Source organism: Triturus cristatus, chromosome 3_1 (genome assembly GCF_964204655.1).
Source record: "Triturus cristatus chromosome 3_1, aTriCri1.1, whole genome shotgun sequence".
NCBI classification, from domain to species: domain Eukaryota; kingdom Metazoa; phylum Chordata; class Amphibia; order Caudata; family Salamandridae; genus Triturus; species Triturus cristatus.
The window spans coordinates 43,651,044-43,723,132 of NC_140583.1; the positions used below are offsets into that span (position 1 = coordinate 43,651,044).

The 72,089-nt window shown below is 44.1% G+C and overlaps 1 protein-coding gene across 1 annotated transcript; it reads left to right on the forward strand.

Moving 5' to 3' along the window:
- Positions 1-19,299: 19,299 nt before the first annotated feature.
- On the forward strand, positions 19,300-56,550 carry LOC146859660 (embryonic protein UVS.2-like). The gene is made up of 13 exons (XM_085646723.1): positions 19,300-19,417; positions 26,301-26,331; positions 26,429-26,494; positions 30,896-31,033; positions 31,141-31,258; positions 33,957-34,132; positions 41,207-41,288; positions 43,879-44,006; positions 46,251-46,366; positions 46,522-46,747; positions 47,561-47,679; positions 47,813-48,038; positions 55,741-56,550. The coding sequence occupies exons 1-13, from the start codon at positions 19,349-19,351 to the stop codon at positions 55,743-55,745; spliced, it is 1,500 nt and encodes a 499-aa protein (XP_085502849.1). The 5' UTR covers positions 19,300-19,348; the 3' UTR covers positions 55,746-56,550.
- The last annotated feature ends 15,539 nt before the right edge of the window (positions 56,551-72,089 follow it).

A 72,089-nucleotide genomic window follows, 5' to 3' on the forward strand; every position in this document is an offset into this window, starting at 1 on the left:
CACATCCGGCGGTGGATGTGTGTTTTATTAACCGTGAGGGGGGTTTCTTGCATAGTTTGGTCGAATTTTTGTTGAATCCCCTTTGAATGGCTTGGTGTGCATGTATATGAAATGTGCCCGTCAATAGCTACCCATGTTTGTATAAATAAACGACAAGGGTGTCTACTTGGAGAGTACCCACCGGCGGGGGCGCCGGGATTAGGCACGGTAGGGCGTCAGACACGTCAGAGCTTCACTAGCGGTGTAAATACATTCAATGTGTATTCATTCTATGCATAGTTGCCTTTTAATGATTATCACGCAAATCGTCATGGTGATAGGTACATACGGTTTGTCCAGCATGTCCTAAGTGTTTCTATAAATATATATTTTTTTAAAATATTATAAAACAAAGGCCGGCCCCGGGGGATGGGGTCCCAGGGGCCATAAGTGGCCTGAGGAGGGGGGCAACGCAGCCCCCACCTAAAGAATTTAAAAAAAACAAAAGGCCATGACCCGGGGGTTCGGGTCCACGGGGCCGATTAAGGCCCTGGGGGGGCCAATTTTTTTTTTTTAAACAAAAAAATTAGGGTGCAGGCCCTGTGGGATGGGGTCCCCAGGGCCAGTAAATTAGAAAAAGAAGGGGGGTCACACAGCCCTCCTTCTTAAAAAAATAAAATAAATAAAAGACCGGCATCGCGCCGGAGGCCACGCCCCCTCCTAGCAGCACTCTGCAAACGCACCCCCTGGCCAGTTGTAAGTTGGGGAATTAATTCCCCTTCAATACTGAGGGTCCCTGAGGGCCAACTAGCCCAACAGGTATCTCCAGTATGCGCCAGGGAGCTGCGTTGCAGACAGGTGTTCTGAGGCCACGCCCCTTTTTACACCTCTATGCAACGCAGCTCTGTGGCGCTTACTGGAGGTAACTAGTGGTCTAGTTTGACCCTAGGGACCCTTAGGATTCAAGGGGACTTAATCTCTCAACTTAGAACGGCCACAGGGCGCGTTTACACAGTGGTGAAGGGAGGGGACGGGGCCTGAGGTGACATGTGCAAACACGCCCTGTGGCACGTTTTAAGTTGGGGAAATAATTCCCTTTCAATCCTGAGGGACCCTGGGGGCCAACTAGCCCACCAGGGGCTTCCAGTAAGTGCCACTGCTCTGCGTTGCAGAGAGATGGTGCAGGCCGTTTCCCTTTTTACACCTCTCTGCAATGGCGCTTACTGGACGTACCTAGTGGGCTATTTTGCCCATAGGGATCCTCAGGATTCAAGGGGACTTAATCTCCCAACTTAAAAAACGGCCACAGGGCGTGTTTACACAGTGGGGAAGGGAGGGGACGGGGCCTGAGGTGACGTGTGCAAACACGCCCTATGGCACGTTTTAAGTTGGGGAAATATTTCCCCTTCAATCCTGAGGGCCCCTGGGGGCTAACTAGCCCACCAGGTGCTTCCAGTAAGCACCACTGAGCTGCGTTGCAGAGAGGTGGTCCAGGCCGTGCCTCTTTTTACACCTCTCTGCAATGCAGCTCTGTGGCGCTTACTGGAGGTACCTAGTGGGCTAGTTGGACCCTAGGGACACTCAGGATTCAAATGAACTTAATCTCCCAACTAAAAACGGCCACAGGGCGTGTTTACACAGTGGTGAAGGGAGGGAACAGGGCCTGAGTTAACGTGTGCAAACAAGCCCTGTGGCACGTTTTAAGTTGGGGAAATAATTCCCCTTCAATCCTGAGGGACCCTAGGGGCCAACTAGCCCACCAGGTGCTTCCAGTAAGCACCACTGCGCTGCTGTCAGAACCCCAAAACTAGTAACTGTTTAACTGCACAGGAGCAGAAGGCGATAGGTCCCAATGCCCTTCTCAGAACACCACCTGTTTGGTTCTTAGGTCCGTCACAGGTAAGTTCCAAGGGGGGAAAGGGGAAGGGACAGAGAAGAAACTGCTCCAAGATCTTCCTGTTAGCTTCGTTAACTTCTCCTTCTTTTTCTTCTTACAGGTCTGTCAATTAGTTATATCATAGTTAGAACTTACTTTAAACTTGTCTACAGTTCTTTTCTTCTTTTATTTACATAAATTCCTTATCTTACCAGAATGCCTTGGGAGCTCGCTACTCTTCTTACTTCTCTAATTCCATCAAGCAAGAATGAGAAGTCTTCACTCTACGCTCTTCCTTTCGTTTTCTGGGTTGTACTGTTCTGGACCATTCTTAACCCCTTACATGAGAAAGAGAATACAGTAAGCATTTTACATGTCCAAAGTTATTCTGTGTGTGTGTGTGTCTTTCCTTAATCCCTGTTACGTACTGGGTTGAGTCGTGAGTGAGGAATTAAACTGGGGTTCTGGTTGTGCCTTATTAAGGCTTGAAATCCTTCTCCTAGTAAATATTGAGGAGACTGTGATTTTCGTTGGTTCAGCTGAAAGATGCTGCTGGACTTCTCCAGTTTGCTTCTATGTTTTATCTGGAACCATTTATCTGTAATTTAGGTGTTTGATAGATTTTATTGAGTCTTTCTTTTTATCTTAGCTTCAATGGGTTCCTATGTGCCCTTTTACTTGAGGAGAAAATGGATTAACTCTTTTGCGCGCTGCCCTTTGTAAACTGTCAAGAGGAATGCTCTTTTCCTGACGAGACACGAAGGAACTTCCAGCGCTCTAAGATGAGCCAAAGTGTAGTTCCTGAGTAAACTCTGACTGACCTTTTTGCAACACACGGGCAGAGTTGAAGAGTTATCTTCTGTTCTCTTCAATCCTTGCCTCGGAAGGAAATGTTTTAGCCTCTGAAGGAAGACGCGGCGCTTGAGCGAACGCGCCCGCGTCTGCCAATACTCCGGAGTTGACGAGGCTCGAGGGAATGCCTTGCATAATTATTTTAACAACGCAGCGCTTGAAATGACGCGCCTGCGTTGACTGTCATTTCGGAATTTATTTTAACTTGGGGAAATGTTCCGCTCGTATTTTACTGACGCGTAGCGCTTGAATGAATGCGCCCGCGTCAGAAACTCAGCTAAAATACTTTTTCTGTCACGGGTTATTTCTAACAGTTCTAATTTTTTGGAGAGGTAGGACAAAACATTGAAACCCTGACTGACTTTTAAACACTCTATGAATCTATATACTTGAATGTCATAAATTTCACCAACCTGAATCTGAAGAGGAACTTTTAGAGTACCGGCGAAACTAACCCCGCAATTTCCGCAAGCTACCCTAACTGACTAACTCGACGCAGGGAATTCAGATGCTCTTCTCTCAGCTCCATCGGTGAAGTGCGCAGTAGAATGTTGGTGCACACTTCAACAGGTGTCAGAAGCCTAAAAGACTTGACTGCTGACAGCCGAGTGCTGTGACAGCATGTGCATGTTGGCAGCCATCTTGGAGTTCCATCGATACCAACAAGCACCCCAGCTTAATGGATTAGATGACTTTTGATAATCTTGTGAAGGGGAGATAGTAGCCAGAAAAGCGTTACAGGGAGGAAACCTCTTGTGGGTCCTGACAGCTGCGTTACAGAGAGGTGGTCTAGGCCGTGCCCCTTTTTACATCTCTCTGCAACGCAGCACTGTGGCGCTTACTGGAGGTACCGAGTGGTCTAGTTGGACCCTAGGGACCCTCAGGATTCAAGGGGACTTAATCTCCCAACTTAAAACGGCCACAGGGCGTGTTTACACAGTGGGGAAGAGAGGGGACGGGGCCTGAGGTGACGTGTGCAAACACGCCCTGTGGCGCATTTTAAGAGGTAGTTTTAATCACCTGCCCTATTATATACTAGGGGCTTACAGAGGAGGTCATGCTGATCACAGGGGGACCCCAACGCATAGTGTTCCCTAGTGTATGTAGGTGTTTTCACTGTATTCTGAGTGTCTTTTAACATAGCACTGGCTCTAGGACTGGTTAGTCAGACTCAGTTAACACCAGTATCCGTCTGAAAAAGTTGAGGGTACAGGATGATTTTGCAACAAGGCTTCTTTCTGTTCTTCTGTTTGTTCTTTCTGCATGTTATCCTTCTTCCTGCACTTTTCTTCGTCTTTGAGGCCTTCTGTTGCTTCTTTCTGCATTTCTTTTTTTTCTTTCTGTGCGTTTTTTCTTCTTTCTTCACATGTCCTATCTCTGTAGCCATAGTTAGAAATTAGCATTTAAAAAACCTTTGAAATTCACTGAAAAAATCATAGGTTTCAGGCACGTTATAGTTAGGAATTAGCATTTAAAAAACCTTAGAAATTCACTTAAAAAACCATAGGTTTCAGGGGCGTTATAGTAGGCTGTACCTTCGACTAAAGGTCCTATGGGAAAATGCATGGGGAAAACGCGTTTTGGGACCCCCCTTTTTTCTCAGCCCCCGCTTGACGAATCACCCCGAGACTTTCAGGGTAGGAGCTGAGCGGAGCGCCCCATTAGTTTTGAAAATTTCGCGAGGATTCGTCAACCGGCGCCAAAGTTATTCAAAATAGAATTTTCATATTTCCTATGAAAACTCAGTCCTAACTATAACTATCTACTGGCGACCGCCAGTAGATAATATATATATATATATATATATATATATATATATATATTCACTGAAAAAAACATAGGTTTCAGGCACATTATAGTTAGGAATTAGCATTTAAAAAACCTTAGAAATTCACTGAAAAAACCATTGGTTTCAGGGGCGTTATAGTTAGCTGGACTTTTCACTCGTACAAAACCATTGAAATTCCCCTGTTATAGTTAGTTCAGCTAAACTCGCGCGCCCGCAATGCACTGCTGATGACATCACATATTACATCACTCATGACATGGTCAGTGACATCACTCATGACATCACTGATGACATCTCAAATGACATCACTGATGACATCATCTCTGTGATAGAGTGGCAGACCTCCTCTCCCCCAATATAACCTTTGATACACACATTCAAAAATAGAAACTAACATTTTCAAAACAATGCACATACCAATATCAGTTACACCAACCTATTCAATAATTCTAAGATCCACATACACATCCACTCATTCACCAACAGTCCTATACAGTCACTCATACATGTACTCACTCATCATATGTACTCATACACCTATACATCCTGTTACACAACGCCACTCATCCATAGAGTTACTCACACACATAGTCACTCATGCGAATAAAGAATCTGTCTGCTATCAATAGATTGGTCCCAGCTAAAGCTGCAGGCCCAGATGGCCTACCTGGAGACTTGTTCCGCTCCGACCCCAAATCTTGGGCTGTCTATTTTACCATCCTACTTAATGCCCTTCTTAAGGGACTACCTATCCCCGAGTCTTGGAGGGGGGCGGAGGTCATACCCATATTTAAGAAGGGCTCCAGGGAGGACCCTGCTAACTACCGGCCAATAAGCCTTATTGACGTTAGTCAGAAGGTGGTTGGCAGGGTCCTGCTGGAGCGAATTCTATTATGGGTCACTGACAATGACATCTTATCACACTACCAGGCTGGGTTCAGGCCATTCACGGGCACGATTGACCAGGTCTTTAGGCTCCTATTGTTATATTGGAAAACTGTTCAGATTGGTAAGGGCAATCTCCACCTAGCCTTTATCGATCTGAAGTCGGCCTTCGACCTGGTCCCCCGTGACCGTCTATGGTCTGTCCTTTATGATTTGGGTCTTCCGCCTTATATCCTCGACCTCCTGGTACGCCTTCATGAGGGGAATTTTGCCAGGGTGAGATGGGGTAGTCAAGCACAGCGTACTGATAAGATCCCAGTCAGCAAAGGAGTCCGCCATGGCTGTGTACTAGCGCCCACTCTTTTTTCCCTTTTTGTGAACGGAGTGGTGAAATTTTTGCTAGAAGTCCCGGCGGACGCACCTGTTTTGGCGGGGGAAAAAGTCCCCACTCTTTTATTTGCCGACGATACCCTGCTATTGTCTATATCGAAGGTACAGCCCGAACGGCTGAACAGAATTACTTGAAATTTGGCAAAGAGGTAGTCCTCAGGTCAGGCATGTGCCTTTTGCATATATGGTGTCAATCTGTTCAGTAGTTCCTGAGAGAATTGCAGTTAAAAGTACATAAATATCTATAAGCGCGCACCGTGCACGCACGGTGCCGTGCGCGAGCGTAATTCTGATTGGTGGTTAGATGTCAGTCAACATTCGAATCGGTCGAAATCAGGAAGTGTCGAATGCCATTTTGTGTGTCGCACTGAAAAAGAAAGGTGGAAAACGTGAAAAGGGGGCACGGTAGAGAGTTCCTGACCCCCTAGCCTTTGTCAGAGGGTCCCTGAAGGACCCCGAAGGGTGAAAAAAACATTTTATTGTTTTCAAAAAATCGCGGGGCGCGTGCACCTTGCGCGCACAGTGCGCACACGCCATTTTGTGTGTGGCAGTGAAAAAGAAAGGTGGAGAACGTGAAAAGGGGGCAGGGTAGAGAGTTCCTGACCCCCTAGCCTTTGTCAGGGGGTGCCCGAAGGACCCCGAATGGTGAAAAAATCATTATTTTTTTTTCAAAAAATCGGGAGGTGCGCGCACGGTGAAAAACCCTTAAAAAAAAATCATTTTAAACTGTTTATAAGTTTATAGAAGATATTACCTATGCTGTTCAACTTTATCCAAATTAAAAAAAAAAAGCTGAGCCATTCCATATTACAGGATACAGTCAATCTATAACTATATATATAGGTAGTTTATTGTAAAATAAATATATAAAAAATATAATAATACATACATAAATAAGCATTTAAAAAACCTTACCATTTCACTAAAAAAAACATAGGTTTCACACACGTTATAGTTAGGAATTAGCATTTAAAAAACCTTGCAAATTCACTTAAAAAAACCATAGGTTTCACACACGTTATAGTTAGGAATTATCATTTAAAAAACCTTGCAAATTCACTGAAAAAACCATAGGTTTCACACATGTTATAGTTAGCTGGACATTTCACTCGTAAAAAACCATTGAAATTCCACCGTTATCGTTAGTTCAGGTAACTATGACTCACGCGACCGCAATCCACTGCTCATGGAATGTCAATGTCAATGGTTTTTTACGAGTGAAATGTCCAACTAACTATAACATGTATGAAACCTATGGTTTTTTCAGTGAATTTTATATATATATATATATATATATATATATATATATATATATATATATATATATATATATATATATATATATATATATATATATAGTTAGTTATAGTTATAGTTAGCTGGACATTTCACTCGGAAAAAAACATTGACATTCCATGAGCAGTGGATTGCGGTCCCGTGAGTTATAGTTACCTGAACTAACTATATATATATATATCAGTAGGTAGTTGAACCGAGCCACAAGAAAAAACTATAAAAAAAAGAAAAGAGGGCAGGGTAGAAACACACTGACCCCTAGGCCGCTTTGGGGTATCCCACAGGGACCCCACAGGGCCCAAAAAGCATTTTTTTTTTTAATATTTCAGTGGAAGTCGCGCTGGATCCTAGACTCCCACTAAAAATGTTTTGAAAAATGAAGCACCGGCTCCCGCGCTTCGATAAATATATGCCTCTGAGTGGTTCAAGTTTTTATAGTAATGTGGGGGGTGCCCATGCAGCATCCCCATAACCCAGGAACCGCCACCTCCCCGGGGCAAAGATGTGAAAAGTGGTGGGGGGGCCCCGGCTGCCCCGGGCGCTAACAGCTTTGCGGGGCTATTGAATTAAATGAATGCGGGGGTGGTCCTTATGGCCTCCCTGCAGCCCCAAGGACTGCCACCTCCCCAGGGCTAAATTAGATGAATACAGGGAGCCACGTGGTCCTCTGCAGCCCCTGGGACCTCCACCTCACTGGGGCAAGTCTTTTAAATTAAATACAGCGGTTGCACGGTCCCCGCAACCCTGGCGACCACCACCTCCTGGGGCTTAATTAACAAAGGAGGGGGGTCGCATTGCCCCCGTTCATAGAGCTCTAAATGGCCCTGGGGATAGCAAGCAATGTCCACGGATTCCCACTGCTGGGACATTACAGTTTGCAGCTTGGTACATCCATAACAAACCTGCTCCATTTTCAGCAAGCAAGAGCAGAAAATACTCACGCTTGCTGAAAGCGGAGCATGTCTGTTTCCCTTATTGCTTGACAAATTACCTCCTGTTATCTCCAATAAGTCCCACACAGTGGGATTGCTAAGAGGTCTTCGGGGGCCACCCCACCTTTCTCCACCACTCTGAAAATGTGGCTCGTGGTGCGCCACTGATTGGCGACGAAGTCCACTTTACTACTAAGGGACCTTGGGGGCCAAGAAGCCCTCCCGGTACATCCTGTAAGTCCTACACAGTGGGATTCCTGAGATCTGGTTGGAGGTCCAGCCCCCTTTCTCTACCACTCTGCAAATGTCACGTGACTACTAGTTAAAAAACCATAGAAATTCACTGAAACATCCAAAGGTTACAGGGAAGTTATAGTTAGGAATTAGCATTTTAAAAAACCTTAGAAATAATTGGGTTCAGGCTAACTACAAAGCCCAGCATGCATTGAAAGAACAGCACACCGGCAGTTGCCCACTGAAGGGTAATTATTTAAATTAATTAGCATGCAGCTTTAAATTGCCTGAACAGTCCTGCATATTACAGCCACGCCTTTGAGAAAGGAGCAGGGGGCTCCGCAGCCGGTCAGGTGACATTGTTTCAGGACTGCAATATCGGCTCCCCTCACAAATAAAAGTTCGGATGAACATCTGCTGCTGAGTGCGTCCTCGTGCCTTTGGACAACTTCTTGGAAATAAAATACACGGCAGTCCAAGCCGTGGAGGATTGCACCGCCATCACGGTTCACATGGTTTGAATTATGCAAACCTGCTTTGTGGAGTAGCAGAACATTAAATCAGAACCGTATTTTTGCCGTCCTGAGGCCCACCAGAGGGCAGAAAATATGGATAAAATTACTGTTTTTCGCGCAGAACCCACCAAAGGGTAATAATTGGGTTCAGGCTAACTACAAAGCCCAGCATGCATTGAAAGAACAGCACACCGGCAGCGACCCACTGAAGGGTAATTATTTAAATTAATTAGCATGCAGCTTTAAATTGCCTGAACAGTCCTGCAGATTACAGCCACGCCTTTGAGAAAGGAGCAGGGGGCTCCGCAGCCGGTCAGGCGACATTGTTTCAGGACTTCAATATCGGCTCCCCTCACAAATAAAAGTTCGGATGAACATCTGCTGCTGAGTGCATCCCCGTGCCTTTGGACAACTTCTTGGAAATATATATATATATCAGTAGGTAGTTGAACCGAGCCACAAGAAAAAACTTAGAAAAAAGAGGGCAGGGTAGAATCACACTGACCCCTAGGCCGCTTTGGGGTATCCCACAGGGACCCCACAGGGCCCAAAAAGCATTTTTTAAAAATATTTCAGTGGAAGTCGCGCTGGATCCTAGACTCCCACTAAAAATGTTTTGAAAAATTAAGCACCGGCTCCCGCGCTTCGATAAATATATGCCTCTGAGTGGTTCAGTTCACTGCGGCACGTTTTTATAGTAATGTGGGGGGTACCCATGCAGCACCCTCATAACCCAGGAACCGCCACCTCCCCAGGGCGAAGACGTGAAAAGTGGTGGGGGGGCCCCGGCTGCCCCGGGGGCTGACAGCTTTGTGAGGCTCTTGAATTAAATGAATGCAGGGGTGATCCTAATGGCCTCCCTGCAGCCCCAAGGACTGCCACCTCCACAGGGCTAAATTAGACAAATACAGGGAGCCACGTCGTCCTCTGCAGCCCCTGGGACCGCCACCTCACTGGGGCAAGTCTTTTAAATTAAATACAGCGGTTGCACGGTCCCCGCAACCCTGGCTACCACCACCTCCTGGGGCTTAATTAACAAAGGAGGGGGGTCGCATTGCCCCCGTTCATAGAGCTCTAAATGGCCCTGGGGATAGCAAGCAATGTCCACGGAATCCCACTGCTGGGACATTACAGTTTGCAGCTTGGTACATCCATAACAAACCTGCTCCATTTTCAGCAAGCAAGAGCAGAAAAAACTCACGCTTGCTGAAAGCGGAGCATGTCTGTTTCCCTTATTGCTTGACAAATTGCCTCCTGTTATCTCCAATAAGTCCCACACAGTCGGATTGCTAAGAGGTCTTCGGGGGCCACCCCACCTTTCTCCACCACTCTGAAAATGTGGCTCGTGGTGCGCCACTGATTGGCGACAAAGTCCACTTTACTACTAAGGGACCTTGGGGCCAAGAAGCCCTCCCGGTACATCCTGTAAGTCCTACACAGTGGGATTCCTGAGATCTGGTCGGAGGTCCAGCCCCCTTTCTCTACCAATCTGCAAATGTCACGTGACTACTAGTTAAAAAACCATAGAAATTCACTGAAACATCCAAAGGTTACAGGGAAATTATAGTTAGGAATTAGCATTTTTAAAAACCTTAGAAATTCAGGTAAAAAAACAAAGGTTACTGGGACGTTTCACAAAGCTTACCTTGCCACTTTCATTGTTCTCATCTTGCCTAGGCTACAGCAACAGGCTGCACATGGTTCTGCCTAGGTAGATACGTAACACACTGCAACCCATTCCAAAACTATCATGCTCAGTGTACATTTATTCTAAGACAATTGGGTCTTCTAATATTCACGTTTAGGATGCTCTATTGACATCAGATCAGGAAGAGGAAACAATTCAAATTCGTTTGCAAGATAGAGCTGAGGCTACCTTGCTAAAGTTATTCACAACTATTGGCGTTCCTGTAGACCAGTCTCTCTGAATATAATGGACCATTCCCACCAAATCTGGTGAAAAATCAATCTGTGTACATGATCATCCTTCTAGACATTTCCGATGACTGAGGAAAGCTTGAAACGTATCTCTTCAGCTTGGCCTACAGTCCGCTTGTACTGAACTTGAAGGCATGCCAAGCACTGCCTTATGTGCACTTGCCCCTCAGCTGGTCAGAGCCTTAAAATTGGTTATGGTCATACCATATGGTCTACCATATCTCATCACTGATTTTGCTCATGTGGCCCCTTGCACCTACATGGGATCAAGGGGATTTCAGCAGCTATGATCTACAGAGCACATAACTCACATATACTATACACTGACTATACAGCAGAATAGTCTTGTGAGTTGAATGCTTACCATGATATATGTGGAAATCTGTAGGTAAAGAGTTTTAACCCTTTCAAGAGCACCTCAGCCTCCCATCCTTACAAGAGCAATAAAGTTAGTGCCATTAAACTGGCTAATATAAATAAGGACAGGGTAACCCGATGGGTGAAAAGTACCTGGTTATACAATCGATAAAGCAAAAAGTGCTCCTCTCAATGAATTCTCTATAAAATATTTTTAGAGTCCTACAGTGCAATAACTGTCATAACATAACTCCATATGTGACATGCCAAATCTGGCATTACAATGTATTTTATAATGTGAGAAAATATGTTTTTCCAAAACCCAAATACCCAAATAAAGTACATAGATGGTGCATTGGGTTAGGGTCAAAAAGTCTCCATCTTACAAGTGGAGCCAACAATAATTTAGACTTTATTTTCATGTGCAGATCAAATCCCTGCCTTGAATTTTTATTTGCCACTTAATCATGTCATTCTATATGGTCAAAATGTGTGGGATAAGTGACTGATGTTTTAGGTCAAAGCCTACGCGACACCACACTCTATGATACTCCACTGAATGGCATTCTACTCCATTAAACTTTAATGGCCCATCCTGGGCAGAATCGGCCACAGAGACCCCATCCTGAGGGAGACAGGGCTCTACTGTGAGTGCTCTGACCCCACCCAGGGCACCCACTCTCACCTGTTGTGGATTGCAAGGGGGGTCCACAAGGCATTGCTTTTGGACAGAGGGGAACTGCTAAATATGCATGTCATGAGTGATGTCACTGACTATGTCATGAGTGATGTAATATGTGACGTCATCAGCAGTGCATTGCGGGCGCGCAAGTTATAGTTAGCTGAACTAACTATAACAGGGGAATTTCTATGGTTTTGTACGAGTGAAAAGTCCAGCTAACTATAACGCCCCTGAAACCTATGGTTTTTTCAGTGAATTTCTAAGGTTTTTTAAATGCTAATTCCTAGCTATAACATGCCTGAAACCTATGGTTTTTTCAGTGAATTTCAAAGGTTTTTTAAATGCTAATTTCTAGCTATGCCTACAGAGATAGGACATGTGAAGAAAGAAGGAAAAACGCACAGAAAGAAAAAAAAGAAATGCAGAAAGAAGCAACAGAAGTCCTCAAAGACGAAGAAAAGTGCAGGAAGAAGTATAACGTGCAGAAAGAGCAAACAGAAGAGCAGAAACAAGCCTTGTTGCAAAATCATCCTGTACCCTCAACTTTTTCACACGGATACTGGTGGTAACTGAGTCTGACTAACCAGTCCTAGAGCCAGTGCTATGTTAAAAGACACTCAGAATACAGTGAAAACACCTACATACACTAGGGCACACTATGCGTTGGGGTCCCCCTGTGATTAACATGACCTCCTCTGTAAGCCCCTAGTATATAATAGGGCAGGGGATTAAAACTACCTCTTAAAACGCACCACAGGGCGTGTTTGAACACGTCACCTCATGCCCCGTCCCCTCCCTTCCCCACTGTGTAAACATGCTCTCTAGCTGTTTTAAGTTTGGAGATTAAGTCCCCTTGAATCCTGAGGTTCCCTAGGGTCCAACTAGACCACTAGGTACCTCCAGTAAGCGCCAGAGAGCTGCGTTGCAGAGAGGTGTAAAAAGTGGCACGGCCTACACCACCTATCTGCAACGCAGAGCAGTGGTGCTTACTGGAAGCACCTGGTGGGCTAGTTGGACCCCAGGGTCCCTCAGGATTGAAAGGGAATTATTTCCCCAACTTAAAAACGCGCCACAGGGCGTGTTTGCACACGTCACCTCAGGCCCCGTCCCCTCCCTTTACCACTGTGTAAACGCACCCTGTGGCCGTTCTGAGTTGAGAGATTAAGTCCCCTTGAATCCTAAGGGTCCCTAGGGTCAAACTAGCCCACTAGGTACCTCCAGTAAGCGCCACAGAGCTGCGCTGCATGGAGGTGTAAAAAGGGGCGTGGCCTCAGAACACTTGTCTGCAACGCAGCTCCCTGGCGCATACTGGAGATACCTGTTGGGCTAGTTGGCCCTCAGGGACCCTCAGTATTGAAGGGGAATTAATTCCTCAACTTACAACTGGCCAGGGGGCGCGTTTGCAGAGTGCTGCAAGGAGGGGGCGTGGCCTCTGGCGCGATGCCGGTCTTTTATTTTTATGTTTTTTATAAGGAGGGCTGTGTGGCCCCCTTTCTTTTTCTAATTTATTAGCCCTGGGGAACCCATCCCCCAGGGCCTGCACCCTATTTTTTTTTGTTGAAAAATTAATTTGGCCCTCCCAAGGCCTTAATCGGCCCCGGGGACCCCAACCCCCGGGTCATGGCCTATTTTTTTTTTTATTCTTTAGGAGGGGAGCTGTGTTGCCCCCCTCCTCAGGCCAATTATGGCCCCGGGGACCCCATCCCCCGGGGCCGGCCTTTGATTTTTATTATTTAAAAAATATATATATTTATAGAAACACCTAGGACATGCTGGACATACCGTATGTACCTATCACCATGACGATTTGCGTGATATTCATTAAAAGGCAACTATGCATACAATGAATCCACGTAGAATGTATTCACACCGCTAGTGAAGCTCTGACATGTCTGACACCCTACTGTGCCTAATCCCGGCACCCCGCTGGTGGGTACTCTCCAAGTAGACACCCTTGTCGTTTATTTATACAAACATGGGTAGCTATTGACGGGCACATTTAATACACATGCACACCAAGCCATTCAAAGGGGATTCGACAAAAATTCGACAAAACTATGCAAGAAACCCCCTCACGGTTAATAAAACACACATCCACCGCCGGATGTGTAATACTTTTTATTTTACTCTCTGGAAAGGAGACAAACCTCACTTGAGAGTCACAGCGTGCTCCTGGCTGAGCCCAATGCTGTGTTACACCCACCAGTGCCCGCCGAGTGCCACACACCTCTGTGTTGTATTCCACCAGCTAGTGCGTATGCTATGACACTCTCTAGCCCATGTGCACTGTAACACCACCCCGTGAATATGTCATGCCACACTTGCCTTCGCATGGGTTATATTGCCCCATCTAACGTGCCTTCCTCGATGCCTATGTTAAAAGCACAGCGCTATGCCATACATATTATAATCTGGGATCCATATCTTTGTCACAGTGCATATGCAATGTTACACTACCCAGCACATTTTTTATATTACAACTTTAGAGACTACTTAGGTTATACAACACTGCCCTGTGCATATTACACTCCAAGGCGCATATCACATAGCAAGCGCTAGTGCCTGTGCTATCTCGCGCTCTCCAATGAATCTGTCATTGCGCACAATGTATTGCATATTATATTTCAAGGCCCGGTTCATCTTATATCACACTTTTTGGTGCATAGTTTATACCATATACTATATCTAGTTTTCATTTTCAATCGTGCTCTCAGGACTATGTTCTATATAACACTGCGTCCACCTACCCTTTTCACGGGCATTACATTTTGCGATTGGGGGTGGAGGGTCAGGGGATGTTTCTGCCAAGTGAGCCCGGAGTCACAGTCTCAAACATCCTCTTCTTCCTGAATAAAAGTGAGATTATGCTGCATACTTGTTCATATTTAAGTGGTTCGCACAGACACACATTTTAAAAACAATAAAGTTCCTAATAGCCACCTTCTATGAACAGTTAGCTTGCTGCCCCATCCACCTCCTCCCTATCCTCTGTTGTCTGAATCCATGGACTAGCCTCCTCCCTCCTGCCATGCATGGTCTGATGTGCTGCCACTGCCCTCCATTTAGCATGATGTATCAGTCCACTCCTCCTGCCCTCCATTGCCCAATTCTATGGCCCATCATTGACCTCCTGCTTAGCCTCTGTGCTTAGCTTGCTGCCCCTATTCTCCTTCCCCCTGCCCTCCGATGTCTTTGTGCATGCCCCTGCTCCATCCTTTTTGACCACCATGTTCCATGGACCTGCCACTCCTATCTACTCTGAGTGTTCTGTTGAGCTCCCCTCCCACCTGCCTAGCATTGTCAGATGACTGTAACCTGTCCCTGCCACCTCCACCCTGCCTGTCCACATGCCATGCCCCTATCCCCTTCCTCCTGTCCTCCATTGTCAATTTTACTGCCACACCCTTCTGCCCTCCCTGGTCTGTTGTGCTGCAACTGCTTCTCCTGCCTGCCCCGCGCGGTCTGTTGTGAGGCCCCTTCCCCTGAACTCTCTTGTCTGTGCCCAGGTCCTGACCCTCCTTTCTATCCTCCATGGTCCTTTGTGCATGCCCCTGCACCCTCCTTCTTGCCCATCATAGCCATTGTGCTGCCACTTACCCTCCCGCTTGCCATGCATGGTCTTCTGTGCTGCCATGGCCCCTCCCACCTTCCCTGTGTGGTCAGCTAGCTGCTCCTGACCCCCTCCCACCTTCCCTCCATGGTCTGTGTGTATGCCATCATAGTCTCACTGTTGCTCTCCATGGTGTGTCTTGTTTCTAGTGCCCATCCTGCCTGACCTCCATGGTCATCTTGCTGCTCCTGCCCTGCCCCCTTGCCCCCAGCCCTCTGTTTCCATGTGCAGACCCCTATTCCCTCCCTCCTGGCTTGCCGGTTCCATTGTAATGCCCCTGATCCGTCCCTCCTGCCCTTTATGGTCTGTTATGCTGCAGCTTTCTCTCCTGTCTGTCCATTATGGTCAGCTAGCTACCATTGCCTCTTTCCCCTCTGTTGTCTGTTGTCCATGTGCATGGTCCTGTCCCCTCCTTATTGCTTTCTATGGATTGTTGTGCTGAACTCCCGTCCCGCATGCCCTGTGTGGTGTATTGTGCTGCTGCAAACCCTGATGCCTGCCCTGTAGGGTCAGTTTGGTGCACCTCTCAATGTCCCTCCTGTCCTCTGTTATCCCTACCCCAATTCCTCCTGCCTACCATGATCCAATGTACCATACTTGCGAACATTTTGAACTTGGTAAGAGGGAGATTTTGAAATAAAACTGGGGTATTGATTTTCCCCTTTGAATTACATTGAAAAAGAGGAGATGGTAGACAGGAAACAGATCAAGTAAAGCCCATTTGAGCTTAAAAACATTGGACGTTTCCTGGCTGAAACGGGTCTGTTAGCATGTATGGTTGTATGACCGCTGCCTCTTCCTTCTGCCCACAATGGTCTATTATATTGCCACAGCCTCTCTTGCCAGTCCTGTATTGTTGGTTTGTTGCCCCTGTTCCCCTTTCCACTGCCCTCCATAGTCTGTTGTGCTACCACTGCCCTTCCTGCCTGCCTAGTGTGGTCAAATTGTTGCCTCTGCACTCTCCTACCTGCCTTCAATTTTCAGAGTCCGTGCCCCTGACCTCTGCCTCTCAACAGTATCCCAATGAACAACTAGATTGCTAACATTCTATATTTATTACAAAAGTGTGGAATGCCTGAAGTCATCTTGATGTAATCAAAACTGTAATACCTAGAGCATTTCCTTTAGAAATTACATATATGAGAGAGTCTTATTTTCATCAAAATTATGGTTAGTGCTCTAAAAAACTAAAATGAGGACATATTTCAAATAGCGACAAAGAACTTTTAAATTATTTGTAATCTTAGTTTTTTTATCCAGTTGACCACTTGCATCCAAGGGGAGAGGGTGTGGTGTTACTTCCAGAGCTGCAGACTTTGCAACTGGGGAACCAGGTTGGAGTTTCTGCTTCAGCTCAACATTCTGTGATTCTGGTCAAATCACTTAATCTCCCCATGTCTACAACCAAAATGAATTTGATCTTGTGTGATGTAACCGATGCTCATGTAAAGCACTCCAATACCTGACAAGTCTGCACTATATAAAACTGCAAATACACAAAAAATAAGTGTTTTGCACACTTCTGTCATTGGGCTACATTTGGCATACATCTGAGTGATATTTGGGCTACATTTGGGCTACATTTGGGGTCTTTTGACTCTGGTGGCCATTTTAGGAGATTTATTTGTCATGAAGTTTCCTAATTTCCTCATTTACTGCAGTCTCCTCAGTAGGAAATGCTTTCAGTTTTTTACTTTGATTCCATCAAGAAGGTATTCAGAAATGTCACACATTTGCCATAAATTCTGAATGTTAGCACTCTAGTTGCTTATTAGATCACTGTAGTAAAGCTACTGCTCACCATGGAAGTCTGCTCCTGGTATTAAAAGTGCATGTTTCAGTCTGCATATCAGAATTTTTTTAATGAAATAGAAGAGGATTTGAGAAGTCACTCAAAATGTGCCCTAATTTTTCTTTCTTCAGCACTAATCATAATTTCTATGGCAAAATGAACCCCCTCATTGTGTTCCTTTTTAAATTAAATGTTTTAAGTGTTACCAGTTTATTCCAATCAAGATGGCTTCAGGTGTGCCATACTTTTGTCATAAGTAAGACAGTTAGGGCTCTAGTTGTTCTTTAGAGCACTCTGGGAAGCTGCAGTAGAACACAAAGGAATCAACTGACAGTCTCTGCCCTTGTTGGATGTACATGTTTTACTGAGAATGTCAGACTTCATTCTTACATGACTGAGAAAGATAATGTGAATTTACAGAAAATATGCTCTCAGTTTAGCTTATAGATCACCTTCCAAACCTCTGTGGGAAAAGCATGAGAAAATAGTTTTCTCTCAAACATGGTTCATGATATCACAGCAGAAGGCTTTTTCACATGGTAAAATCACCTTAGAACACACCACAATTCCTAAAATGAGTATGGTACCATCAACAAATGATTTATAATGTAACTAAAGTCTTAAAACCTTCTATTAACTGCAATGCTTTTTAATGAGGTGCTATCATGTATATTGGTCCCAAGATGGCTGCCAACACTTCTTGGATGAAGTACTGACAGCCAATCAGATCTCACAATGAGATGTGTCGCTAGGCTCCGCCCAGATATGTATGTGATTTTACTTTTGATTTTCTCAGGAACTACTGAACAGATTGACACCATATATGCAAAAGGCACATCCCTGAGCTGAGAACTACCTCTCTGCCAAATTTCAAGTAATTCTGTTCAGCCGTTCGGGCTGTACCTCGGACTAAAGGTCCCTATGCAAAATTGCATGGGAAAAACGCCTTTTGGGACCCCCTTTTTTCTCAGCCCCCGCTTGACGAATCCCCCCGAGACTTTCAGGGTAGGAGCGGGGCGGAGCGCCCCACCTATTTTGAAAATTTCGCGAGGATTCGTCAACCGGCGCCAAAGTTATTCCAAATAGAATGTTGCGGATTTCCTATGGAAACACGGTCCTAACTATAACTATCTACTGGCGACCGCCAGTAGATAATATATACATATATATTACTTGTACTCCTCTGGAAGCCACATGGGTACAATAATGAGCAGACAGGTGGACAGAGAGAAGCACTGCAAGACAGACAGACATGGGCAGAAAGAGAAGTAGACTGATGGGGAGCCGAAGGCAGGGACTAGTTCAGCAGATAAAGCGAACCCCCTCTTTGTTCATTCTTCTTCCTGCTTGGATGCCCGTATGTGTTTGTCTCTCTAATCTCTCACTCAGTCTGTCTGCTTGTCTATCGATCCATTCATCCATCCACACACCCTTTTCATACACCCTTCCAACTCCATGTGCCCGTCCTTCAGTCCATCCATCCATACACCCTGTTCATCTACTCAATCACCTACCCACCCACTCATTCAACTTTATTTGTCCGTTCTTTCTTCCATCCATCTGTCTATCTAGTCATCCACCCACACACCCTATTAATCCAGCCACACAAACTCAGGCATCCATCTGTTCGTTCATCCATTCATTCATCAAGTCGCCCGTCTCGCTCTGTTTGTTTAAGCCATGTCTATCTGCAGAAATTGGAAAGTTAAATTACATTTTGTTTAAAAAATACAATATCCTCCTCAGATGCAGGACCTGTCAATCAGCTGCACTTGTTGCTTCACGGGTGATTTTCTCCACTCCTCGTCGTTTGATGTCTCGAGGACTTTGGGTGGTGTCTGAGGAGCCAAACCCTGGGATGGGCGTCTGTGTCCAATCACAGACTCGCCCTCTTTACTGAAGGAATAAACAGTGTGTGTGTTTTTAATCAAAGCTGTTTTTACGGGGCAGGGTCTGTAAAATCCAACATTTTCCGCACTAAAAAGCTGTTTATTATTTTCTTGGCTTTCACTACCTCCGAGGAGGTCCCTGGGCATCTCTTCCAGCACAGACACACCTTGTGATCTGCGCCGAAGCTCTGTCATCCTTATTCCTGACACCTGATTGGAGGATGCTCATCCGCTTCAGGGTATATAATGGTTCGGTCTGAGGTCAAAACAACATCGACCTGAAGGAAGAAACATTGTCTGCTGGTGTCCTGAGCACTGCTGCAGAACCGAGGATGGACGGAAGAGCATGGGCCCTGGTCGCAGTGTGTTTGCTGAGCACCTGCTGGAGCTCACCTGTACAGGTGCGACCCTTTCAGTAGTGTTGTGTGCATGTTCAGGCGGAAATCGAATCAACAGTGTCATATTGTGTGCAGACTCTTGGGTGTGTTTTACTGTGAATGCATCTGGACAGGTGAGAAGGGATTCACCCACGTGCAGGTGCAGGCTTCCAGGTGTGTATCTCTGTGAGTGCACGTATACAGGTGTGAAGGGAAGTGCTATATTCACCTGTGTTTATGCACAGACTCTCATATGTCTTTTTTTTGGGAATGCATCTGCACAGGTGAGAAGGGAAGTAATGATGTTATATTGACCTGCGTGTACGTGCAGGCTCCCAGGTGTGTATCTCTGTGAGGGCACCTGTACAGGTGAGAAGGATAGTGATAGTATTAGGTTCACCTCTGTGTAAGTGCAGGCTCCCACGTGTGTATCTCTGTGAGTGTACCTGAGAAGGGAAGTAACAGTGTTATATTCACCTGTGCTTATGCACAGACTCTCATGTGTCTATTTTTTGGGAATGCACCTGTACAGGTGAGAAAGGAAGTAACAGTGTTATATTAATCTGTGTGTACGAGCAGGCTTCCAGGTGTGCATCTCTGTGAGTGTACCTGAGAAGGGAAGTAACAGTGTTATATTCACCTGTGCTTATGCACAGACTCATGTGTCTATTTTTTGGGGATGCACCTGGACAGGTGAGAAGGGAAGTAACAGTGTTATATTGACCTGTGTGTATGTGTAGACTTCCAGGTGTGTATCTCTGTGAGTGCACCTGTACAGGTGAGATGGTAAGGAACAGTTCTATATTCACCTGTATTCAAATGCAGACTCTCGGGTGTCTATTACAGTGAATGCACCTGGATGGGTGAGAGGTGAACTATCAGTGTTATATTGACCTGTGAACAGGCACAGGTGAGAGGTGCAGTGATGCTTTTATTTGGAACTCTGTTCATCCAAATAGGTGAAACCACATTAAACAGAGTTATGCAGACCTGTGTGATGTTAAGGAACCCACGGTGTGTATTACTACGTGTGCACCTATAGAGGTGACCACTGTAGTACAGTGTGTTATAGACCTGGGCACAGTCACTGTGAGTGTACCAATACAGGTGAGATAAGGGACTCATTAAAGGAGTTAGACCTGGGTGTAGGGAAAGAATCACAGCTGTGTCTCATTGTGGGTGCACTTGTAGAAGCGAGCACTCCAATAAGAGGGATTTATAGATGTGCAGAGGTAAAGCCTCTCGTGCCTCACTCTGAGTTCACCTGCACAGGTGAGAGACTCATTAATATTTTACATAGGTTTGTGTGCAGGTAAAGCCTTTCAGCATAGCTGCACTGTGAGTGCGCCTGTGCCGGTGAGGGGCAGTAACTGTTGATGGAGACCTGCAACATATCAATACTCTCATGTGTGTTTAACTATATGTACAGGTGAGAGGTGCAACAACTGTATTGTATAGACCTGCAATATATCTTGTTTGCAGAGGGTGGCAATGATGGAGTTTTGGGCAGGAGGGCATCACACTTATGTTCACCTGGTGTGCCATGGAATGGTCAAAATGACTGAAACTATACTGGGTTAAAATGATCTCCTCTACACCTGTCCTTGTAGCTTCTATGTAGCATAAGTGCAGTTACATCTTCTGCACAGTGTGTATAAAGGTCAACACCTTTCTCTTAGGGTGCAGATGGGGCTGGTGCATTTACTATCTGTGTATAATCTGGAGATAGTTCTGGTGCATTTACACCTTGCATGACCTGTGTAAACCTTGCATAAGTAAATACATTATCTGTATAGTCTGTAGATAAAAAAGGTGCATTAACGTTTTATGTTTTGTTGGACCAGGCATCCTTGGCGTGGTTTCCCCCCCTAACATTTTTGGTGAACGCCCTAAATATCGATTCAGAAATATCGACTGCCCAGAATATCGAATTTAAAATATAGAGTGGACAGAATATCGAATTATCAAAATATAGATAGGTCAGAATATCGAAATTGGGACATGAAATATCGATTTCCATAATATAGAATTTAAAAATATAGAATTCCATAATTTCGAATTTTAAAATATAGATATCTATAATATAAATTTTTTTTTAGTGTTATGTATGGTAGTATATGTGTTAAAATGATGTATTATTTTTGTAATGTATGTTTAATTTTTTTAAACTAATGAATGTTATGTAATTTAATTTTTGCGTAATTTAATTCCGAAGCGGGTTGTGGGTTTATAGGGGAATAGGATGGGAAGTAATTTAATTGTGGTCAATTAAATAATATTTATATTTATATGTTTTGATTGATTGATAATTCATTATTAATTGGTAATTAATTTTTATTCATTAGTAATTAATTTATATTAATTGATAATTATGTTAATTGTATTTTCTATTATTAGGAGCGGGTTGTGGGTTTGTAGGGGAATTGGGTGGGAAGTAATTTAATTGTAATAAAGTAAATATATTTTTTTTATTTAGGTATATTGATAATTAATTGATAATTAATTATTAATTGGTAATTAATTTGTATTAATGGGTAAATCATTTGTATGAATTGCTAATTAATTTTTATTAATTGCAAAATATTTTTTATTAATTGATTAATTGATAATAATGTTAATTGTATTTTTTATTATTGGGAGTGGGTTGTGGGTTTATAGGGGAATTGGGTGGGAAGTAAATTAATTGTAATAAAGTAAATATTTTTATTTATTTATGTGTATTGATAATTGATAATTAATTATTATTGGTAATTAATTTGTATTCATTGGTAAATAATTTGTATGAATTGCTAATTAATTTTGATTAATAGCTAAATAATTTTTATTAATTGATTAATTGATAATAATGTTAATTGTATTTTTTATTAGTGGGAGTGGGTTGTGGGTTTATAGGGGAATTGGGTGAGAAGTAAATTAATTGTAATAAAGTAAATATTAATTTGTATTTATATGTATTGATAATTAATTGATAATTCATTATTAATTGGTAATTAAATTTTATTAATTGGTAATTAATTATTTTCAATGGTAATTAATTGTTATTAATTGGTGATTATTTTTAATTAACATTTTATTGGTATTGATAATTAATGTAATCTTATTTTAAAAATAAAATTAAATCATTACTTTCCCTACTTATGCACTCTCAGGAGTGGGAATAATATTTTTTACCGTCCCGCTATCCAACTCTTTCCCTACTGTTGCACTCACTGGAGTGGGAATAGTAATTTTTACCCTCCTGCTATCCAACGATTTCCCTACTGTTACACTCTTTGGAGTGGGAATAGTAATTTTTACCCCTACACTATCCAGCGTTTTCCCTACTGTTGCATTCACTGGAGTGGGAATAGTAATTTTTACCCCTACACTATCCAACGCTTTCCCTACTGTTGCACTCACTGGAGGGGGAATAGTAATTTTTCCCTTCCCGCTATCCAACGCTTTCCCTACTGTTGCACTCTCTGGAGTGGGAATAGTAAATTTTATCCTCCCGCTATCCAACGCTTCCCCTACTGTTGCACTCTTTGGAGTGGGAATAGTAATTTTTACCCCTACGCTACCCAACGTTTTCCCTACTGTAGCACTCACTGGAGTGGGAATAGTAATTTTGACCCCTACGCTATCCAACGCTTTCCCTACTGTTGCACTCATTGGAGTGGGAATAGTAATTTTTCTCTTCCTGCTATGCAATGCTTTCTGTACTGTTGCACTCTCTGGAGTGGGAATAGTAATTTTTACCCCTACGCTATCCAATGCTTTCCCTACTGTTGGAGTCACTGGAGTGGGAATAGTAATTTTTCCCTTCCCGCTATCCAACGATTTCCCTACTGTTGCACTCTCTGGAGTGGGAATAGTAATTTTAACTCTCCCGCTATCCAATGCTTTCCCTACTGTTGCACTCTTTGGAGTGGGAATAGCAATTTTTACCCCTACGCTATCCAACGTTTTCCCTACTGTTGCAATCACTGGAGTGGGAATAGTAATTTTTACCCCTATGCTATCCAACGCTTTCCCTACTGTTGCACTCACTGGAGTGGGAATAGTAATCTTTCCATTCCCGCTATCCAACGCTTTCCCTACTGTTGCACTCTCTGGAGTGGGAATAGTAATTTTTACCCTCCCGCTATCCAACGCTTTCCCTACTGTTGCACTCTCTGGAGTGGGAATAGTCATTTTTACCCCTACGCTATCCAACGCTTTCCCTACTGTTGCACTCACTGGAGTGGGAATAGTAATTTTTACCCCTACGCTATCCAACGTTTTCCCTACTGTTGCACTCACTGGAGTGGGAATAGTAATTTTTACGCTCTCACTATCCAACAAAATCTCTACTTTTTTTACATTACTTTTATTATGTTTACATTTTATGCTTTTTATATTATATTATGTATGTTTTATTTAATTGTTTTTAATCTTTAATTACTTTTATATTATTGTTAATACATTTAAAAAATTCGATATTTTCGCTAACTATATTTTAACATTCTATATTTTAGAATCGATATTTTAGTACTTACCTGTTTGTCGATAGGGAGTTGATATTCTGTCCTTCTATATTTTGGCATCGATATTTTGGGCATTCTATATTATGTCCCTCGATATTTAGTCACTGAACCAAGATTTTTGCCTTCAGACCTCCTGTTTTTGATGACTTCGTTTTTACTGGCCTTAGGACTCTGCATACCTTACTACTGCAAACCAACGCTAAAACTTGTGTGCTCTTTTCCTAAAACATGGTAACATCGGCTTATAACCAATTAGCATATTTAATTTACTTGTAAACCAATAATAATGTGGCCCTACATGTGCCCAGTGCATGTAAATTAAATACTAATAGTGGCCTGCAGCACTTTTGATGCCACCCACTTAAGTAGCACTTTAACCCCTTCTGTGCCCATGATGAGCTGGACTCGTCATGGGCCGCGGTTGCGCTGTGCCCATGACGAGTCCAGCTCGTCATGAACCCCGCCCGCTAATACAACGCCCGGCACAGGGCGGGGAAAGGGCATGGCACACAAGGGGTTAACCATGTTTTAGGCCAGGCCCAAACCTTCATTTCTAGGGTAGGCCCTGCATAGCCCAGAGGGCAGGGTGCAATGTATTTAAAAAGTAGGACATGTATTTTTCACCTATGCAAGGCCTATCTCTCCCATTGCATAACATTGGATTTTCCTTTTTACATTTTATTAGGGTAATTTCCAAATGGGAAGAGATAACCAGTTCATGTTTGGTGTCTCTGAAATCTCAATTGAAAATCCTAACTTATGGTGAAGTCTAATTTTAAATTACATTTCTGAAAATGCTACCTGTTGTAATTTTCCTGCCTTAGCCATTTGCTGCCTGCAGCCTGCCTCTGGGTCACATGACTGGGTGGGGATGACAGTCGGGCTTTGTGTATTCCTCCTAAATAGCCACCCACAATGGGATCTTAGGTGTGACTGAATGGGCCATGGCTGGCAGAGTGGAAGGGAGGAGCTCGGCACAGCCCCACTTACACCGGTGTAGGCTGTGTCTTGCATCCATACAAATGGCTGGATACCCCCTGTAGTTAGTCTGGAGTCAGGGCAAGGAAGACAGGGAATCTGTGCACTTCAAAAGCATGCCTCTAGAAGCTTCTCCTCACCTCAAAGGCACAACTGTGTTTAAAAGAAGAAACCCAGACACCAACTCTTCTGTACACTTCTGGACCTGTAGATACTCTGACAGTAAGGACTTATTTTCTGCTACAAGGACTCCACTGAGCTAGAGTGCTGCTCTAAAGCAACTGTTGCCCTGCTGTGCTGACCCACTGCCTGCTGTCCTCTTGAATGGGGAAGAAGAACTGGACCTGCAACTTCATCTTGAACCCAGGAACCCGGAATGGCTCAAAGGGCTAGTCTGTGACCTCCTGATCTGAGCCTCAGAAACATAAAAGGCTCCTGAACCAGCTCCTGGATGCAGCTACAGTTAGTTTGTGGCCCTTAAGTGGTGCTCCTCCATTTCTGGACCCTTGCTGTTGCTCAGCAGGCTTTTACTTCAAGCAGTTAGAGTCTTAGTAACTGCAAATGGGCCCATTCACACCCAGACCACTACACCCACACTGAAATTCAGTGCAAGCCACCACCAGCCCGTCTCTCCACACAGCTACATTAACAGCCCACGGAGGATATTCATGGTGAAGCTCTAGCCCGCTCATGTACGACACCCGGCCTGCTCTTAGCACCACACAGACTATAGCCCGCAATGCTCCTTGTGACCCTCTCCAACACAAACAGGACTCTTTGAACAAACTTGAGAAGGTAAAACTTCAGTGGGACTGATCTGGGTCTGAATCCAACCGGCATTCCTTCACGGTTAGCCTGAACTTTTGACTTTGACCTGGTCTCGCATGACCATTTAGTCACGGTTGGCGCTTTGCGCCTTAGATGCTTTTTTGCAATTTATTCTTTGAAAAAAAAATTACTCTGACTCTACTAATTGGATTTTTGCCGTTTTGATCTTGTTTTATTTAATAAATTAAGTTATATTTTTTAAACCTGGTCTGGTATCTTTTTGAGTGGTGTTTTCACTATTTTACAGTTTGAAGTGTGGCAAAAATACTTTACACATTGCCCCTAAGTTAAGCCTGACTGGTTAAGCCTGACTGCTCTGTGTCAAGCTACCAGGAGGATAAGCACAGATTAATTTGGGGGTTTGCTTGTGCCTTACCTTGACTAGGACTGCTGTTGCTGCTTGACTAGGGCTCACTCCCCAGTCAATCTGTAACCCAATTTCTAACATGCCTTGTAAACTTTGCTGACAGACCTAAGGCTGACATCTGATCATTAATGTAAGTTATTTTATGAATGCAAGATTTATTTCTAATACATCAAAGACATTTTTGGAACATATCCTAATAATTAAACACTTTAAACCTTTCGTTCTGCAGGTATTCTTTGAAAAGCCAGAGTCACATCATGGTAACTAACATTATATTACTCATTACTGCGTATGAAAAGTTTGCGTGACCAACAGGTTCAGTACTGATGGGGGATGGAAATGTGCCTTTCCTTCCAGATGCAGAACAACCACCTGCAGCTAAGAGCTTGGATATCTTTGAGATCATCAGCAAAGAGAATGAGGGTAAGATAAAAACAGGGCATTCTGGGAGCCAGGGTAGGAGGTACATGCACATGGTGCCAGCTCCAAATCAGCCTTAGGACACTCACATTTACTGTAGCTCGCCACACAAATACACACAAATGTACAGTGTTGCACACACACTCAGCCATGGGACAGCAGAATAGTAGCGAAGCATCTGAATTTGAAAGCCATGTATCTCAAAATGTCCTCAAATCTCTACTGCTGAGTAAGATCATGTGCTTTGTACAGGTATCATCTTTCTCCTGATGCTCTTCCTAGCCCCCTCATGAGGTCTGCAGCCTCCCCAGTCCAAACCCTTTTAACCTCCTCAGAGCCATTGTTACCTCTTGGAGCTCACACCACAATGGCTGCCTCCCTGAGGGTCACAATGTCCTTTTCTAAGTGTCCTGCATGTTTATCTGTGTCTGTGCCTCTATACCTAAGTGACACAACCACACCTTCATGCTCATATCAATGACACTTCACACTCTCTCCTCCCACAAGTGCTGTTGTAACTTCCTTCTTTGATTCCTCTCACTTCTGGATCCCCACATTTGGAAGACTCTCCAACTTTAAATCAGCAGGACCTCTATTCAAACGCTTTGCAGAAGGCATTGAAGCTTGAAGCGTACCATCCTATTGCTGTCTTCCTTTGAAATCTATCGACTACCCTTGTTACTCAGTGGTATCCTGGTCAGGAAGACAACTTGCTGATGCCTCCTACTGACCCAGCCAAAGAGTCTACATATCTTGCATAGTGACATAGCACAAAATGATGGGCCCCCCTGCAGAACGTGATTAGGGGCCGCTGAATCTTCAGTATCTCAAAGAGTTTCATATGCTTTGGGGTGAATAGTGGCTTCCTGAAAGTTTGGGGGCCCCATGAAGAGTTGTGGGCCACTCTGCACTGCAGGGGCTGCAGTTGCATGCGTTCAGCCCCAGATCCTGCAACTGATGCTCAAACAGGACTCTTTGTTGTCTTCTGCAGGCACTGGCACTACTGGGAATGGTTGATCTTCTCAACATCGGCCAGTCTCTGTGCACCTATGGATAGGTTTTTGATTCAAAACGCTTTATGAAACAAATGATTGTGAACAGAACCAGGCAATACGATCATAGCAGGAAAAAAACAAATATCAAGTGGGACATCGAGTGGTGGCTGGAAGAAGTGTAGGCAGAATAGTAGTGGGTTTCATTGAGCATAGAATTAGCTCAATAAAGGTGAGTTTTTACTTCTGTGGTAAAGGAGGTGAAGTCTTAGGCCACGAGAGAGACACAGGAAGCGGTGGCTGAGCTTTTCAAGGACCTACACTGGTTGCCAATCACGAGCAGGGTGGATTTTAAAGCACTCTGTATGGTGCACAAAGCCCTGCATGGAATGGGCCCTACCTATCTGAGGGGAAAAATGTCATGGCACTGCCCCAGAAGAAACCTGTGTTCTATCTACTCTAAAACCATGGCGGTTCCTAAGATCCGTAGAGCCTCCTGGGAAGGCGGACATTTTGGTTGCGCTACTTCCATTCTTTGGAACCCAATACCTCTTTATTTAAGATTACATGCAAATCTGATGATCTTCAGAAAGCAATTAAAAACTTGTCTTTTTCCGTCACTGGATTAAACAAACCCTGTACTGCTATTGTGGTCTTTTCCAATTTGTAAGAAGTGCAGACACAGCGCCAAGACACCTAAGGATATACACAATGCTTTACCAATATAAATCAAATCAAAATCAAATTAGGACACAGGTGCTACATTCTCATGTTTATTCAAAAGAGTGACTGACATATAGTGTCTACATTACTTTAAACTGTGACGTCTTCAGGGGTAGGCGGTTTATGCTAAAGCATGATCGGCTGTTACTGCTGACCATCAGTTTTTTGGCGAACTGGTAAACTACTGTTTATGCAAGAATAACAACTATTAAAAATTACCTTGATCCAAATGTCACTTTACTGTGTTGGAAGGGTTCTTCCATGAACTGTACTCCACACGAGTGAAGCTTCTCCTTTTTCAAATTGATATTTGAACATAGTAATGTCAATAACATTTGCTTAGAGGGGTTCAAGTAATACATAACATCAGAAAAACATTGCGTCCCGGCAGCAGTCACCTCTGATCTTGAGCCTGTGTTACATATAGGGCACACTGTCCTTGTCTGCACCACGGTGCACCTTTAAGCAGGCATGCCAGATGCAAACAGGGACACTTTGTCCTATGACAATGAATGTGCTGCCCCCAGGTCGACCACAAACCTGTGCTGCACTGAGGGCAGCATATTCAGTATCAAACAGGCCAGCTGTTTCGAAACTGCTCTGTGTTTCTCTGTGCAGACACAACCACCTGCAATTTGAAGAGGGGTTAGAGATACCTCTGCAGGTGGGTGTAGTGAGTCACCCTCCTGCAGAAGGGGTGTTGGGGTATGTGGGGCCTGCTTTTTCCCTCTCCCATAGGGCTGCCCACAGGGGTCACACTGACAGTGTGCCACCTTTTTGGTGAGCATTGTTAGTGTGCCTCTTAAGGGAATGTTGCCTCTGGGCCCGCATCCATACTACGTCACGGGAACAGAGGTAAATTGATTCCCTCAATGCCTCCATGCAAATGAGTGAGCATCCTCTGAAGATAGCACTTTAGCAAGTGAACCAGTGGTTTCAGTACTGCAGATGTCTGCGACCCCTTCTGTATTCCCATAGTTCCACAGACGTGCAAAAAGTGGGTGCACATTCCGTTGCATCCCAGGGTCACTATGGGTAATGCAGCCCCAGGTCTCCCAAGAGGAAGAGAAAAAAAAGGCTACCAAACAGAAATATCAGACCAGTCATCATTTAGCATAACATCTCATGAATAGCCTAAGCCTATTATAACCCTCCTATACTTTCTTTGGGCCTGATAGTGTATATTCTGCTGGAGGAGTAGCTCTGACTTTCAGCCGGGTCCTTTCTACCCTCCATTATTAGGGCCTGTGGTATGGGGCAGGTGCTTGCGTGAGTATATATATGTCTGGTGGGTTGGATTTTTATTTATGTTTCAGGGATACCACCTGTCTCTGTTTGACTCTCCTCCCTGAATGGGCAGAGTCTCTGTCTCATCCTTCACTAGTTGTGCCCTGAGTGTGCCACCTACATCTCTGGGTGTAGAGGAAGAGGGTACAGTGAAGCATATGTTTCCATTTCTCTACTGCCCGTGGCTACGTCTTTCATCCAATTGTTTACTTTGAGAATTGTGCCCCATAGTAATTCGCTACAATTCTGAATTCAGCCAGTGATGGGGCAATCACGGTAAACAATTTAACCCAGCGTGAAATACGTTTAACATGGGCTAATAAAGCAGTTAATGGCTACATTTCATGTAAAATGGTTAACATAATCCTAGACCATTATACTAAGATATGGGTATAGGACCTGGCCATGTGAATAAACCCTGCATGAACTGCCTGGAACCACAGGCAGGTATGGGGCCCTGCTGCAAATAGGAAGCAGTTCATATCTATTATTCTGGGAGACCTTCTTGGTTTGCATCCAACAATATTTCCATTTTGCATTAGTCAACACCATTCAGATGTCTGCTTCCCAGGCCTGTTTGATGTGAGTTGAGGCATATTTTCTAGCTGCTGTGGAAATTATGTAGAAGTCAGAAACTCATGTTGTGGAATCTGGGGATCTGAATACCGAGGTGAATGGTCTGAATTGCAGTGGTTCCTCAAAGAACCCTGGAATAATTTCCCAGATAGTGTATTAGTCTAATGTGAAAAATGTTGAGCTCAAAATCCAAGCAGCTCAGAGTTCTCAGTCGAGCCCTGTAAAAAGCCTGCACCACCATGTGTTCTTTGATGAATTAGAGGAAGGGGTTTGAGCCAAGGGTATTGTGATTAATAAGTACCTGGGTCCAAAGATTTGCTCAGAAGCCGACCACTTGCCCTTCCTAGAGTAGTCTTGATTCTACCTCATACCTTACTCCACCCCGAAATGTTCTCTACCTCTTAACCTCCCTCTTGCAGTGGCAAACCTCACTGCATTCTTCTTCTCACAGTTTATTCTGTCTTTCTCTTTGTGCTTCTTTCCCCTTTTTGTGTTTTTTCCTCTCTTATTCTGGATCAAAGTCTGTTGAGGTACCGGCCCATACAAAGGCAATAGTGATATAGCAAGTGAAAGATAGAAGTAATTACAGCATAGCGGGCCCTTCTGGCCCCGGGCTCCAATGAGATTGTTCCTGCTGCACTAATGCTTGTTACACTCCTGGGTGGTAGTGTGTGTTGTTTCATTATTGATTTGTTGATGGACTGATGACTTGATCTCCAGAAGGCTGCAACTTCCTTCCCCCACTTGCCCTGTACCTATTTCCTTCTGCTAGATGTATCTACAGGAGCTTTAATTCCATCACTCAGTGAATCTGCTCTCATTCCAGAAAGCAAACAGCTCCTTCATGCCGGAGACATCGCTGTGAAACCTGGCCGCAGTGCCATGATATGTAAGGACAACAGCTGCTTTTGGCCCAAATCCAGCGATGGGACGGTTAAAGTGCCCTACACTCTCAGCGGTTACAGTGAGTGTCTGATGCGGTGGTGGAGGTTGTATCTTGGAAAAGTAGTTACACTGCTTGGTCTATCTGCCCTCTTTCTCCCTTCTTACAAACTCTCCATTCTTCTACAGGTGATAGCGGAGCTGCTAGCATCACTGATGCTATCTCAGAATTTACAGCATTGACCTGCATCCGCTTTGTGGACCGCACCACGGAAACCGACTACCTCAACATTGCACCTGGAGATGGGTAAAGACAGGCCCTGCTTCTGGGTCACCCCCATGAATACATCATCAGTTTGTAGCCACTGCCTCTCCTTGGGGATCCAGCTCTCTCAGTCCTGTAATCTATCATGGTTGCCATATGTTCGTTAAAATGAAAGTTCAATATTCGAGTATCATCAATGGTGGTGGGTCCTTGGTCCGGCAGGTATCAGTGTGGGATTCTGGACCTAAACAATCAACACTGTTCCCAACAAACCCTTGTTATAGCACAGTCTTTTTTCGGGAAACATCGTTTACAACGCGGGGATTACATCGCGATGCCATTACATCGCGGTTTTTACAACGCAAGTGGTTACGACGACTTGCGCTAGATGGCGCTCTAGGAGAAGTAATAGTATAATCTACTATCCAACACCTTCCCTACTGTACAAAGACAGGAGTTGGAATAGTAAATTATACTACTCCTAAGTCCAGCGCCCTCCAACCCAAGTCGTTGTAACGACTTGCGTTGTCAAAACCGCGATATAATGTAACGCGATGTAAATGTATGCGTTGTAAAGTCATACATCCTCTTTTTTCACATGCCACAAGTCCCAAGTCGCTGCCGTTCCACTATAACATGGATGACCTATGTCTGCATCCAATCACTGACCATGGAAGAATTGATATACTGAATTTTCATAGATATGGATATGGAAAGCAGTGCAGATAGAAACAAGCCTGGTACATACGATAGATTTGCAGCGTCTGCCTGTCCATAACTAGGTTGGTGAGCTGTTTAGGAGTGATAGGTAAGGTGATAGATATTGACCCCACAGATTATCATATAGACACAGGGTTTGTCATCATTCTTCTGCTTGCTTTGGTGGAGCCATAACTACCTTAGATTGATGCTTATTAGTATACATATCAAAGAGAATAGGTAGTCACCATTAATTATGAAAAGAGAAAGGCACAGACTGCGCAATCGTGCCTGTATTTTTTAAACAAGAATCAGGGGCATATTTATGGGCCCCTTTGCGTCGCTCTTGGATCACGCAGAGTTGTGCAGGAGTGACGCAATATAAAAATGAGATTATTGATACTACACAAGGCTACCTTGCATGGACTTGAGTGGCTTCATAATCTTCAGTAATGCAACACAGAACAAATTGCTGCTCTGCTTTACTGTTTCCAGGGAGGCGTTCCCATGGGCATTGCATGGGTGTATCCACACAACGTCAATGTATTTTTAAGCATTCGCAGATTTACCCGAAGTTGTAAACCTGGGAATGCACCAAAAACCTACGCCTCCCCAGATTAGGTGTAACAGGGAGAAATATGTTTATATGCATTCTGCAGCACACATAGAAAGAGTAAAAAGACTAAGGGAATTGTTTATGTGCAAAAAGATGCTCCTTTTTTCCAAAAACAATCCTCTTTACAATGCTGGCACCATTGCACCGTGGTGCAAGGGAGCTTGCACTGGCGCTAGGCAGCCAAAAGGGCACCAGTGCCAGGGAAAAGGTGGGACAGTATTGTATTAACTTAAATACTGTGCCTTCCTGCCCTTTCCCTGTCACTCAGTGTAGCACAGCAAGGTGACTTGCTTGACTAAATTGTGTGTTTTGGCCATAAATACAGCCCTACATCCATAGCTTTACATGCAGAGGAAAGCAGTGTTGTTTTTCTATATGTAGCATTCCATAAGTACAAGGTCAGCAGCAGCATGGCAGGTACAGGCTTTAACAGGGCCTTTAGACTTGTTTACATCCAAGAGGAAGTTGGATGCACTCAGCTTCACCCACATCGGCATGGACCACACAGGTCCACTGGGTTCCATGTCCACAAAGTGTCCACAGGGCTGCACGACAGCTGCAGCTTCTATTCACAAAGCCAGGCAGGGGGCAGGCTGTCCACTGACAGTCTTTGTCAGTACGAAAACCAGCATCTCACACTGCTCACTATTAGGGCGCAGATGTGTGGGGGGCTGCTAGACTTTCCATGTGGCTGCTCTAGTGAGAAACTTTGCGATTTCCCTTCATTATCTGAAACAAAGAGCAGCAGAGGAAGAAGAAGTGGTAGTTGGGGTGGAGTCCTCTGTCTAAGAATGTCAGGTTCAATCTTAAAACTGACATTCTTAAAGAATAAATATTTGCGGTCAGCTATGGGTCACCCTTCCTTTACGTGCCCAAGTAGTTTGGGCTGTAGGTGCCCAAGTAGTTTTCGTAAAGCATTTACTGGGGTCACACATTCCAATGATCAGTAATCATTATAACAAATTATGTTCATAATGTTCACAAACTTTTTAAAAAGTCTCATGCCTCAGCCCCTTAACTTACTTTACACATTAAGACCAGTAGATTGCTACTCTGGGAAGAACTGGGTACCCACACAAGCCAGAACATGCACAGAGATGGCAAATATACAGGATGCTGAGACTAATGGGGAGGTTTTCTCCTCTTTTAAGAGCGTGCCAAATGGTGACCCTAGGGAATATGGAGAAGGTACCCCAAAACGGCCAAATAAACAAAAAGGCAGGGGATCTTTTTGAACAAAAGAAAAAAGTGTCAGGAATTACACAGCTGTTGTGGTGGGTCTGACTTTTTTTAATCCTTCTTCTGATACTGTTGTCTCAGGGATATCTAGTTCTCTGTGTTGCTGAGGCTGCTCTCAATGAGGTATTGTTCTCAGGTTTAAGGAGTTCTCAGAACTGTCTCTCTTTTACTCCATGTCTGTCCCAGCTGCTGGTCTTTCATGGGAAGGACCCGCGGACCCCAGTCTGTATCACTGGGAGGTGGGTGCCTATCGAGAGGAAGCATCCAGCATGAGCTCAACCATGCCTTGGGCTTTCACCATGAGCAGAGCCGCAGTGACCGCGATGACTACGTGAGGATCATGACAGAGTTTATCTCAGATGGTAAAGTAACCCTCCACTCTGACCAGAGAGAACTGTTTTCTGTTGTTAGTTGAATCATGTTAATAACAATAAGTTTCAGTTAGAGAGTGATGCAAGGATCACAAACAGTCAACAAAGTGAAAGGGGAGGGTAAGGCTGAGGTATTTGCTTTTATCCGGAGCCTACATGCTCTAGCTGTCTTCCAACCACATAGCACAATTCTCAGGCTTTAAGTAATTATGACATTATTCGCCTAACTCGGGTAAACTTCAATGACTGTAACCAAGACTGCTTAGTGCATGGCATAGCAGAGTGGTGAGGTACAGGCTGTACTCTATTATCTAAGAACCCACCCAAGAATCAGTGTCCTTTGCACCCGGTGTGAGTCGTGTCCATTTACTGAGCTCTGAAAACATGTCCACTCCTGTGTATCTGTACGAACAGAAAGGCATAAGAGGCAAGTGTGTGAAGTCTCTGCATCTGTAATGTTTGAATACAACATCAGGCACCAACCTGACCACTGTGTATTTAGACTTGCTGGCAGAGAACAGGGAGACAGAAGTACATCTATATATGCTAATGAGCAGAATTTGAATCCTATGTGATTGTCGCCCAATGCTATGAATTGGTCTCCCACAAACCAGAGAGATCTCTAAGCATTTCTGCTTACTGCATGCTGTGTCAGGTGCTAGTGTGACTTCTGTACATCTCTGTTTGGTGAATGCCATGTTCGGAGCCAGTGTGACAAATGCAGCAGCAAATACCACTTTTTCAGTGAAAAAAAAGAAAAGCCACATCAACAACACAAAAAGACGTGAAAGACACCAGCTATCCCATACTGCTCTGTTCCCAAGGGCACAGTTTTCAATCTCTTCTTGATCGTCAGTCTAAGTGACATCCTCAGCGCACTTAAGGCTGCTTTTTTGAAGACATCATCCCTTCAGGGAGATGTCCTCATATCTCTTATCAACACAGTCAATGCCTCCCTCAGCTAATAAATATTTCCGGACAACCTCAGATTAGGACACATCCTCTCACTGCTAAGCAAACCCGCCCTAGGCCCACACAACCTTGCCAACTACTACCCCATGACTCACTTCACCTTTTTTTGGAAAGACTATCCAAAAAGATGTTGTCCTACAACTTCAAGAGCAGATCACCAATAGCAGCCTCTTACAGTGTTTCTAATCCGGATTCAGATCTCGTTTCAGCACAGAAACAGCTACTATACAAAGTTAAAACCAATATTCGCACCTCTCAAGACACATATGGTCTTTGCTGATACACTCCTGCAATGGTTCATCTCCCACCTCACCAACCTCATGGAACCATCTGAATGACACAACCTCTGCTTCATAATCTCATCAGAGGATGACATTCAAAGACTCAGATCTTGATTCAAGCTCATTCAGAAATGGATGTTCATCACCTACCCAGAAGGCACCTCACCTATGACAGCAACCAAAGGCTGAAGCCTCGCTCAATCCTGGCTAACAGAGATGAAACTTGACAGCTCCTCCCCAGCTGACAGCTAATGTGGAAACTCTAGAACTCATCCTTGACAGTGACCTCTCTTTTAATGAATGCATTGCCAAGAAAACCAAGAAAGTGTGGGTTTAGCATTCACTCCAACTCTACTTACCCTTAATGAATATCAAGTCAACACTATAAGTACTACTTGTATCCCACTTTGATGGAGGCAAAGCCCTACTCAGAGGTTACTCCAACTCCACACTGGCTCACCTGAAAGGCATCCCACATGCTGCAGCTCACCTGAGGAAATTTGACCACATCACCCATCAGTAAGAAACTTTGCTCTCTCTTCCTACAGGCCTTCATTATGTTTAAAACCAAGAAATGCTAACATGTGTTTCACAGCTATCATGGATTGCATCATGACATGTGCAGGGCTTTAATTTCAGTCCCTATTCAATATCGATTTATAGTTTCCTTAAATTAATCTTGATAAAAAATGAAAAAGGCATTTGCATAGTGTGCAAATATTCCAAGGAGTGTCTCAGCACAGGCAGTGAAAAGAAAACCCGACATATGCGAAAAAAGTGATTGTATTATTCATTTTTTTGAAACAGCCACATTTTTTATGTTTTCCTAAAAACAGGGAGCTCTTAAATGGAGCGGAGTTCTTTGGGGAGTTTATTCCAGATCTTTGGGCCAAGGAAAAAAAATAATCTTCCGCCTGTTCTTGCCCGGAATCCTGGCTAAAAGCTGTGTGAGGAACGCAGTTCTCTGGTGGGGCATCAATTTCTGTCCCTATTCATTAGCGATTTATAGTTCCTTAATTTAATCTTGATAAAAAATGAAATTGAAAAATGATAAAGGCATTTGTATAGTGTGCAAATACTCCGAGAAGTGTCTCGGCGCAGGCAGTGTAAAGAAAACCCGACATATGCGAAAAAAGTGATCGTATTATTCATTTTGTTGAAACAGCCACGTTTTAAATCTTTTCCTAAAAACCGGGAGCACTTAAATGGACCGGAGTTCTTTGGGGAGTTTATTCGAGATCTTTGGGCCAAGGAAGGAAAATAATCTTTCGACAGTTCTTGCCCAGAAAATTGTAGGAATCCTGGCTAAAGCTGTGTGAAGAACGCAGTTCTCTGAGGCGGGCATACATACATATCCTCCTCCTCAGATAAACCTCCCCTTTCCCATAGAAATCTTTATGTGCCAGGACAAGAGTATTGAAAGAAATCCTCTTTTTGACAGGCAAACAGTGTAGTGCCTTCAACTGCGGAGTCATGCGTGTTTTTGGAGCCAAATTAAGAATTAATCTAGCTGCCACATTTTGTACCACTTGTAAACGTATGAGCAACTAGTCCAGAAGGCCCAAGTAACAAGCATTTCCATGATCAAGCCTCAAGGTTATCAGAGCTTGAGTCTCTGTCTTCCTAGTCTCTAATGACAGAAAAGGGAAGATTTGTTTTAGGGAGCATAAGATCAAAAAACAGGAGCCCACCAATGACTAGATGTGTGGTTGGAAAGAAAGGGCATCATGCATTTTGATTTCCACATTTTTGACTACCTTTTGTTGTGCGCCCGAGGGAGGAGTCTCATGTGGCCACCTCACTCTCCTTATTTCGGGGGAGATGTCCCAAAAGAACAGGATCTTAGTTTTATCAGGGTTACATTTAAGTTGGTGAACTGATAACCAGATGAACACATTGGAAAAATTGTATTTAATTGCCTTTCAATCAAATTTCTTTCCCTTATCACACGTTGCTGAGGGTCGTCTGCATATGATATTCCTTTCACCCCTAGAGGTTTTGCTAGACCAGCATATTTAGATATGCGTTAAATAATGTGGGACTCAGTGCCGATCACTGAGGCACTCCTACAGATAGTTCTTGAATAGGGGCAGCATATGGAGGGATCCATACTTCTTTCCTGTTGTTCGGGGATGAGATAAGCCACTTCAAGCCTAGAACATCAATTCCTATATCCCGAAGGCGGGCCAGTAGTCTTCCATGTGGCACGGAATTGAAGGTTACTGAAAAATCCAGCTGTATCCGGGCGGCCTTGCCCCCCTTGTCAAGCTTGTCTTTAATGTGTTCAGTTGTTTCTAGCAGAGCTGTTTCTGGGCTACAGTTAGCTCTAAAAGTTGACTGACTTGGGTGGAGGAAATTATAATTCTCCAGGTAACTCGAAATTTCGAGTTAACATGCTTCTCTAAGATTTTAGAGATTGCTGGAAGAAGTGAGATCTGCCTTTAATTGGCATGAACTTTATGGCCAGCCGTGGGCTTTTTCAGTAGGGGAAGAATTGTTACATGTTTCCATCTTGCTGACATTGTGCCGATCACTACTGATTTGTTTAAAACTTTGTAATTACCGGGTTAAGGGTCATAGCTACTTCGGCCAGAAGGCTGTGAGGGCATGGATCCACAGGAGACCCTGACTTGAGTTGCTTAGTGGCTCTCAACGATTCTTCCATCAAAATGGGAGGGGAGTGACTAGCATGGGAATCATCTGAGTTTTGCTGATTCTGTGTGAATCTGCCAGTACGATGCAGTGACTATCTGCTTGCTGATTCATGTTTAGCAAATCAGCTTGGATAATAGTTATTTTCTAGTGGAAATACTCTGCCAGCTGGTTACACCATTCACCTGAATAATGTAGATGATAGGTTATCACCTATGGATTGAGAAATGATTATACGATTTTGAAAATTTCTTTGGATTTATATCCTGATAGTACAATTTTCCTTTCAAAGAAAATATTTTCTCTATTTATACCTGGAGATAATATTCCTTTAATCATTGTCTAAAGGTGTCCTTATCTGACACCTTATAATTTTTTCTCCACTTTCTTTCGATGCATTTACAATGTTTTGTGCAAGACCTCAGGTTCTCATTGAACCAGGGGGCCATTGTTGGTCTTGAGAGGATTGTGTGGTGATGAATGGTGCTAAGTCACTAATATTGTTGTGAATCCAGTCCTTTGTGTGCTCTGCATCTGATTCAGGATCTCCAGACAAAGCAGGGGGGCTTGCTTCCAGAGCACTGCGTCAATCTACCAGTGAAATCTTGTGAAAGGTTCTAGTTGTACGTTTTGTTGCTATCGAGCAAGGCTGGTTATTCCCCGTTTCTGCCAACTGAACTTGCTCAAGTAGTGATCCGTCCAGGCCATTGAAAGCGGGTCCGTTGTTACAGGTATCATATTAGAAACATTTGATCTAGCGTATGGCCAGGCAGATGTGTGGGTTCAAACCCTTATTGCATACACCCAATGAGGACATCGTATCCATAATGGAAGATGCCTCAGATTCTGCCGGTTTATCCATGTGAATATTAAACTCTACTAATGCTATGAAGTGAGAATATTGTAGGTGTCGCAAGGCTAATGCCTTATTCAAGCATCCCAGAAATTGTCTGGTTTGTCCTGTGGGCCTCTATCTAGGCCTCTGCTACCGATCCCTGTGGAGATACCAAACAGCAGAAGCCTAGACTTTCCGCACCTTCAACATGATCTATTGGCACAATCATGTTTACCCTTATATATAATGGCTACCCCTCCCTCTCTCCCCTTGTCACATTCTTTCCTGAGAATGTTATAGCCCCTAGGGATGGTATTAGGTATTGTTGGGTTCGAGAACTCATTTCTTTTTATCCTCAAGTAACTCAGCAACATACAATTCATGTTTGTTTATGTCCCAAAAGAGAAAAAATGGCTGCTACCAACCAAAAGATTGCCCAGAGTTTTTAGCTGCTCCCACCTTCCTGGAACCCTTCAAATTCAATTCAAGACCGTTCGATATGCAAATGATTAGCAGAATTGCCCAGTGTACTGTTTTTTCACAATCTTAAAACAAGGTAAAACACAATGTGGAAATGAATAATAGAAGTTCCCAGCGTTCTATTTATTTCCAGTTTTTAAAAACAGGTTACACAAGCATGACACGAACAAAGATTTTAGCAGAGACAAGGCAGGAAGAGCCTACTGCATCCGCGCAACGCCTCTCCTTCAGTATCAGAGTCGATGGACTAGAGCGAGCACCACTAAAATGGCGGCTCTTGATGTTCTGAAAAAGAAAAAATGGCTGCTACCAAACGAAAGATTCCCCCATTCTATATGCAAATGATTAGCAGAATTGTCCATCGGTCTAGTTTTTCACAATTTTAAAACAAGTTAAAACACTATGTACATATAAATCATAGAAGTGCCATGATATGGGTGCAATGGCTATGATAATTGTGAGATAAGAGTTTTCTGAAATGTATATATCCACGATGATAAATCAATTAGAGGATGCCGGAGCTCCTAACAGAATCTTTCTGTATTCAGCGCTTTAAAGGAGTCTCCCAAGTAATCTCTCATGATTCTCCAGCCTACCTGTAACCAGTACATTGACCTGTGTCTAAGAGGCTGGAAAGGAAGGTGGTGGTGGATTTTTATAATATTGAGGGGCTGAACCCAGCACAATGTGGCGTTAAAGGTGGTGAGATGCTCCAGTGACGCAGTGGGGACGTGAGAAGGTGTAAAGGTGTCTGGAGACAAGATAGACAGGGGAGGAGAGTGTCAGGGGAGCTGATACCCCAGGAATTGACCTTTAGAGAGTAGAGACCATCCAGGGTCTCACAGTTCTGCTACAGTTTGTGGAGAAACTCTTGACATTAACAACTGGTTCTAAAGATGTGTACATCAACAGCTTATCAGTGGTACGAGAAGCCAAATGAGAGGATGACGTCAAATGGAGGGAATAAGACGTCCCAAGAATGAACCTTTGGGTATGCAGATAGACTCACTTATCAGGGTGGTGATGCGAACTACGCCAGGAGACTAAGAACAATAAGAGATAGGAAGATCACATTTCAGTGTATTTACCCATGGTGCCTAGATGGGATAGGACACAAGCAAGATGGCTGGCCATCATGTAAAACAGTGCAGAGAAGACTAAGAGAAGAAGGATGGAGGAAAAGTGTTTATGATGGTGAGAAGTAAGGAAGTAAGAGACAAATGTAAGGAATGCTTCCTTGGAGCAAAGGTGAGGAAAACAGAGGGCAACTTATTTCTTAATGTTAGAAACAAGAGTTAATGGCTGAGACAAGGCAGTCTCTCAGGTTATATAGAACAAAAGGGGATGCTGTTGGGATCAAGTGTTGGCGATTTGAGAGGAGATAGGACAACCACGTATTTAAATTATTCTGCATAGGGCCCATACAGGAGGGGATGGCTAAAGAGTATGGAAAGACCGGTTAAAACACTACAGGCCTTGATGCTGTTTTTGTTTGGGTTAGAAATAGAACAAGTCAACCATAACATCCATTGGGTTTGCCAACTGGAGTTTGCAGATTGGTTCTGTTGTAGATGTTGGGGTAAAAGAGTCAGGTTAGAGAACATGAGTGGTGAGGAGTGCTGTATGGGCAGAGTGCGGAAGTGATAAGGAACCCGTCTGGTTCTCATAGTAGAATTTGTGCAGGAAACTTAGGGTTCTGTTTCCCTAGCAGTGAGACTGAACTGATGTGTATTACTCAATGAGGAGAGATGATTGTTGGCCCTCTTGAAATGTGATACAGTGGTCTTGCAAGCAGGAGTACTGTGTTTGTCAGCCCTGTATCTTTTTATCTCTTTCTCATTGCAGGAAATCTGGCCAACTTTAACAAAGAGAACACCAACAACCTGGGCCTGGAATATGACTTCTCCTCTATCATGCACTATGGAAGGTGAGCCTGAGATACCACTACTGATAGCCACAAGGGTGTCTGAGATGTTGTATCCAGCAGTTGAAGGGTCTGCTGGCTGCTTCCTCCTGACAAATTTAGTGCATGTTCTCTGTCTCACAATTTGGACTGCCAGATAGTGGCTCGAGACACAGTGTGAGCTGTACCAAAGACCCCTACATGCTCACTTACAAAATACAATTGCACATTGAAAAACAGAGCGATCTGATTGGTTAAAAAACCTTTTTTTCGTGTTGCTCTTTTCGGTCACTCAGGACCACAGTGCCACAGAACTGAGCAATCTGACAGAAAGGGAAGATGAAGAAGAACTTTGCAGCCACCATTACAGGATACGAGGACTCAGTGCCCGTGTCCAGAACTGTGTAAAAGAAAAAGGGGGGCATCGAAGAGGGATGGGGGCAGGGTAGGGATACTCCCACCCCCTGCTCTTCTAAGGGAACTCAGAGAGAACTCCCCCCCCAGGTGCCATTTTGTTGTTGTGCCGAGAGTCCCCTGGTACTCTCGTGTGACTTATGCACAGCCCAGTGAAGTAGTCCATGATGTAGTTTGAGATGTCATCAGTTATGTCATCAATTATTTCAATTAACATGTCATGATTGATGTAATATATGAGGTCATAAGCAGTGTGTGGGGGTGCAAGTTATAGTTGGCTCAGTAAACTATAACTGGTAAATTTCAGTGATTTTTGTTTTTTTAAACGTTAGGGTTTATATAACAACACCTAGTTATATTGCCACTTTAACCGATTGGTTTTTTTTCATTGAATTTCATAGGGTTTTTAAATGTTAGATAAAATCCTATTACCTTCCATAACTATAACTTTTGTTATAAGTGAATATAGAAACATACAAATATATATGGGAAATGTATGTATGGGATATAGGGCTATATTAAATTGTTCTCGTACCATTTTCAAACCACAAGACCGTAGGTGACATTACCACCATTGAGTGGTAATGTCAAATGAACCTTGAATTTGAGTATTGCACTCAATAAATGCAAACATGGCATTTATTTGCACAGTTTCCTTAAATAACTTGTGTTATTGGGCAGATTTATTTTCACTGACAATATATATATATATATATATATATATATATATATATATATATGTTTCTCCAAACGTTCTCCCGTCAAAGACACAAAAACGTGGCGCACACTCTCGACAATCTTGCACATTTCTTTTTATTCCGCTCCAAGGGCAGAAAAAAAAAAAATATATATATATATATATATATATATATATATATATATATATATATATATATACCTTGCAACAGCGGTAATATTTAACACAATATAGTGATAGTGTAATGTTACACTCCATTTCTTTTTGCATATTGCATTGCTGTTTTTCGTTAGCAAAATCACCCTTTCCATGACACATGGTGTTAAATAACACTGTTGTTCCAATTGCCCTCACCAGGGCTGCACTCCTGAATTAAAAGGTTAAATCTACGGAGAGACAATGCAGAGTTTGTACCACTTTAAGTGGGCACTAATGTGTCCTCAGAGAATGGGAATCAAGCAGGGGAGGGAAGTTAGAGATGGGTTCTTGAGCAGGACACACAAGGATTTGTGCCAAGGAAGAAACAGGCATAGCAGGGAAAAGCTGTTTGCAGAATTGTGTGATAGATTGGCACTGCTGGAGTTATGAGATAAAAGTGCTTCTATTCCCAGAACATTATAATCCAACACATTTTGCAGCTAACTGTAAAACTGGCTCCACTTGCAATGCCAGGCAGAAATAGCTTCATAATCTGATATCTATACATCAATTTTGGATACTGAACTACGTAAAAATGTAATAAGGACTTTTCTGTGAGTCACATTCAAATAGTTGTAGAAGACATATTTAGTCTATGGAGCATCTTACTGACATTAAAGCGATCCCAGGTTTGTGAACTCAACTTTCTATGAGGCCAGATGCCTGAGTGATATCCAAAAATATCAAAAATCGATGTCTTTATGAAAAAGCCAATGTTCAGGTAAAAAACACCCCACCAGTCAAGTTGTCGAAACATGGGCTAAATATAAATGTTATGTATTTTACAAAGGCTCAAAATATACGGTGGTATAACCGCCTTTGAAAACATGGGATATTTGGAGCCAAAGATTCTGCAGCAATTTTTGAAATGTAGAAAGTCCAGATCTGTTTTTCTTTGAACCAAGATTTTTTGAAGATTGATCTAGTAAGGCATATTAGGTCCAGACTCCAGGGCTGGACAGGAAGAGGACAACAAGTCTGCTTGGTGTAGTAAGATTACATTTATATTTTAGTTAGATTTTTGTTGTGCTGTTTGAAACTCAAGTTTCAAAGTATCTGGAGTACATCTAACTACCACACTTTTCAAACAAAATGGTTTAACACAAGAGGGGGGATGGTAACAGTTGACGAATGTGAGGTTGGATGTGTTCAAGTCAGTAAAGAACAGAAGATTGCAAAAAGCTTGATTTTTCTAAATAAACCACAATAAACCAAATTCAAGCCTTAAAAATAGTACCAGAAAGCATACTGAATCCAAGAAATGTGATGCTGAGGGTATAATGTATGTGCCTTTATTCCCTCCAGGTTTGCATTCACTAAGACTAGTGGACAGGCAACAATCGTCCCCATAAAAAATACGAATGCAGACATTGGGCAAACAGTTGGTCTCAGCAACTTGGATCTTGCTAAGATCAACCGGCTGTATAACTGTGGTAAGTAGCAGTTTTCTGTGATTAATTTGGATATTTGTGATTTGCTCAATGTTCTTCTTCAGCTATGGCATCCCAGGGTCATTACTTCTGCTCAGTAGTGGTATCCACCAATACTGGAGATTAAATAAATACCAGCATTCTCATTTACTATGCATCACTCCCATCATAGATCAGAATCATTACGTTTATGTGATTTCTGTATCCTCTCATCTTTGTGATCACACGTTACCCTAAAATTCTCTATGTCTTCTCATCTGATCTAAACATCTTCCCCTGCATGTGATCTAATATCACTTCCTTTCATGTGATTGCAGAATATTCCTTTATGTGATCCCAACTTCCTCTATTTCATGTGATCCCAATATCGTCTTCCCCCGTATGTCCAATTTATTCTCTCCAAGGTGAACCCAGTATCACAATCTCCACTTTATATCAGACTTTTTGCCTTGCATCCATTCCTTCACAAGATCCCAGCATCGACTCGTTTCTGTGAACATAGCATCCTCTCCCTTCATGTGATCCCTGCATTCTCTCATTCATGTGGTCATAGCATACTCTCCCTTCATGTGATCCCAGCATTCTCTCATGCATGTGATCACAGCATCCTGAACCTTCATATGAGCTCATATTCTCTCGTTTATGTGATCATAGCATCCTGCCCCTTCATGTGACCCCAGCCTCTTATCATTCATGTGATCATAGCATCCTGCCCCTTCATGTGACCCCAGCCTTTTATCATTTATGTGATCATAGCATCCTGTCCCTTCATGTGATCCCAGCATTTTCTCATTCATGTGATCATGGAATCCTCTCCCGTCATGGGATCCCAGCATTCTCTCATTCATGTGATCCCACATTCTCTCACTCGTGATCAGAGAATACTCTCCCTTCATGTGATTCTGTATTCTCTCATTCATGTGAGGTCATTATCCTCTTCTATCATGGATCCTCTCATCTGATCTCATCATCTGCTCCTCCAGTCGATCTAGTATCCCTTCCTTTCATGTGATCGCAGAATCCACCTGTATACGACCCCCCCTACCTCTGTGAAATACCTTTATTTTCTCTCCTCTGTGCAATCCCAGCATTCCATTGTTGAAGTGATGCCAACACATTCTACTCGATGTGCTGTGTGTGATCCCAGCATCCAGTCCTCGCAACTAGGGCCAGTATCTTCCCCATGTGATCTTGTTATCCCCATCTCACTTATGGTCCCAGCAACCTCTACTTCTTGTGATCTTTCTGTATCATAGAATTCTCTTTGCCCATCCTCTCTTTTGAGGGATCACATCATGCTGTTCTCCATGTGTTCCATGTGAGCATCCTTTACTCTATGTGAGCCCATGATCTCATTTCAGTGTCCTGCACTCCACTTGACCCTAACATTCTCTCATCCTCATGAACTAGGCTTCCTCTCTTCTTGTTTCATCCTTGCAGTCTCTCTTCAAGCAGTGCCAGTAACCTGTCTTCTAGTGATCCATGCACCTTCTCCTCACTCTTTTCCATGTTACTGCACCATCCTTTTCCCCATGTGATTCCAGTTCCCTCTTCTACTTGTGCACCATGTTAGATGTGCATCATCTACTCCCTGTGATTGCACCATCCTGTTCTCCAAGTGATCCCTAACATCCTCTCCTCCATTTGATACTAGCTTCCTGGTCTTCATGTGATCTTAACATCCTCTTTGACGTGTGATCTAAGCATACTGTTCATTATGTCTCTTCACTGTCTTATCCCAGAATCATCTCCTGCATGTGATCACATGATCCTTCCCACCAAGTGATCCCAAAATCCCCCACATTACCCCAGCATGCAAGCCTCAGAGTGTTTCCAAGAATTTTCTCTGCTCATGTGATCGGAACGTTTTTTCCTTCCATTTTATCGCAGTATTCTCTTTTAGCATAAGATTTGATTGCTTCGCCCTTCTAGTGATCTCAGCATTCTCTTCTACTACTTGATCGCAGCACTGTCCACTCTGTGAGAGGTCACCCCTCTCTCCTGTAACTACTGCCAATGCTGGGTCACTCAACTTAGGACTTTTGCCAGAGTTTTCTCTGTGTTGCTACAGAGTGAAGGTGCTGCTGCTGCTTTGTTATTGATGATAGTGTTGTCATGGTCTCTATCTGAAATATCGGGAAAATGTAAATGTTCATTGTCCAATGTGTTCTACTGCTTCTTCCAGTAGTTATGAGGCCTGAACAGACCTGCTCTTTAAAGGTCTCTTTTCTTCATTCGCCCTTTCAGATATGTGCAGCACTATCTCCAGGGTGGGCGTTGGATTTCTGAATTCTACCAATTACCCTTCACAGTACCCAAGCAATACAGACTGTTCCTATTTGATTCGAGCCAATGCCGCAAAGGTAAGTCTTCAGAAAGTTCTTTGTTCGTTAAGAGTGTTCACCCATTAAGTTATCAGACAGTGGAGGTTGCACCTTTGATATGAAAGCCTCCCTTGATATGGAAGACTCAAGGACAGTGCCCTGGTGTCAAGACACTTCTCTCCCTTCTCTTCCAGATTTTGCTCACATTTAACGCCTTTGATATTGAATCCTCTCCCGACTGTGAGTCTGATTATGTCATGGTTTATGATGGGATGACCAAAGACTCCCCTATCTTACTGAATAGAGCCTGTGGGAGAGGAAGTGTGCCCCCAGTGGTGTCTTCGAGAAATATCATGCTGCTGCGGTTTGTTACCAATGGAGCCATCTCTGCCAGCGGGTTTAACGCCTACTACCAGAACGGTAGGAGACTTTTTTTTATCTCTTAGTCACTAGGGGATTGGCTGCTTGAATGGAACACTAGCTTATGCCACCTTCATAGAATAATATTTGAATCACTTTAAAACACATTGTGATAGCATGGGCCTTATCTATAGCTCCATAAAAAATTTTAATTGGATGAACGGATAATCTAAAACTAGCACCTAAATCTACTCAAAATGGGCCTCTGGGTCCTAAAAGCTGTTGTGAAACTAGTGTCAGTAAGGACAGAGGTCAAAAGCACTGAGGGTGAGAAGTGAAACGATCACCTAGGCAAAATGCCCATCCAGAAATAAGGTATCAATATGAGACATGTATGGAATTTATATGTGTATGCTACTGATCATAGGCTTGATACCAGAATACATCTTGCAGAATATCGTCTGACATAAATACTGTGTCTTAAAGGAGTTACAAAAATATTGCCACATTGGAGTTCATAATACAAAAGCTGCACTCAATTGGATTAAATGTTTGTAAGCAATATTCAAGACACAATACAAATGTCAGACAGTAGTTTTGTCAATAATATTCTGACATGCTGCCCTTCTTTTGAATAGCCAATGCCTGCCACTGCTGCCACTTAACAACACTGTGTAACCTGGAGTGCTGTTCAAATATAGGTTTGGAGGGAATTAATGGATGACTTCTTAATTTCACTTCTTACAAGCACTAGTGAATCATTGCTGCATGTTGCTAGAGTGTTTGGAACAAACCGGTGCTCCTGGAACAAAGCTGGTGATTGCACGTAGAGGTGTCAGGATGTTTGACGGTGTTTCTCTCTTTGCTTTCTAGTTGTTTGTGCCCACGCATACAGCACTTCACCAGGGACTGTCACATCAGAAAACTATCCTCAGAACTACCCAGCCAGTTTGGACTGTGGGTACTACATCTCGGCCCCATCAGGGAACAAGGTCAGTAGTACAACCTACTCTTTACTATTGCACTGGAAGAGCCTTTGATACCACGTCAAGTGGTAGAAGATTGTGAGGACACAACATTACTCCTGCATAAGACCCCTCTTTTCTTCTGTGTCTCATTGTGTAGATTTCATTGACATTCACTGACTTTGACTTGGAGCCCAGCATGCCCACCTGCCGCGCAGACTACCTCGTCATCTTCAATGGCCCCACAAACAAGGACCCACTGATTGGCCGATATTGTGGATCCGGTCCAGTCCCATCAGTGGTGTCCAGTGGGAACTCATTGCTGCTCCAGTTCCGCAGTGACAGTTCAGAGCAGAAGAAAGGCTTCCAGGCTACATACACCTTTGGTAAGTGGAGGCGCGCTAAATGCTTTGGTGGGCTAAGTTGTGTTCAGTTCTGGTATGCTGTATTGTATTGTGTGGTACTGTGTTATATGTTTCATATAAAAATGTTTTGTGGAAGATTTAGAACTGCAACAAAAACAGGCCAAGCTAATCACAAATTACCACAGAAGCTACTCAGGTACGAGCTATGAATTCGATTTACTAGTTGGGTGACTCTACCGTACATTTTCATACATTAGTATTCCACAAAATAAAGGACCACATGATTGTTGTTTGAAGAAAAATGAGACAAGAATCACTGGAGCAAAATCCCACAGCTAAACTTGTCTTTACAATATATGGTATGAACAATGGAAAATCACCTTAAAGTCACTTTATCATGTTCCAGTGAGAGCTCCACATCTCACACAAAACATGTTGTCACAAAGGCCAATGATACTTGCAAATGATGGACAAAAACTGGTCCTCCTTTTAGTCATCACACAAAAATTCCTCTGAGCTACAGTTCTGATGACAAAAGCACAGGCCAGGGTCTTCAAGGAGCATGGCTCAAGGCAATGGGACTTGTTTAATTATCCATGAAAACCATGATCTAGGATCCATCATATCCTTCCTGGCCTCTATTACACATCTCAGTCTACTGTCCGTTACTTCTCCATGAAGGCTTGAAGCACCAGGATGTGATTGTGCAACAGTGTCAGAGCCTTGCATAACCCCAGGAGGAAATGAATGTGGCACTTGTTTGCATTCCTTTCCTCACTGTACTCAAGTCATCCTCACTGTCATGTTCCAATCCATCCATTGTTGTGATCTTTATCACGTCTCCGCTGCAAGTTAAATGCCACATTATAGTCACAAAGATAGCCATCTTGCAGATAGAATGATTACCTACAACTGAGATGCTCTTATCTGAACTTGGCCACAGATACTTGGGGCTACAAATCCCTTTGAAGACTCTGGAAGGGTTTGAGTATAGTGAGGCGAGAAAAAAGGAAACAACCGTCCCACTTGGGAATGTTGTCTAGACACAACACTGTAGAAACTAAATATTTATTCCCAAACCAATAAAATGAAATATCAACATATCAACATCAATGTCACTATTTTGATGCACAACAAATATTAAGGCACTATGACACAATATTTCAGTTGCATTTCTAGCAATGGCTGGTTCTTCGGACACACACTACTCCTATTCCAAACCACTCTGGCTTGCACTTAGTTTCAGGAGCGCTCACACTGCCCTAACATATCTCATCAGGTCCCAAGAGAACCTCATTGGATGTTTGTCAAAAAATAGCTACCTGGATGCAAGCACACTCTTTAAAGCTTAATACAGAAAAAACTGAGATCTTATTCTTTGGTAGGGCTCTTAGTATACGGGACAATTCGTAGTGGCCAACGCCCCCAGGCACTGTACCAGAACCAAGGAGAGTGGCAAAGGCTCTGTGATTCTTTTTAAAAAAAAATTTTTAATAACTCTTTTATTGATGTAGGCATGGCAAGTATAGCATACAAAATCAAATCGTATATTGGTGCATTTGAGGTAGCAAGACAATTATGACACAGGATTATTAACTTTGGTCTCATACCACATAGATCCTTTCTCATCACATTGAACATTTTACAAGAGATTGTTACAGTATGACATGATCTCCTTCCTCTATACTGGGTGCCTTGGCCTCTACCGGTGGACAAAGAGACCCTTGCGCCACATTCCACTTTTCCCATATCCTAGTCCATTTATGTGGGCATCCTCTACTCTCATAAATCACCCTCTCGGCCTGCATGCACCAGTCCATATCAAGTTCCCAGTCTCTCAAGGTTGGTGCTACATCTGCTTTCCAATGCCCCGCAATATTGCGCTTAGCCACTATAAAGCCCAGTGTTGCCCAAATTTGTTCTCCCGCTGTAAGGTCTGTTTTTTCCCAAACATTTAATAAACACCGTAGGACTGTCCTCTCCATCCGTTTCCTTCACACCGTGAGCAGATATGTGGTGACCTTGCCCCAATATTCCTGTGTCTTCAGGCAGTCCCACCATAAATGGAGGAACGTGCCTGTTTCCCACATTGTCTTGGACTCTGCATGGAGGTGGTTTTACCAATTTTGATCAATGTGAGGGGTGCGTAATATGTTCTGTGGAGAATCTTTCGCTGAACCAACCTAAATCAGGAGTGTATGGCCACCTCTCGCGGTTATGTGAGAGCCTCCATCCACTCTTCATCAGTAAAAGTTCCCACATCTCCCTCCCATTTTGTCTTCACTGTCTGTAGGGTGTCGGGCAAATTATTGAGCAATTTCTGGTGTGTCAATGAGATCGCCTCATCATTAAGGTAGTTGTCTAGGAGCCGATCCTCCAGTGGGAAGGATTCTGGGAGAGTCGTCCCAAGCGGAATTGCTCTTAATAGGGCATGCCTTATCTGAAGGTATCGATAGGACTCAGTCTGGGACATCTCATTTTACCTCTGGAGGTCTGCAAATGGCTTGGTTTTTCCTCCCTTCTAAAGGTCACCCACCCTTGAAAGACAGATGTAGTCCCACTTATCAAAACCTGTCTGGTGCCCCAGTAATCCCAGTCTCTGTGAGTCCATAAAGGGGTAGCAAGAGTAACTTCATATTTACAGCCCAGTTCCACTCGTGCCCTCGGCCGAAACTTGATCGTAGTCAATTTCGGGGTGTACAGCGGTTTGTTTTTTTCCCCCATAAAGGGCTCTAAGGAAACCTTCCGGCATCATATTACACCTATCTAGCACGTACGCAAGCTCATTGTGCTCCACATGGGCCCATCTATTGACCACTATTAACTGAGATGCCCAGTAATAATTTTGGAGCGCCGGGAGGGCAATTCTGCCATCGTACCAACCTTTAACCAGCTTATTTTTCTCTATTCAGGGTACTCCTCCATCCCAGAGGAGCATCTGTACCACCGGCTCGACAGCATAGAAGTACTTCAAGAGTACTAGATAGGGTGTATTTTGCAAAATCTAAACAAAGTGGGGGAGTGCCATCATTTTATACAGGGAAGCTCTGCCTAGGAGCGACAAAGGCAGGGATCTCCAATGTTTAACATCTTCTTGTAGTCGTCGTAAAGGCGCGTCCAAATTACGGACAGAAAAGACCGCTGAATCCATGGTGACAAAGATCCCTAAATAGCAAAATCCCTCCGTGGTGATCTGTACCACACAGGATCTGGGGAGCAGAGGGGGGAGCCCCACTGATGACATTTATGACCGATTTGTCCCAGTTTATTGTATAACAGGAGTATTTTTGGAATAAAGTGAAGATATGTGCAGAGACGAATAGGGGCTTGCCAGGTAGAGAAGGATATCATCAGCGTAAAGGGAAATACGGTCTTCCTAATCCTCCATCCATTTTAAACCCCTTGTAAGCGGCTTTCCTCTTATGCAAATCGCTAATGGCTCTAAGACCAAGGCGAAAATCAACGGTGAGAGGGGACAACCCTGCCTCGTCCCCCTGCGCAAGCTGAAAGGCTTTGATCCACCCCTATTAACTAAGACCTGAGCTAGGGGCTCCAAATATAAAAGTTTAACCCACGCTAAAAACTTGTCTCTGAAGCCAAACTTCTCTAAGGCAGAGAAGAGGAAGGACCATTCTATCATATCAAATGCCGGTTTAGCGTCTAAAGATATAACGATTGCATCTTTCCTAACAGTATTAGCACTCCCCAGTACTCCATAGAGGCGACAAAGGTTTAGTGAGGTGTTTCTGCTCGGTATGAATCCTGACTGGTCAGGATGAATCAGTCTATGAAGCCAGCCGCATCACCAGGATTTTAGCTAGTATCTTGACCTCCGCATTTAATAGCGATATTGGTCTATCCGACGCGCAGTCACCCAGCGGCTTCCCAGTCTTGTGAATGACAACTACATTTGCTAATCGTTGGTCATCAGGCAGTTTTCCATTTTTAACACTTTCCTGATACATACTCAATAAGTGTGGAGATAGTGTTAACGCATTTACTTTATTGAGTTTGATTGGGAGGCCCTTGGGGCCCATCGCTTTGCCGGAATACAACGCTCCTATTGCCCGCACTATTTCACTCTCTAAATCTAAATTGACTCAGTCCTCCATTCCAAGGGCTGGGAGACTCACAGTGGCTAGGAACCCCTGCGCATCCAGTTGAGTTGAAGTATATAGACGCTTATAATACACTCCAAAGGGGCTTGCTATTTCCTGCCTACCCATTAACGGTGCACCAGTCTCGCGGCTGAGCTCAACCACCCATCTAGAGGCCAATTCTCTTTTATCCAACCAGGCGAGCAATTTGCCCTCTTTATCCCCAACCTCATAAACACGATGTTGGGACGCCCTATTCTGCGCTTTTGCTGCCTCCTCAACAATGTCTTGGTATGTTCTCTGCTTAATTTTTAGCCTTGGAGTATATCTGGGGACACTGACGTTTGTAATTCTGTTTCTAATTTCCGGATTTTTGCTTCTATTTCTATCAATTGTTTCTGCCTTTCCTTCTTGTGGCCAGCTGTTAATGAGACTCCCTGGCCCCTAATAACTGCCTTGTAAGCCTCCCATAATATTTGAGCTGAGTCAGCTGACTCCTTATTTTCTATAAAATAGTTTTTCGTTGCTGTTATTAAGCCTGTTTTGACAGATGGCACCTCTGGTACCAGGGGTTGATTGCCATGCGACTACTCCTATGTCCTGTATCTCGCCCTTAGGTCACACTCGTCGAGAATGATCTGAGATACCCCTAGGGAGGTGGCACAAATCGCCAAACATCTGGAGCTGCACCCCCACCCCAAAATTATAGTCTATACGGGATAAACTGCCATCGGCCCCTGAATGAAAGGTGTATTGACAGGTTTGAGGATTAGGCGCCCGTCATACGTCGACGAGACCCATGGCCGTTAGGAACTCGGCCAAGGCCTTTCCAGTGGCATCCTGTTGTCTGGCTGGCCAGTGGTCTATTTACCCATTGATGGCAGCATTACAATCTCCTCCAATTAATGATTCCCCTTGTGGCAGGTTAATAATATGTAACCCTAGCCCGGCAAAAGTGGATGTGTGTAATCTGGGGGGAATATAGAGGGATGTGAAATGCAAGAGTCTACCCTCCCAGTGCCCTGACAAAGTCACATAGCATCCCCTTGAATCAAGTGTTACTTTTTGCACCGTAAAAGGAAATGATCTGCGAAGCAAAATAAACCCATCCCAACCCCACCCCACCTTGAGCCTCTAGTCTTGCCGGAGCGGGAGGCTCTGTGATTCTTGACCTTCCCTTGCTCTTGAATTTGGAGTTTCCCTTTCCATGAAGGACCAGGTAAATGCCACCTAGATTCCAGTGGAACGATGAAGGACATTAATCCAGACCCCGATTAAGAACAAGATGGATTATGGCAATGCGCTATATTTTGGAATGACTCATTTTCTATTTAACAGTCTGCAGTCCATTCAAAATGCTGCAGCCTGGCTCATCTGTAACAGCTCAGATTCTCTCTGCCTAAACTCACTTCATTGGCTGCCTGTTCTTAACAGTGCTAAATTCAAGCTGGGATGTCATGTCTACAAACCTCCACATGACGCTCGACCAACTATTTTACATAGTTGAGTGGCTTTCTATAAGTGTTTATAAGCTCTTTCCTTGGGTAATTTAGCATTGGTCAATGCTAAACGCATCCGAGAAACCGGAATAGGCGGACACTCTTTCACCCATTTGGCTATTGTGCTCTGGAATTCACTACTTGTTGATCTTCGTCAGACCATGGACCACTCTACTTTACTGAAGAGATTGAAAACCTGTCTATTTCCCCTATAACTGAGTCAGAGGCAGGTTGCAAGGCAGCGGACCTTCTAGCACTGTTATATCCCTTTGAGGATGAATGTTGCGTTCTAAATACAATAAACAAATAAATGAGGTTTGCAACTCTGCCAAGTTTCAGCAAAGATGAAGATGACAACATTTTGCAGCAAAGCCTTACTCTTCAGGCTACTGCACCATGTTCCTTTCAATTATTTCACAGCATGCATGCCTGTGCCCCACAAGCGGACTCTCTCATCTGTCCCCCTCTTTCTAGCATTACCCTTAAGTAGTATAACTGGCACACTGGGCTTAAAACGTGAGGCAAACTGTTGGCTGGTTCTGTTGTAAGAAGACATACCTTTTGGGCAAGTAGAGCACTGTTTGCAAAATCCAATCAGACACATAGTAAATAGAAGAAACTGACCATTGGTTGCAATAAGCAGGACACCAAACACAAAAACCTAATTTTACAAATGATAAACCAGACAAAGATGACAGTCTGACTGCAAAACACAACCATAAAAATGAGAAATAGGACAAGCAGAGCATTGGTTGGCACAAGCATAACGCTGGTTGCAGAAACCTGCTCTTACAAGTAATAGGCAGTGCAGCACAATCATAGGTAGTGCAGTACAATCATATGTAGTGCAGTACAATCATAGGTAGTGCAGTACAATCATAGCTAGTGCAGTACACTAATAGATTGTGCAGTACAATCATAGGTAGTGCAGTACAATCATAGCTAGTGCAGTACAATCATAGGTAGTGCAGTACAATCATAGGTAGTACAGTACAATCATATGTAGTGCAGTACAATCATGTGTTATAAAGCTATTCATATTTCTGTTCCACATAACTTTATTAGGTGCTGCAAAGCAAGGCACACATCAATACTGAGAACACGGGAGTACTAAGTGCTCTATGTACTAATCATTGCTTTTGTGCAGCATCTATTTTGAAAACTGAGAACACTTGCACTGTCAGATGTACTAATCCAAAATAGTGCAAAAATTATATCCAGTAGAATTCTAAGGGCCCGATTCACAGAAGTAGTCTAACTTTACGACTTTCGATATTCACAAAGGGCATTAACGAGTAGTAAAGTTAGACTTTTGGTCTAAGTTTAGACCAAAAGTGTAACTTAGACCAAAAGTGTAACTTTATTACTACTGAAAGTTCCAAGTCTACCATTGAGATGGCTGTTACATGGATGCTAGAGTCTATGAACTCATCATCAGTCACATGACACGCCGCATTGCTTTATATCCCTGAACCTCACATATTCAGCTGTCTGACCTAAAAGCCTGTAAGGGTCACCTTAGTATTTTTAACTGCACAGGTGTGTTTACGAGTTCCAGGAGGGTCTTTGATGCGCCTGGTATTTAGGAGCTTCCTATATCTTCAGTCTGTGCCTGACTCTGCGAGGAATCAGCCCCTTACAACTCCAGTGCTTGTTGACATACTCTGACCCAACTGAAAGCAGCCTAGAGCAGCAGAACCTTGTGAAGCTACAGGAAACATCATGGCTGCAAAGATGCAGGTTTCCCATCAGTAAGGTTCTGGCAAGGGGAAGAACCTGTGGGGATCTGTAGACACCAGCATTAGTGAAGGGGTGCAAAGGAGTCCTTCTTCAGGCAAGAATGGGTCAAGACAATCTTCTGACACATTCAACACTCTCATATGTGAGCTGTGGTGTTCAGATGGATCCACTCAGCAGAAATCAGTCAAATAACTGTGGATAGCTTGCAATCATTGTAAGCCTAGTGACTTGAATGTTGCCTAAATCTGAACTGATTGGGAGGAAACAATGTTTTAAATTAAGTAAATCAAAACATGTCATCTATATATGTGACTAGCTCTATGAGAACAGCTGTGCACCCCTGACCAACTCCACAACTGACATTTCTCGCCCACTCTCTGATTGCAGTGTAAGCCTAAGAAGAGATGCGGCGCAGGTTGACTCAGAGAAGATTGAATCTGCCAGACTCCCCATCTCAAGAGATGAAGCTCCTACTTCATTGTATGTCACATCGTCTGATGCGTCACATCATTTTGAATGTTCATCCTGGTGTTGTGAATAGAGGCCCTCATTCAGAGATTGGTAGAAAGGATACTCCATCAAAAGAATTGGTGGATATTCCATCCCCTAAACCTGAATTTCCAGGCTCAATATAGAGTCGCAGCACTGCCATGTCTCCATTGGCGGACCACCCACTGGCTTCCCAAGCGGAAACCTTGGACAGATGGAAAATGGGCCTTTTCTCAAAGTGCCTCAAACATCGTCTCTATTTAGGGTAATGATTCTGACATACTTTTTTCCTGTTCTGGACCGCATGGAAAGCCTGGAGGCCGCAAACAGAAAAACAAGGAAATGACCTCAACACTCTCAGAGTGTTTTGTTTTTCAAAAACAAGCGCTTGCTTTGGGAGTTTGATTTTGAAGAACAAATATATTTTCCTAGCAGTTGCATTAAACATGGCATACACTCAGCAGAGGGTCTCAGCAGAGTGTCAATGCCTTCCATGGAGCCACAGCAAGGGGCAACAAGGCCTCTAGTGTTTGTATAATGTGTGCTGTTGTGCTATTCCTCTTCTGTAGAGCTCTGAACACCTTGCATGAGATATGGACACCTGGCCTAAAATGTATATTCTGCTGCCATTGTATTACGGGAGTGTCAGAAATAAATACCCAAATAAAGTTGCATTGACAGCTGAAATATGACACGGTTGAACTATGTTTTCAGACTATACAATACAAATTGTGTATCATGTTCTATAAGGGGCAGGGTAGCAGGGAGGAGAGTTCAAGACTCTGGCAGCTTTCCAGGATGTCAGCAGCAAGGCTTCCAGATTACACATGTGAGAATCTACAATTGAGTCTCTTGTCCTATGATTGTTGTCATTGTCTTATAGATGCCGTGGAGTGGTGAGTGAGGCTGAGGAAATGTGTGTTGTCTGATGTGCTGTTTGTGTGGGTTACTCGACTCACACCGGGGTTAGGAAGGAGAAATATGTACCGATGGGCTAATCTACAGTAGTGTTGGACCTATTAGGGTGGCAGGCTGATTCAACCCCTCACGGCCTGGAGGGGTTCAGACAGACAACGAGCACTAATAGGTTCCTAAGCTATGATGTATTTTTGTAAGATTCTGACTATGGAAGCATAGATACATAGTGATGTGAGGTGATGTGACGGACCGTACATACACGAGGATTGGGGTATGCCTGGGGTACGGTGCGGACATACGCGGGTGGGGGTACACCTGGGGTACGGTGCGGACATACGCGGGTGGGGGGGTAAGCCTGTGGTACGGTGCAGACATTTGGGGGGGGCTGGGGGGTACGGTCCGTACATACGGGGGCTGGGGGCTATGGTCCGTACATATGCAATGTTGGGGTACGCACCGTACATGATGACACGTACGATGTGGGTGATGGCGTGTACGTCGCGTACCGGGCCCCCTTTTTGTCGTGCATCGCAGCGTACTTAGCTTTTCCGGCACTTTTTGGCTCCTGTAAAACTATAGCCATGCGGAGTGCTGTAGCTACGAATCGTACTTGCTGGTCCGTAAAACGCTGCCTGACTCCGTGCGGACGTCGCGTGCGCGCTGTCCAGGATCAGAATTGTAAGTATTTTTTACCTGTACGGTGTTTTTTACGATTCGTACGGAAATGGTATTTCTGTACGAATCGTACTTGCTGGTTTGTAAGGTGGTATTCCCGGGTACGAGTCGTACAGAGAAAACGCTCCGTATGACCATTCGTACCCAGGTTTTACAGGATCGGAATCGGCACCTAAACGACATCAGTTCACTTAATATCAGGAACAGAACCCGCAAGAGAAGTAGTTGAACCAAAAACACCTTTGTCAATCTGCATAAGGGTATGGAGCTTCTTTTGACACATTATTGTTGCATCAGTTTCGTGAAATGAGATCTTTTTAGGAGAGAGGTAAGTAGCACAGTACGAGCAGCATAAAGGAAGGCACTGAATCAAAATACAGCAACAAATCAGAACTACAATGCAATATGAATACTGAATAATGAATAAAAAGGCATTTATATAGCGCACAGCTACTCAGAAGAGTGTCCTGGCGCATCAAGCCAGCCGAGCAACCACCTACACCAGCTTTGATTAGAGAAAGAGACTAAAAGAATAATTAAAGAAGAAGCTAAGGGAAACTCAATTATTGATTAAAAAGCAGTGTTTTGAGGAGCTTCCTAAACGTAGCTAAATCCGACACCACTCTCAACAATGTGGGAAGCGCATTCCAGACCTGTGCACCGAGGAACCCAAAAGAGGAGCCACCTGCAAGGGCATGAGATATTCTAGGAACTGCTGCCAGATTCATAGAGGAGGATCTCAGAGTTCTAGAAGGAGTGTACTGGGTAATCCTTCTACAAAGGTACATGGCACCCTTTCCGTGAAAGGCCTTAAAGAATAAAACCATGGCCTTAAATCTGATTCTATATTTTATTGGGAGCCAATGGAGCGCTCTGAGATGAGGGGACATATGATTCCTAGCTTTCAGCCTGAGAATGGCTATGGCCGTAGCATTTTGGGCCATCTGCAGACGCCTGAGCAGATATTCACGTAGTCCAATCTTGAAGTAATCAGTACCTGGACCACGGATTTCCTGCGGTCTAAAGACAGGAGTGGAAGAAACTTCCTCAGCATCCTAAGGAGGCCAAAGCACGTTCCCACCACTGATTGGACTTGGGCTTTCATAGATAGGCGATGGTCTATCAAGAAGCCTAGGTTATTTACCGATAGTTGTGTGGCGAGAGGGGGAGACATATCTTCTGGCCACCAGAGTCTCCATTCATCTGGCGGTGGAGTGCCGAAAAAGATAATTTCCGACTTTTCCGGATTACATTTAAGCTGGTTCATTCTTAACCATGCAAATACTTTTGAACGGCAGGTTTTGATCTTGGCTCCCTCAAAGGTCCTACCTTTGTCACAAGTGAGAAGGAGCTGTGTGTTGTCAGAATATGAAATAATTTGAGCTCTGTATGTCTCGGCCAAGGCAGCTAGAGGGGGCATATAAAGATTGAATAATGTAGGGCTCATATGAAATAATTTTAGCTCTGTTTGTCTCGGCCAGGGCAGCTAGAGGGGACATATAAAGAGTGAATAATGTAGGGCTCATAATGGAACCCTGAGGGACCCCCACATCCATCCCAGGGATTCCAGCTGCAAAGGGAGGCATCCAAACCTCCTGGTTCCTATCTTCCAAAAAGGAGGCCAGCCATTTAAAAACTGAGCCACCGATACCGAGAGTCTGGATCCTGTCCAAGAGCTTGTCATGAGGGACGGTATCGAAGGCCGCTGACAGGTCTAACAGGATCAAAATGGCTTTCCTTCCGCCATCCAGGCTTTCCACGATGTGTTCGAAGGCCTCTAGTAGAGCATTCCCGGTACTATAGTTGGGTCTGAAACCAGACTGACTAATGTGTAAAAGGTTGTTGGTTTCCACATAGTCAGTAACCACCGACTTAACATATTTCTCCAGAACCTTGGAAAAGGCAGGGAGCAGGGAGATAGGCCTATAATTTGCTGGAATTTTAGGATCAGCGGAAGGCTTTTTAAGCAGAGGCAGAATATTTGCCTGGTTCCACCTAGAAGCAGTGCTTAATTTGTGCCGGTGCTTTCCGGTGCTTAGCACCGGCACTTATTTCTTAGGGCCGGGTCTACACTCCATATTGCCTCTCTTAAGTTCACACGGGTCTTCCTGGTGAACGCCGTAAAATATTTAAAATTCGATGCTGCATGGGCGCATGCCTTATTATGAGACACATTCCGCCACTCTGGGAGAAAACAGCTGAGCAGTGCCTGCCAATGCTCCTGCCTAAGGCTGATGATCGAAAATACATTGTTTTCCCCGGCTGTTATCACGTCCCTGTCCCTCCTGCTTGAAAAGCTGCGCAGGCGAGGTCAGCCTTCTCTAAAAGGCACCTCCCCCCACTCTCTAACTTCCGCCCGCCTCTCCGCTTCTGCTTCCTGTCCCAACAGTGATCCTGACGTCGTCACTCTGATACAGGAAAAAGGCAGACATTTTCCTTTCTAGAAGGCGCATTTGAGAAGAAATATTACAATGGCTCCCGGCATGCTCCTCCAGTCCTAAACACCCTGTCTGCCACGGTGCCACCGGGCTGCCCTTACAAGGCCCGGGAGCCATCACTGTAAGAAGAGGGGCAAGTGCAAGGTGCTGCAGCTTCTATATCATGTTTCAAGACTCGGCTGTGGCGCTCCTTCCATCGCACAGGGCTGTGTGCTCCTGTGATCCGAGGATAGTGGGTTTGAGGCTGAGCAGTTGGCTGCTTCTCTGGGTGGCTGAGGGGTTCTTGGGCTCTGTGTGTTACTGTCTCCACACTGAGAGCAGCATGGCCCTGCCACGCAGCACTCCACATTGCTGGGCGCTGCTCTTCCTGGCACTGGTAGGCCTCCAGCTGAACATAAGGTACTGCTTCCCTACTCTGCGGCCTGTGGTACGAGAATCAGCTTCTCGCTGGAGGCCATTAAGGGGTACTACTGATGGTGAGTACTGAGGTTTCAGAGCAGGGAGGGCACACAGGGGGTAGCAGAAAGCAGTGCATGTCTCCACTATGAAGCAGGAGCAATTTTCTTAAATTATCTGTGAGATCAAGATGTTTAGCCAATTTTGAAGCAGACAACAGCAAAATGGTGAAGTCGCCTATAAATTGTATGATTTAAGCATGATTTTGTAGGTGATTTAAACGTGGTCAGCATGTTGCTAATGGTCTGCATCTGAGCTCTTAAAGGTTTGTAACACAGATGATCAAGAAAGGAAATTACGAAATGTGACAATAGCTGCACGTACTGTGTATGCTGTAAAAGGCACTCTGCATAGGCCAGGAAGAATAGAGGGGTCTTCAGGGCGTTCCTTCTTCTAAAACACTTCTCTTAAAGAAGGCAACATCACACCACTTGACTCAGCTGACCCATGAGGGTCTGTCCCTTACCATAGCAGTGTGCTTGATACTTTCCCGTTCCATGTCTCTCGTTGTTTGCGGTGATATTACTTAATTATTGTGCCCAGTAAGCACTGGACAACAGCACCACGTTTTTCATGTTCAGTTGTTTAAATTATGGTGCCAGCCAGTTATGCTGCACAGATGCTGAACAAGTTCATAGAGTAGACAGCCAGGGAGTAGTGGGGGTTAAAAACAACAGATCGGTTTGGTATGAGACAAACAAGAACAGCTTAGAAAAATGTCAGAATGTATGCAAGATCTGTGGGGTGTTGGAATGGTCTGGTAACTTCTGGGCGATACTTATTGCAGAGCATATGTGGCTCCCTAGTTGAATTTTCCTCTCCTTCTCACCACCCTACACGGCTGGTTGCGTATATGTGTCGTTTACTTAATTGTTTAACAGTGTTTAAAATGTAAACCTTAAGAGGTAATGGAGCCCTTTGTTCCACTGTCTGTTGCCCTTTGACACTGCTAGTGCTAGCTGACTTTAAAACAGGCATTCTTAAAATATTGGGTGTGCTGTCTAAATTTGGGAGTCTGCCTTGAGAAACCACTTCAACTTTTCAGACAAGGTCTGGTGGTACAGAATTTTTCTGGAGATTAATCATGTCAGCAGAAATTTTTAAAAGCTTAACATCTGCAGAAGCTCATGCAGCAAAAATATCTTTAATAACCCTGAAAAGTTGGGTCTGGTTTATCGCATGGGTCGGCCTTAGGATTGCAATGCGTGACTGGCCTACAATTTGCGCACAAAAACAGCAATAAATGTTATGATAGGAAACACAAAAAATGACAAAATGAAACTAGGCAAGCTGTAAGGAACGTTTTGTTTGTGACATGGTATTTGCACAAGTGCTTCTCTAATTAACTGTCTGGACGCCAGCAAGGACCAGTGTCCCGTCTATGTCTAATAGTGGCTGAGAGGCAATTTTCACCCGCTTCTGTTTTTGTTGTGCAGTTCTGATACATGGCATGGTATTTGTGGATTCAGGTGTGCCATTGTTATGGCCTAACAACACTGTCCGGTGTGGTAATTGCAGAATAGTCCGGCCCGGGGATTTCAGTCGCTTCTTATATGATGGAGGGAGACGAGTGCACCTGAGAAGGGCCAGGGGACATCCAGTCAGAAGCTGGGAAGAGCTTGAGACCAAAAAGGAGAACGCTTTGTAATGTACACTGTGGTAGTGCTGGGGACAGAAAGGAGCATTGCTGATTTCATGTCAAGGGTAGAGGATGTGGCATAATAGTCAGAGCTGCCAACTTTGGAACGGAGGAACCAGGTCCAGCTTCGACCATCATGTCCACCCTTGCCCAACAAACAAATGAACGTGGCCCAGTGTAACGTAACCGGTGCTCATGTAAAGTGCTATAATAATCTGAAGAAAAAAGGGTAAAGACGAGATGGAGAGTAAAAGTGCAGTGAGTGGCCTGGGCCTCCCGAACCCTAATCCAGAGAAGAAAATTACCTCCCAAGTAGTCAGCAGTGCCAGTTGAGGATGTGGTTAGAGCAACTAGAGTAAGTGGGTAGAGCCACAGGTGAAAATGGGCGGAGCCGAGGGAAGTGGGTGTGGCCTCCCCAAAAAATGTGAGCACCTGCACTTCATATTTTACAAATTAAGCACTGCCTAGAAGGCATGTGTCCAGTATCTAATGAGATAGCACACATTTTATTAACCACTGGATTAATTGTCTGTGCAATGGAAACTAGCACTTTTGCTGGACAGGGGTCAGTGGGGGAATCCAACTTCATATATAACTTTTCCTAGAATCCAATCCCACCCTCTGAACAAGGACCAATTCAGGTTACCACTCTCCATTCCTCGTACATTTTCCAGGATGTCTAAAATATGTTGGGTGATATTCCTTTCCATGTTTGTGATACCAACTACACACTGATCTCCTACTATTGCACATGCACCACTGCTCTTATCTAAAATAAAATCAACTGCATATCTTGTTTACTCAGAGTATATGCGGGTAGTTTCTAACTGAGTGGTGATATCACGTAAAGCTAGAGTTAGACAGGATCTGCAACTTACACCCCAAAATATTCTCTAGCTCTTTCACCCCTGGCCATGGCAGTACACCAAACGTGATAATGGAAGAAAGTATATATCCAAAAGTGATACCGTTGCTATAGTTGTTAACCTCTAGATCTGTAACACCCTCACAAAATTCTTTGGTCAACATTCTTTTAACCCATCTCGTATTTGCTTTACTATACTTGCAAGGTACCCCAAGAGGTAACACCATTCCAAAGCCACGTCCTCAGTGCATTTGTATGTATTGGAGTATGCCACATTAGACAAAAAATAGAAACCTGGGTGTGCATAAAGCGGACCTTGATAATCCACCGGAGCATATCTGGAATTCATTCCCTTTGTGCTTGGATCATCTTTCCTCACTAATGACATTGTATTCTTAAACAGTATTAGTCCAGAACAGTTTATATACAAGTAAGTGTCAGTACTATTTATTATTGAGCAGCCTGCGGGATAATAACCTGCCTCTCGAGTAACTGTCAACTCTTGATAGTGCCAACCTGTTAGAGTGATACTTTGCCTTTCCATATACAAATTGTCAAAATACATATTAGGGGTACAACCTGGGTACCCTGTCCCTCTCGGTTTTCTATAGTACAAGCAGGGGCCAGGATATCCCATATCGAATTCTCCTTTTACTTCTACAAAATGGGGTGGACGAACGTATGTATAATTCACTAATGACAATGGATAAGCAGTCCATAAACTTGTAACAGAATGAGTGGGATAACAAGCTGTGCTATCTCCGAAAGATTTCCTGTGCATGTCTAAAAAGACATTACTTTGCATTGCTCTCTTGTTACGATCTGAAGGGACAATCTGATATAGGACACACAATGGGGTATTATCATAACACTCCAATACCCAAAACCTCCCCCCTCCCACCAATATGAATAGCAATATAAAAACAACTTTGAACATCTTCTTTCTGAGAAACCAACCAAAACCTATCTGCCCTGGTATCAGGACAGCAAATAGCTGCTCATATTCTGCGATGGGACGACCAAACAGATACACATTTACTGGTAAATTATGAATAGAATCACCAGAGAGAGAGGTCATTTAGTGGAGCCAACTATGGAAAGAACAAGAAAAAATTAAAACGTCAAAAGACCAGGTTCCGGCACAAGCCTCCCTGACAGGCATCTATTGTCCATCCTTCGATGGTGCTATTGAGCACTTCACGGTGGAGCTACACTGTTGCAGCCCGTCTGCAAATGTTCACTGTTCTCAGAATAGAGCACTCTCCCTCCCTGGGAAAACACCCTCAACTTATCCTGTCCTGCGTCACGGGCAGCACACCAATCTTCTTGTCTCTATTCTAATATGAAAAACATAAACAAGGTGTCAGGTGCCCCGCAAACGCGCACACAGAAACACCGGGAGACTCACTTCCGGTTGGAAGGGTGAGTCCCGGTCTAGTGGTTGCGGCGCACGAGAGGTCGGAGAAACACTTCCGGGGGAAACGCTTACACTGCGCGTTTCCCGCCGGCTCAGTGCTTCGGATTCAACCGGATCCCCCGAAGACGTGACTGCCGAGTTCCGAGTCGAGTTGACTCCCGCAACCTGGTTCCAGTAAGTCTAAGGCGTGCTTGTGTATTCCTGCTCACCGCGCTGGAGCGCCCTACTGGTCACCGAGAATTCCCGCCGCAGAGGCTGCCTGAATCCCAGAGCGCCGGAGTGCTCGTGGGATATTTGTTTCTATTATAGGAGACCTTGTGTTACTTAGCGCAGGAGCGCTTGGGGGTTTTCTTCAATCCTACAACGACAGGTGCGTTGTTGGGATACTGGTTTTGCTTCACTTCAGCGTGGGTGCGCTTAGGGGGTACTGAAGTGTCCATAGCGCAGGAGCGCTACTGTGACGAAGTACCCATTTCGTTTTGGAACAGTGTTCTAGCACCTACGTTGCCTTTGTTATAGCTTGCCCCCGTAGTTTACCGCCTTATTGTGCAAGAACACCTTGCGCATGTTTTGACCTTCTTTTCACCTCACCGGCGCAGGAGCGCTTTACTTTGATTTTCGGAAGGAGTAGTGTCCAGGAGTTCTTCGCCTGGAGCAGCGCCGATTCTGGTTGCCATGATCCGAAGAAGCATCGGTGAGTCCCCGGAATGACTTTCTTTTCTGTGTGTGGGTTGGCGTGGGTGCTGTAGAACAGGGGTTAGGATTCCTTATTGATATAGTCCTTCCTGTCTTCCATAGGGCCCAGGATACTTCCACACCAAGCCACTACGTCCTTTCTGGCTCCCTTCCCTGCGTCCATCTCATCCCCGTTGGTTCCTACTATTCACGAGGGTCAGGTGGGTACAGGGACGGGTGCTCTTGTCGTCTCTGCGGAATCACCTCGCAAGCAAAGGTGAGTCTTGTGAGGTACACGACACAAGGGGCATTTTCACTAATCTTATCCATGAACTCCATCCCTGCAACACTCACTTTTCTTTTGGTGCACTGTCCTTCCGACGAGGACTCAAATTGTACCTTAGCTGCACCATTTCCGAATACACAAATCACTGCGAATAGTTGTAAATCAATCGTGCGCGACTTGAAGTGTTTTTTTCTTTATTATTGTTTTCTTTACAAAACAGCCAATGCGTTTCGTCCTGTTGCACAGGACTTCTTCAGGGCTGAAAGTTTACAACACAAATAAAACAACCTTCACAAAACATAAGCAATACATCATGCACTACATAAATATTTACATATACATTATAAAAACAAGATATTTAAAAGCAGTACATAAACGTATCTGTGTACGTCTACCACGCATGTATAAGAGAGACACACGTATAAATTATTTGGGGGGCTACACCACCAAAACATTGTTCCTACAAACTAACCAATAGAGCTGACCTATACTTGAGGGCATGCTGCTGCACAAATGGCTCAAAATCTCTCATCACAGTACATACGTCCTCACACTATAAATCGGACTCCGAGCCCATTGCGCAGCCTGAGATGGCGGAGATGGAGCCACAGCAGTCAAGTCCGCGGAAAGATCGGAGGGAGGAGGAGGAGGAGTGGGAGACTCAGATGACGGAACAACAGGGTATATTCTCTGTGGGGCATAGGGTGTTGGGGGGCGAGTTTCCAGCAATTCCTCCACAAAGGAATCATCATCCTCTCGGACAATATAGGACTTATTACATTATTATCGAAACTTCCTATCAGCACACTGAATACCTTTTTCCGTTTGCTATCATATGCTACAGCTTTCTGAACTACTGTCTGCATTCCCTTTTTCCTAGACTCCTTCTCAGCCCGTATACGCCTCTGCTTGGCTTCCTTCTGCCACACCTGTAAAGTGTCAAATATCGACTGCCTACTTCTTCTCAAAAAAATGTATCCTGCAAATAATTCAATTTTTGTTCATCAAGGGTACCTTCCAGTGGCCACTGAAGCTCAGTATTTTCCCTTGTATACTTGTGCAATAATGTACGAAACATAATGGGGCCAATACTGTGCCTCACGTACATATCAAAATTCGGAGTGCCTTCTGGAGGCGCAGGTTGCCTCTCCTTCAGCCGATGTTCAACAGAACAACAGCGGCACCCCAGCCACCACATTCTACTCCAACAAGGCATCCTAACATCAGCCACCTTCACTATTCACACAATCAACACACACACGCACACAAAATAGTCCACCGACTGCACCAAAACAAGTCAGTCCTCAGACTGCACAAAGACAAGACAGTCCGCAGACTGTACCAAGACAAGATAGGCTCTAGCCCATGCCTTTTCAAGAATAAGCAAATTTAATAAGTGGCCTGGCAGAACGTTCAAAAACGTTTGGTATCACAAGGGTCTGAAGACCCACCAAGTTAACCAAAATGGTGCCATATTTACCAAGAATCAAGACAAACTCACCTGGTGCACACAGGTCAAACAATATTATTCTTCACTGCCAACTCTTCGAACCAAACGGTCAGATCCAAGTGTTTTGCCTTTTTAGGACCCCAGCCCAGAGGACCGCTAGACGAGGAGCCGCCCGATCAGACAGGCGGGGCAGCCACGAGAACTAGGCTCGGTCATGTGAGGATCCCTGATACACCCATCCAAACAGACGCAACCCCGACCCCCACAACCCAACTACGGGATGGATGGGTCACCTGGTGTTGTCCCTGTTCGGGTGCCAACTGAATGAAGTGATCCAAATAGGGTCACCTGGGTCCCTCTCGAGCTCCACTAGACTTCCAAGAAATGAAGAGTCGATGACGCAGTAGAGAATGCAATCAAACTGGTTTAACCACAGAGTACATTGCTGCGGAGTCCAGTCTGACAAGCCCTAAGAGATGGCTGTCGAGGGATTGACTCCATCAAGCATAAAGTTACATTATGTATGTTGCGGAGCCCACAAAGACCCACCTACTATGGAAAAGCACGGGTTAATTTTGTAATACAATGGGGGCACAGATCATAGGTTTTGATTCCTCAGCCGGGCACAAGCTATCTACTGCCCAAGGTCGTCTGGCTTATCCTCCCCACCAGGCAGGTGGGAGAAGGCCTCTAACGGGAAAGGCATGCATTAATGAGAACACTTGCAAGTGAAAGAAGCCAAAACCGAGCATTGAGAAACAAAACTTACCAAGAACCATTTCTCGTAAATAATCAAGTAGCAGTTTTGATTATAATACAAGATCAATCAATCAATCAATCAGTCATTTGTTAAGAGCACTACATACCCGCGAGGGTCTCAAGGTGTCTACTAATGAGAAAATGGCGGCACAGATGCCAACCTTAATTCACACAACATCTACACTTATTGATTGCATACATATACAATAGGAATTATTATGAAATAGCGACATAAATGCTAACATAATACCATGTGAAGCATGAGTAATATGGCAGTGACACATTTCAATTCCAACAACAGTAGCATAACAACATGAATGCAGTTTATAGCTACTTCACACAGTTATTCCCAAGACAATCCACAATATCTCAGTGTTATGACAAACTGCATGCATGCAGCACACGCACAGAAAATAATAACACAGTGTGTATTCGTAAAGCGTACATTCACCTAAGGGTATCTTGGTGCTGAATAACAGATGTTTATTGTTACCCACCACAATGGTACCCATTTATAGACCTCAGAGCGATGAAGGGCTAGGTGGACCTGCTGGGATTTGAACTTGTGCCCATGAGTTTGAAAGCAGGCCAGCTTTAGTTCACTAAGCCACCACACACTGCTCTGCTTGTGAGATTTGTGACTCATATCTACCGCAATCAACCCCACATACATCCAGTTTCTCTGATTTGGGGTAGGGAAGTGTTACCACATTACCATGAATATTTTACCCAGATACATTATTCCTGGACATGCTGTCACTAGCATGGCACAGTACTCTTGTGCTGGTATGACTATGTCTTCCACAACTGTGCATGCAAGCATTACAAGACCTGGCTAACTTTGGCTGCTCGCGATGCATTCCACTAGTGTGCAATTTCAAGATGTGTAGCAGACCCACTCACTTCTACCTCACTAAGAAATAGCTGTTTAGCTATTTTTATCACAACCCTTGCCCAGAAATGATAAGCACTACCAGGCAAAAGGCCTCTTCTCTTAGCCACTCCTGGACCCACTGGGACTGATATGCAGCAAGCATGGGTGACCTCTGGCCCGATAAGTCACTTGCGAAGCCTATCCAATGAATGGTCATCCACCTGGCTTGTCCTACCATCTGCCTCCCTATTTCATCTCAAATTTATAAGTTTGGTAACACTAGAGTCCAAACAAGACAAGATAAGTATAGCAAAACATGCCTCATCCCAATTTAGATGCAGACCTTTTAGCCTTCATTGTGAGCATTCATATAAACATGGCAGCGACCATGAAACATGTCAGCCTAAATAGGAGGAGGACATGATGCTAACACTTCTGCATGTGTCCAGACTTTACACCCACTAATAGAAAGAACTAACAGTGTCTGCAGGCAAGCACATGATAAAACGAGAAGAGATTTAATGGGTACTGTCACACTGTTCATGACAAGCAGCAGTCAGTACCTAACCACACAATAGGGCACCTTGATCACATCATGGCACGCATAAATAAACAGATTCTCTTCAGTTCTACAGAGATGTTTTGAATAGCTTCAGTACTAACAGCTTGGGAACACTCTTCTGATAGTCTTTTCAATGATGTCAATCATCCTGACATGGCACATATCAGTGTTCCTTGATTGACTACTCTTTAGATGTAACTTTATTCAAGGTATTTTTCAGCAGTCTGACAGCCTAAATGGAGGGTGATTTTTTAGGTCGAGCCTATAGCGGCAGCGCGCATGCTCTGCTCGCTTTGTGAGGCATGCAGTATTCAGTATGGCATAAAAGCTTCGTGGAAGCTCCGCCCACTCTCCGCCCATTTTTTTTATTGGTTTAGGTCCTAAACGCTGCCTTCAATTGGTTTTAGGCCTTTTAGTCCCTCCTCATGACGGCCATGTCGTCATTAGTATCCTTCCATGGCTACTGGCCCCTTTACTTCAAACACTATTTTCTTCTTGTGCCGCCCCACCTCCCGCTGTCTGTGACTTCTGCCCCCCCTCCCACACCTTCTCACCGCACTCCCGTTCGTGCCTTCTCGCACACCCGCACTCCCATTTCCAATGCAATAGGTCTTGTGTAAATGCGAGTCCTATTCCTTTGCAAATGCTTGTTTTAAAGGCCATGCAGCGCCCCTCTTTGTGGTGACTGGTGGGCTCTTGCTCGACTGGAGCGTGCACTAATTTATTAAATGAATGGTGGAGGGAGGGGGTAGTAGTCGAGGACACCAGTGGCTGTCCAATCTGCGTGCACGCCCGCACCTACCACCCCACCCTACGGCCCAGCCACGCACTCCAGAGCAACGGACCCTTTCAATGGCTCATAAGGGAGCTGTAGGGGCGGATTCAAGATAAAACAGCCTTCCGAGCTGAGGATGGCATTGCCCTGCTGCCGCTTCAGGACTCCTACTCCAGCTGTCCCAGCTCCATCATCAAGCTCAGGAGCGGCATCCAGAACATGTTGCAATTTTACATCACTGAAGTGGAAGGCGTGGAGCAGGCAAGTAAACACCAACCATACTTCGTGTTACATGTCAGCCCGGAGCTGGTCTCGCGTTAAACTTAACATTAGCTAGCACATAATACAGGGTTTGCCTACAGTCAACAAAGCACTGATGTGTGCTGCATTGTCAGTACGCCTGCTTTGTGTGGGATGTGCAAAACCAAAATGTTGTTCTTAGCTATTAATTGGTTTACTCTGTATGCGCAAATTTATCAGCCATATAATGAAAAACAGGCCTTGTGCCGCATCCTGCCGGAAACAAAACAAGGGATAGAACTCTTTAACAGAGGTAATCTCAGTTTTCCCACTGTACCACATTCTTATGCCAGGACAGTCCCAGTGAATTGGGCAGAGTCTTTTTCCTTTCAAAGCCGAAGTTGTTCGGAAAAACTGGACAACAATCATACTAAATTGGGCCAGTTTAGTGATATTGGTGTGTACACAGAGACCAGGCCTGTGCTGTGTTATTTGACTTGGTGTTCTGGCAGGCAAGGAACGAGATCTACTGGCCTTTTCGTGCCATAATATCTTACGTTTCATCTGCAGTACTCTGCAGCCCTGAGACGTTACTTAAGGGCACTTCTAAGGGGCTAAAAAAATAATCTTCATACGTAAAACACATTTCCATTACAACGCCAATAGCTCTAACTCTGGAGAAATGCGAGACCTATTGCATTGTAAATGGTTGTTGATTTACTGCCTGATAAAGAGGAACGAAAAGGACATGCAAGAAAAGGTCATGAAATAAAACGATTTTCAAACATTATTTTTTTACGCACCATAAGTAAAAACATTAATCCTTAAATATAATGTATGAAAATGCCTTACCTTAGAGCCAGGAATTAAATGTAGGTTTCTCCTTCTCCCAGATTCTTCTACCCAGACAGCAATAAATCAGGCTGTAAAGAGAGTTAAGGAATTGGGAATCCTCCTAAAACAGAAGGCCGTCTGAAGTGGCATACAAAAAAGAACAAGCATTGGCACAGCCAATAGGTCTAGCCTTTGGAACCATATAAGTGTTTAGCCACTGGCCGTGACTGACTCTCTTAGACAGGTGATGAATGCTGGAGGTTCGATCCTACTGATACTTCTGGATCTGTCCGCGGCCTTCGATACCATCTCACACCCAAAGCTTCTGAAAAGATTGCAGGCCTGTGGTATCCAGGGAACAGCATTAAAATGGCTGCAGCATTTCCTATCAGATAGACAACAGAAGATCATATGAGGGCCTTATTCCTCAAACAAAATGCAGTTGGATAAGGGCGTACCCCAGGGATCATGTCTATGCCCGACGCTATTCAATATTTATATGGCTTCCGTTAGCAAAGATTGTAGAGCAGTTTGGCTTTGTGATAATTTCATACGCTGACGATACCCAGCTTATCTTTACCGTTGGCCCGAATTTAGAATCAGAAAAAATGCGCTTTTCGTCCGGAATGCTTGCAATCTCCAACTGGATGACCGAGAATTGCCTCCAGCTGAACCCAGAAAAAACAGAGATCATGTTAATGGGGCAAGCCCCAAACCTTTGGTCGTACGAGTGGTTAATGCACCAATTGAGAGCAGTACCTGTGTCCAATCAAAATATAAGAAACTTGGGATAAAGTTTGACCATACTTTAACTATGAAAGACCATATCGTTGCTACTACCAGCTCCTGTTATTATAACTTGCGCCTTTTACGCAGAATCTTTCCCATTCTCCCCATGAACTCCCGCAGAACCCTTGTCCAGGCGATGGTCATCAGTAGACTGGACTATGGGAATGCCCTTCTGGCTCAAGTGGGTGCGACTCTGCTTGCAAAGTTACAGGTAGTCCAGAACACCGCAGCAAGACTAATCCTGAATTGTCCTGCAGGTACCGCTTCCACGCCTTTGCTGAGGGAACTGCACTGGCTACCTGTGAAGAAGCGGTCCTGCTTTAAAATTTGCTGCCTCTCTTACAATGCCTTGAGAGACAAAGGCCCACTCTATCTTCAAAGAAATCTTACCACCTACGTGCCTTCCTGAAATCTCAGATCAAGCACCCAATCCCTTTTGTGTGTGCTCCGAATACGTCAAACACGCACTGGGGGCAAGGCCTTTTCTTATCTTGCCCCAAGGTACTGGAACAAGTTACCCATAGCTCTCCGTGAGATTCCTATTTACAGTAAATTCAGAAAGCAACTAAAAGCCTATCTGTATTAATATCCTCTG

Bases quoted from the DNA above. Each gene is read 5' to 3' on its own strand.
- LOC146859660 (XM_085646723.1), top strand. From the start codon at position 19,349: ATGGACGGAAGAGCATGGGCCCTGGTCGCAGTGTGTTTGCTGAGCACC. The intron at 19,418-26,300 runs GTGCGACCCTTT...TTCGTTCTGCAG, and splicing joins GCTGGAGCTCACCTGTACAG to GTATTCTTTGAAAAGCCAGA. The intron at 41,289-43,878 runs GTGAGCCTGAGA...TATTCCCTCCAG, and splicing joins TCTATCATGCACTATGGAAG to GTTTGCATTCACTAAGACTA.